Source organism: Salmo salar, chromosome 06 (assembly GCF_965601325.2).
Source record: "Salmo salar chromosome 06, fSalSal1, whole genome shotgun sequence".
NCBI classification, from domain to species: Eukaryota; Metazoa; Chordata; class Actinopteri; order Salmoniformes; family Salmonidae; genus Salmo; species Salmo salar.
Window position 1 is genome coordinate 67,387,066 of NC_138296.1, and position 72,089 is coordinate 67,459,154.

The 72,089-nt window shown below is 41.2% G+C and overlaps 2 protein-coding genes across 3 annotated transcripts; both read right to left on the reverse strand.

Annotated features, from left to right (window-relative positions):
- Positions 1-1,285: 1,285 nt before the first annotated feature.
- On the reverse strand, positions 1,286-23,681 carry LOC100194707 (beta-taxilin). 2 transcript variants are annotated; one of them, XM_014205191.3, is made up of 10 exons: positions 23,525-23,681; positions 21,966-22,307; positions 21,132-21,223; positions 20,306-20,476; positions 8,257-8,451; positions 5,693-5,812; positions 5,310-5,384; positions 3,213-3,305; positions 2,900-2,995; positions 1,286-2,693 (listed from the first exon to the last, which is right to left on the reverse strand). In XM_014205191.3, exons 1-10 carry the CDS (start codon positions 23,658-23,660, stop codon positions 1,644-1,646), a joined length of 2,370 nt encoding a protein of 789 aa, XP_014060666.2. In that variant the 5' UTR covers positions 23,661-23,681; the 3' UTR covers positions 1,286-1,643. The 2 variants fall into 2 exon arrangements, with proteins under 2 accessions (XP_014060666.2, XP_014060665.2); XM_014205190.3 differs by lacking the exon at positions 5,310-5,384 and adding an exon at positions 5,423-5,497.
- A 4,391-nt stretch (positions 23,682-28,072) lies between these two features.
- Positions 28,073-29,464, reverse strand: LOC106607818 (cbp/p300-interacting transactivator 2). The gene is made up of 2 exons (XM_014205193.3): positions 29,312-29,464; positions 28,073-28,965 (listed from the first exon to the last, which is right to left on the reverse strand). The coding sequence occupies exon 2, from the start codon at positions 28,955-28,957 to the stop codon at positions 28,253-28,255; it is 705 nt and encodes a 234-aa protein (XP_014060668.1). The 5' UTR covers positions 28,958-28,965; positions 29,312-29,464; the 3' UTR covers positions 28,073-28,252.
- Positions 29,465-72,089: the final 42,625 nt, after the last annotated feature.

Consider the following 72,089-nt stretch of genomic DNA (forward strand, 5'->3'; position numbering starts at 1 on the left):
TTATGTGAGGTATGATTACTAGTTAGCCTATTGCAGGTCTGGACAAACGATCCAGCTACTGCTATTTTATTCTGTAATCTCACTCAGCTATCATATTCAAAACTGCACATTTTTCTCTCTGCCCCATGGCAAAATGTGTAGAATTAAATTAACTCTAAAACGTACATGTTTTCTCTCCACTGTCAAGAGGGGGACTGCTAAAATGTTTTGCTCGCAACAACATTTCGTTTAGGGCCATCAAAAGACTATGGCCGGCTCTGATTGCATGACATACTGTATAAATCCACAGTAATGTGCATGGGATTACAAATGAGAGGGAAGTCAGTGTGGAGGTTTTGGTGGAATGTGAATGGTTCCAAAGGCCTCATCTGGTGGTCACAACCATGAAGTAAAAGCCTTGAAGCTTTGTCATCCTCTTGGTGAAACTGTATTTACTTACATCACTTGTATGTTTGCAGAGGCTATTTCAGGCATCAGGATGACTTCCATAGGTTGGTGTAGATATGATCATAAAGTGGGACATTGGATAGGACTTGAGTTTCTACTACTTTTGTCAGTTTCTTTATTGAGTGACAACTAGGTGTTTTGTTCTAATGGAAGATATTGTATACAATTCTTGTGCGGTGTGCAATCTGCTGAACCAGTAATACAATCCAGAACATAAACATGATATTCACAGTGATCAGTGGCAGGTCTAATTTGTTTTCCCTGGGGCACTCAACACTGATCTGTATTTATTAAAAACTCAGGGTCCTCTGCACTATTATTATCATGCACACATTAATGTCCTCCTCAACGGATAAGCAGATGGAGTTGCCATGGCGACTTGGTGCCTGTCATTCTAATGTTGTGTGCTTGGTGGAGGAGAGTTTGTGTAACTTCGTTATTTTCCCAGAACACAGACAGACCACGGCCTGGCCAAAACAACCCACTCTGGGGATACAGACTGTCTGATACAGATTATATTTTTTAAAAAAAATGTGCACTGTCCTCTTGGCTTTTTTGGTTGGGTTGCCATGGAAACTACTGTAAGGATCCATCCCTAAATTATTGTGAAAGAGCGGCCGTGTGTCTTCTGAGCCGTTTGTGATGTCCAGTTAACAATTCATACAGAGAGAGAGAGAGAGAGACTGGTCCAAGTAAAAGGGACATGTAAGCATTGTAGGGCATTTATCTAGCTACATTGCATCTTTCAATATTTGGTCATATTAGATATGAGTTTTTATTGTGTAAACCAGAGAAGTGGGCCTATAAAAACATTCCAAAGAGCACCGACATGTCTACATAATTTTCAATCAGATGTTTATTGAAGTTACATTATAGGGTTCAGATGGAAAAAAAGACAGTGGCTTTTATGATGCTGTTTTGCAAACCACATTTGGCATTGAAAGGTTTTTAGGCTGCAATGTCCTGAATAACCTTGCTGCCCATTCTTTGGTTATGCCAGTGTATTTCTAAATGGTATAAAACAGTAAATCTCTGTCTGTCGTCATCTGCTATACAACTTAAACATACTTCTACTGCACGCCATGACTTTAGATACGCCAGTATATAGACACACCAAGCTGGATTAGATATCTCAACCATAACACCAGGCACAGGCACTACAGTACTAACGATCACACAATGACACATTTGTCGGTTCAGCTGGGCTTCCTTGCATTCTTCTTCTTTGGTGTCGGCTTCTTGGCAAAGGGCTCTGGCTGTTTTGGGGGCTCTGGCTGGACTGGTGCTTCTACTTGAGCTGGAACCTGTGCTGGTGCTTCTACCTGTGAGGGAGCCTGTGCTGGTTCTTCTACCTGTGAGGGAGCCTGTGCTGGTACTTCTACCTGTGAGAGAGCCTGTGCTAGTGCTTCTACCTGTGAGGGAGCCTGTGCTGGTGCCTCTACTTGAGCTGGAGCCTGTGCTGGAGCTTCTACCTTTGAGGGAGCCTGTGCTGGTGCTTCTACCTGTGAGGGAGCCTGTGCTGGTTCTTCTACCTGTGAGAGAGCCTGTGCTGGTGCCTCTACCTGTGAGGGAACCTGTGCTGGTTCTTCTACCTGTGAGAGAGCCTGTGCTGGTGCTTCTACCTGTGAGGGAGCCTGTGCTGGTTCTTCTACCTGTGAGGGAGCCTGTGATAGTGCTTCTACCTGCAAGGGAGCTTGTGCTGGTGCTTCGACCTGTGAGGGAGCCTGTGCTGGTGCTTCTACCTGTGAGGGAGCCTGTCCTGGTTCTTCTACCTGTGAGGGAGCCTGTGCTGGTGCCCTTGCATGTGCTGGTTCCTCTGCCTTTGCTGGTGCCTCTACCTGTACTTGTGCTGGGGCCTGTGTTGGTTCGGAGATCTTCTGGGCCTCAGCCAGTTCTGTAGACTCTGGCTCTTCCTCGCTGTCAGAGTCATCGTCATCATTGTCTCCTGTTGACGGGGCCAGTAGAGAGGCGGCAAACTCCGCCAGCCTGTTCTGCTCAGCTCTCAGACGGGCCATCTCCTCTGTCATCTCTGGCTCCTCAACAATATCCATGAGGCTGTGGACTGGTTCAGGGGCCTGCTCCTGTGTCTCGTCCTTGGGTGTCTCCTCGGGGGCATTAGGGGTTTGACGGATGCCTTTGATCTTGGAGTACAGGATCTTCCTCTCGTCCTGGAGTGCTCGGCAGAGCCTCTCCAGCTTGTCAATCTTCACAACGAACATCTCATACTCATTCTCCTTCAGAGTCCTCTGTGGGAAAAGAGAGTGGAACAGAGAGTCAGGGACACTTGTTCATGCAGTTAAATTGTAGGCCGTCATTGTAAATAATAATTTGTTTTTAACTGACTTGCCTAATAAAGGTTAAATAAATTTTGACAAATTCAATTAAATAAACTTGTTGTAGCTCATTTGAATAAAGGCTGACTCTTTTTTATGTGTTTCAGATAAGTAGTTACCTCTTCAATCATCTCAGAGAGAGCCTTGTTAGTGCTCTCAAATCTGGTCTTCCAAACATTTGACTCTTTGTCTAGTTTCTTCATCTTCTTTGTCATCTATGAAGCAAAATGTTTGTTAGGTTAAAACGTATCTGAAAATAAATGTAACCTTCATCATTCTGAACATGTTTGATAGAAGCTTCTATCCCTCCAGAAAATAGTTGTTTTCTCATTTCAGGATTATGCTGACCTTCTATCACCTCCGAGCACTTGGCCCTAAAAATACACTGTATATTTTAAGGATCAATGATTTTATTTTAAGGATGCCAAATACCTTCTCCATTTCATTTTTGAAGCTGGCATACACATCGTTGCTCTTAGACAACGTAGTCTGGAACTCTTCAAACTTCTGGGAGTACAGAACAAGCTGCAGAGAAACAGAGAAATTGATTTCAGGAGATTGCATGTTGACTTCACATGTAGCAATAATATGCATCTATTCACCCCAGGAAGAATCAGATCTATGATTTTAACATGATTTCACACCAGAAACAAATGTTCTAAACTTTAAAGGGAGATGAGAGAGAGAAAGAGCCAGGGGGGGTTCAGCAAACATTTGGTCATTCATGAGGGGGCTGACAATTCTTTTCCTCTGTGTATATTTTCCCTGACAAATAAGGACTTCCAATAAGGCCACTTATTGTTGGTATGCCTTGCCAGCTAGAGTTAACAGGCTAATCTCTGGAGGCCCTCAGGGGAAAGCAGTATTGCAGACACAGTCAGTCTCCAATATTCAAACATGTCTCTGCTAGCCACCCTGTTGAGATCAACTGTCTTTATTTGGAAGCTACTGGTTTGGCACAAAAGCAAAACAAATGACTGGACACACTTTATAAAAGAGGAAAGGCTTTTGATTGAATATGTTTTGTATTTCATAAAAGCTCACTTAATACAGATCAGTTTCTGTCTGAAGGCTGATTCGGCCATTTCTTTGTGTGATCTAAATCTATGTCTGTTACTGGACAGAGAAATTACGTTTGACATTCCCCGTCAATTAGATTGGAAATGTGACATGGCTTGGTACAAATATGTAATGAATCGTATGGGTACTGAAATGCAATATTAACTTAATTTATGTTTTAATATTACTTTGTCATTTGATTTAGTTGGGAGCCAGGCTAAGGTTTCTATTGAGAAAACCCAAGGCTTTACATAATGGCAAGGTTTCTCTGCAATTAATTATAACCATATGAACTGTCAGCTATAAATGCTTTTCGGCTGGATTCATAAATTATTTTTGTATGATTTATCATTTAACATAGTGTGTGTCAGCCCAACTAATTTCATTGTATAATTTGCTTGCACCCATACAATGATTGTACCACATCCAATAAACATAGCAATTGTGATTTTATCATAATTTTCAAATGGAATAATCAATGGTACTGGAGTATGCACTCAATGTTCCAACAGAAAAACAGTGCTGTATTGCATTGATGCAATCATCACTTTTATTGACTCCATGTCATATTAATTGCAAAGCAATAGTTTTTTTTGTATTCCCATGATGCAGTGGGTCATCCTGCTGGTTCAGGGAGAGAAAGTTGCTCTTGCCTTGCCTGCTGCTATCATGGGAATTATGACTGCTCTCTTTGCTGGTTTAACCATGTACAAAGAAAAATGTGTACAATAGCTCAGCTAACAGGTGTTCCTTCCTTTCATATTAAGTGCTATGTACATTAAACCATATAGTTATAAGAGAGGAGAAATACGATTTGGGATTACTCTCAAATGAGGGGGTCACTTTGCCAATGTTTGGGGGGATATTGAAGGGCTTTAGATCCCAATGGACAAATACACAGAAATAGATTAGCTCTCTTTTAAAGGCCCAGCGCAGTCGGAAATCTGTTTCCCTGTGTTTTGTATCATATTGCACAACAGCTGATGAAACTAACAATGTAAAAGTGTGAAGATATGTTATCAGCGTTATTTCATAATAGTTGCTGGTTGAAAATACAATCTACACAGGACCTTCTAATCAGCAGGATTTGAATAGGTGGAGTTTTGGCTTGCCTGGTGACATCACCAGGTGGTTTAAGTTAATATAGACCAATAACAAAGAGAGTTCCAAACCTCTCTGCCAACAACAGCTAGTTTTCAGATTGCATATGCCTCCCACGCCCCACTCAGATCACTCCCAAACAGTCTTAGCAAAATTCTTGCTTAAGATTTTACAATTTTAATGGAAAAGTTTTACAGTAAGGTGCTTAATTGTAACCAATAAATTATTTGAAATTAAGATAAAAATGTCTGTATTGGGCCTTTAAAACACATTGAGCAATCCAGAGGACCTTAATGGGACTGTGCCTGCCTTTGACCTGAAATAAATGGTTTGAATAAGAGTGCTTGACACCATATTGGATATATTCACCTGAGCCTGCATGACTGTCTCCTGCTCTCTCAGAAGTTTAGCTTGTAGTTTCCACTCAGCTGCGTGTACCAGTAACTGGTTAAAAACAAAACACACGCAAAGCACAAATGTACCTTTTTCTTCAACTGCAACTCTTGCTCCTTCAATGTGTAGCATTTCTTTGTTTTGTCAATTGCCTCCCTAAGCAGCTAACAACAGAGACAGTGAATGGTTACAATACTCATTTGTGTGAGCATCATATGCACAGTAAGACTTATTGGTTGTATACTTGAAAGTAAACCAGAATTAGAATGTAAGGCAAATGATTCTCAACTATATTGACATTGCTTTACAGTACTTTGTGGGTAAGGTCAGTAAAAGTTGGTTAAAGTATAGTAACTCACGTATTCCTTCTCTCTCTTGTGCTTCTCATCAGCCTCCTGCAGCTGTGCGTTGGCTTGCTCCAGTTTGGAATCAGACAGTTTCTGCTGCAGGTCGTGGTGCTTGAAGATCTTCTCCAAGCTCTGAGTGATAGACAAGGTGAGATTAGACACTTTGGTTTGAGAAGGGCCTCTGAGACATTCTGTACAGGTTATGACTCCATCAATTAGGATACATTTCACACTTTGTATCTAGCTAAAACCACCACCGCTATCCTATGTCTGTCTATGAGAAATGGTCATAAACGTGTGCCTTGATAAGTAATTAAGACCATTGTTGTTTGCCTACAGTATTTCATTGGAAAGTTCAGACACTTTTTATGATGCCTGTGAGAACAGACAAAATAGTGGGTGGAGAACCAATTAAAACCCAGGACAAATGCAAAAGCCTTAGTAAATGGTATAAAGTATTGTCTTCACCAGGGTTTTTATTATTATTATTATCATCAGGGCACACATTCTGATGAGAATACTGACACAAGATTAGTTCAATTGGGGAAAATAATTGTTTCTATACATATTGTTTATTTTCTGCGTAAGACTAATCTATTTTCTTTACTATGGGAAATAACCATATGCATAAACAGTGTGGCATAATCCACAAGTTTTCTGCCAAAAACAGCAGAGTTAATTTATGTCCATCAGCATTTAGCCAACTATCAAAGGTCAACTTGTATCCATTTTATGTCATAATTGCTTGTTCATCATTGCAATGTGTGGATCTAATCACATATTTTAATAAGACATTTTAGATGTTATTTGGATATCAAATAATCATGTCTTTCTGACAGTTAAGTGTGGTGTCAGGAAAACAACCTCTCACTCAACGTCAACAAAACAAAGGAGATGATCGTGGACTTCAGGAAACAGCAGAGGGAGCACCCCCCTATCCACATCGAAGGGACAGCAGTGGAGAAGGTGGAAAGTTCCTGAGCATACACATCACAGACAAACTGAAATGGTCCACCCACACAGACAGTGTGTTGAAGAAGGTGCCAGAGCGCCTCTTCAACCTCAGGAGGCTGAAGAAATTTGGCTTGTCACCCAAAACCCTGATAAACTTTTACAGATGCACTATCGAGAGCATCCTGTCGGGCTGTATCACAGCCTGGTACAGCAACTGCATCGCCCTCAACCGCAAGGCTCTCCAGAGGGTGGTGCGGTCTGCACAACGCATCACCGGGGGCAAACTACCTGCCCTCCATGACACCTACAGCACCTGATGTCACAGGAAGGCCAAAAAGATCAACAAGGACAACAACCACCCGAGCCATTGCCTGTTCACACCGCTATCATCCAGAAGGCGAGGTCAATACAGGTGCATCAAAGCTGGGACTGAGAGATTGAAAAACAGCTTCTATCTCAAGGCCATCAGACTGCTAAACAGCAATCGCTAACTCAGAGAGGCTGCTGCCTGCATAGAGACCCAGTCACTGGGCACTTTAAACAATTCCACTTTAAATAATGCCACTTTAATAATGTTTACATTGCTCATATCACATGTATATACTGTATTTTATACCATCTATTGCACTATGCCTATGCACTTTTGCACTTTGCCTATGCCTCTCGACCATTGCTCATCTATATACTATATGTACATATTCTCATTCACCCTTTTAGATTTCTGTGTATTAGGTAGTTGTTGGGGAATTGTTAGATTACTTGTTAGATATCACTGCACTGTCGGAACTAGAAGCACAAGCATTTCGCTACACTCGCATTAACATCTGCTAACCATGTGTATGTAACCAATACAATTTGATTTGAAGTGTTTATACTGACTACAACCAGCAGATGGCACTCAAGACAAATTATTAGAAACTCCACAAGTAAAAAAAAATATATATATATAAGAAATTGAAATCTTCTTATGTTTTACCACACCAGCTGCAGCTGTGTGTGGGCAGCAGAAGTGGTGCAACAGCCTCAGTGGCAACCAACTGCATGACAGATCCTGTTTTTCGTGCGTCACTTTAGGCTTGTCATTTTCCTGGTGTATTGTTGTGTGATTACATATGACATGCTATAGTGTTATTCAATGAGCGCCCTTTGCTGGCTATATCTCTGACTGTTGATGTGCGTAGGGAGCAATAATACCTCTAAGTGTCTCTATTCAAAGATCTGACTCAATTCTTTTGTCACAGCTATCTCACTGAACATGACGTACAAGTGTCTATTTCCTGTATAGACTTTTGTTCCTTTTGGGGACAGATGAATTATGATCAATAACAGCTTTGGTTATCAAATGACTCCATGACTGGAGCCTGCATGCATGGTCTTAGTAGGCCAGGGATTTTATTTAACCTTTATTTAACTAGGCAAGACAGTTAAGAACAAATTCTTATTTACATTGACGGCCTAGGAACAGTGGGTTAACTGCCTTGTCTGCTCGGGGATTCGATCCAGCAACCTTTCGGTTACTGGCCCAACACTCTAACCACTAGGCTACCTGCCACCCCAATGAGGGTGTACAGACATACAGACATATAACAGTGAGGTTAAGGTTATGTATTCCTGTTGTGTACCTCCTCTCTCTGCTCGTACTGGCTGATGATGTGTTTGAGTTTGTCTGCCAGGTTGGCGTTCTCCAAACACAGCTTGTTGTTGCGGTTACTGTGCTGCTCGATCTGAGCCTGGATGTCTGTCAGTGTGCTCTGGAAGTGAGTGGTGATCTCCCTGCGCTTCTCCTCGTCCTCACGACAACGAGCTAGGGTCTCCTCCTGAGAGATTAAGGGAGGGAGAGAGGTAGAGAGGGACAAGGAAGGGAGAGAGAGAGAAAGAGAGTGGGAGAAGGCGGGAGAGGGGGGGAGAGAGCGGGAGAGAGAGAGAGAGACATTCAGAAGCAGGGGCGGATTGGCCATCTGGCATTTCGGTCAAATGCCAGATGGGCTGGTCCATTTCTATCCCAGTGGGCCTGTCTAACTTGTTTTTTTGCGCAAAATGATAATTATCTGGCTAATAATGGCGGCCTCAAGGAAAATAATGGGCCAGTTTGGGTGCCTCAGGGAAAAGAATGGGCTGGTGTGTTAGAAATGCCAGGGTACATTTTTGGTCCCATACTGCGCATAGTATAGAGCACATACATGCTTACAGAAAAACCACCCAAAAAATTCCTTTAATACAAACTGAGGGCACGTCATGTTTAGGGTAATTTAGACCATATTGCTAATGATAATGGATCAGGAGCTATTGCTTCCACAGACATCCTGTTTGACTGTTGAGGCTTGTATTTCTGTTTTGCCTACTTTTTTCCCTTATCTCTCCTTTTTTTCTTCATTAGCCTCCCTAATTCATCAAGTCTGCAAACTTAAATGTAAAGGTCTGAAGGGGTAAATGGTTATTTATTTATTTCTCAATACCTTAAAACTTCTTAGGGCTAGGCGTTCCGTCAGCGGGACACCTGTCGACAACTTCCGGTGAAATTGGAGGGCACGCAATTCAAATAAATAATCATTACAATTATGGATATTAAACATCTAGGTACATACAAGTGTCTTATATCAGTTAAAAGCTTAAATTATTGGTAATCTAACCGCATTGTCCGATATAAAATAGGCTTTACAGCAAAAGCATGCCATGCGATTGTTTGACGACGGCGCCCCACATCAAAATATTTTTCAACCAGCACAGGCTTCGTAAAATCACAAATAGCGATTAAATATTCACTTCTATTCAATATTCAATCCTTCTTTATATCCCAAAAAGTCAGTTTAGTTGGCGCCATCGAGTTGAGTAATCCAGTCATTCAACATGCAGAGAAAGGAATCCAAAAAGCTACCGCTAAACTTTGTTAAACCAAGTGAAACTACGTTTCAATTAAATCCTCAGGTAGCCTAAAATGTAATTAAACTATAATAATTCATACGGAAAGAAGTATGTTCAATAGAAAAGCAAAATTAGCAAGTGCACGTCCTCTTCGTCACGCGCCACCAGACTGATTTCCAACTCTGACTCCCAGTACCAAAACTCAAAATTCTTCCTCGTTTGGGAAGAAACAAGCCTGAAACCTTGAACAAAGACTGTTGACATCTAGTGAAAGCCATAGGAATTGCAATCTGGGAGATGGAATTGCATAGGACTCAAAGCTATCCATTGAATGAGCATGGGCTCTCTTTGGATTTTCTCCTACCATATCGATTGTGTTATAGTCTCATACATTATTTTAACATTTCTACAAACTTTAGAGTGTTTTCTATCCAATGGTACCAATTATATGCACATCCTGGTTTCTGGGCCTGAGTAACAGGCAGTTTACTTTGGGCACATCAGTCAGACAGGAAGTGGATAAAAATAGACCCTAGCCTGGAGAAGTTTTAAGACCAAAAAAAGATGTTGCTTAAGAGATTTCATAGGTATGCTGCAATACTGTAAAGGCATCAGCATGCTTCAGTTCGGCTGGTGCCTAGCCAAACTATGCTAGCCGAACCGAACAAGTGTGCTTGCATACTCCATTAAAAAGCCCTCGCTTGAAAAATAAGAAAAAAGCGGCAATAGCACTGTTTCTCCATTTTGAGACGCCATAGCCAGTATACGCTTCCTGAAAATAGTCTGAATTAATCTAACATAAGAAATCTGTCATTAATTTTGACGTTTTTGCTAAATAGATCTTAATCGCGTTTCGTGGAGTATTTTTCAATGAAAAAATTTGCATGAAAACAAGTCATCTCTCATTGAATGACAACAAAGACTTTATTGAAGAATCCCTACTGTTGACCAATCACCGACGAAGGGGCGTAGACTTCGGCTCCGAACTTCGGCTTGCCTCCAGAAGAATGTTGTGTGCCACCAAAACCCAATTTTTTTTCACATCCATGGGCTTATTAACACTAATGAAAACAATTACATTATTAATAAAACATTATTTTGGTTTTAACAATGGCAATGCTAGCTATTCTCTATTGGAATTTGAAAGTCCTAAACTGTCCTATTAAACATTCCAGTTTTCTTGATATCCTAGTAAGAAATCAGGTTGATACAGCAATGCAACACACTTGATCCAAAAGGACGTACATAGAATAGAGAACCATTTGTACAAACTGACTGCTTTTCATAAGCCCCAAACATAACTAAAGGTGTAATCATTATGATACATAAGAAACTAAAAATTACCATCTTGGTTAAAGGCGGAGACCAAGAATGCATTATCACTTTACTTAAAGGTATCCATAATGGATAGAAAATTGCCTTTATTAATGTGTACGCTCCAAATTCATATGATCCTATGATTTTTGATTCTCTGAACAGCATATTTTTAGAATTAACTTAATTCCATCTGGTTATTGGGAGAGACATGAATGCCATTTTGGACATGTGGGACAACTTTAATAAGACCAAATACAATCCATATGCAACCAAGGCTCTCCAGCATATACTCCCTGATTAGAATGTCATTGATGTCTGGTGAGCACATCATTTTAAAACAAAAGAGTACAATTCAGAGGGGTTGGGTTAAATGCAAATGGCACATTTCAGTTGAATGCATTCTGTTGTACAACTGACTAGGTATCCCCCTTTCCTTTTTCCTTTCCTTTCTACTCAAACAGGCATAAATCATTCTCACAAATCGATTTCATACTATTATCTGCACCTGTATTTTCTTTAATTAAGAAAATGGACATTAGACATATGCGCTTGTCTGACCACCACGCTTACTACTGCCAACTTCAAATTTCTGAATCTCCTAAAAGAGCCACAAGATGGCGTTTCAACATTTCAGTACTTCAAAATCCTACATTCTGTGATCAATTTGAAATTGAACAAAATTCATAACGATCTATAAAAATTTAGTCGATGACCCCTGGATTCTATGGGATGCCACCAAAGGTTTTATTAAAAAGAATGCAACCGCATTTGTATCTGGGTTAAATAAATCACAATTAAAGGAAATATATTTGGAAGTGTTGTAACTGTGTTAGAATGTTTTCAACAAACACTCTTTTCAGACCAGGTAGCTATTACGCTTTCCAAAGTCAAGACAAAACTTAATTTATTGATACGACAGAGAGCAGAATTTGCCATCCATTGAGTTAGACTCACCATTACTTCCATGGTAATCGTCCCAGTCGTTTACTAGCCAACAAGCTACGCAGTAATGATCAATTAGCTGATATAGTAACTATTGCATCTAAAACAGGGGAATTATGATCAGAACTCAGATTAATCCATCAGAGATTCTCCCGCTTCTATAAAGAACTGTACACTCCTGATTTTAAATCCACACCAAGCAAGACTAAGTCATTTATAAAATAATGAAGAACTCCTCTTCTCTCATCAGAGGAAACCACCTCGCTGGGAGCACAAATCTCTCTCAATGAACTCAAAGGGGCATTGGATATCATGAATAAAGGCTAATCACCTAATTACAATTAGGTCCACTATTGCGCGAAATGATTAATACAGCCGTTCACAAAGGTTCATTTGGGAGAAATGTGCATACAGCACTAATTTAGCTTTTATTAAAAAAGGGTAAGGATGCCACCCAGTGTTCTCATTATTGCCCCCTTTCTTTGATAAACACATATATTAAACTGTTTTCTAAAATGTTGTTGTCCTATCTCGAGACGTTCTCACCCAAATTGGTTCAAAGCGAGTTTGTGAAAAAGTGTTTATCCTCAGATAACCTCCGTTGACTATTATATCTTAGATGCTTCATCAGAAACAACAACTCCTTGGGCTGTATTATCTCTCAATGCAGAAAAAGCTTTCGATAGACTAGAATGGTCATATCTCTGATCTGTCTTGGAACATATGGGAATTGGCTCCAATTTCATTAATATGATTAAAATACTATATGCCAATCCCTCAGCCATAGTTATTACAGGCAATATCTGTTCTGCTTCGTTCAGAATCATTAGAAGCAGCAGACAAGGCGATCCAATTTTGCCTCTGCTATTCTTATTATCCATGGAACCCCTGGCCCAGGCAATTCGTCTATCAATGGAAATAACATACATTTCCTTAAAATCTGATCACTTCGTCACATTATTCGCAGACAATATTTTACTTTATCCAGCCAATGTATCTCAATTGTTCCAAAACAAATTGAAACTCATGGATAAATTCAGCTTAATCTCAAGCTATAAAATGTCTCTACCCAAATCATCGCTACTGCCTCTCAAGACTCCAATGGAGGACTCCATCTCTACTTACGGAATCCCAATTGTTTCCCATTTTAAATATTTGGAAGAAGATACATTTCCTTCCTTAGATAAAACCATTGCCAGAACTTTAACAGAACGCTCAAATCAATTCAATCCGACCTCAGTAGATGGAATAATATCCCAGTTTCTTTAACTGACAGAATATCTATTGTCAAAATGAATATATTGCCAAGGCTGAATTTCTGTAGTTCAATGCTTCCCATGGCTTCTCCTTCTGGCTATTGGGATAAAATTCACAGTGCTGTTTCAAAATGTATATGGGAAGGTAAATGGTCCCGGATAAAATTAACACATTTACAAAGAGGGAAATATGTAGGAGGACTATCTGTACCAAACTGTAAATTGTATTTCCAGGTACTAGCATTTCGCCCCATCCACAAAATTGAAAAAAATAAATGTAACTGGAATCAAAATGGCATGCCCATATTCTAATATGTTACAATAATGCCTTGCGATCTGGAGGGTGGCCTTTTGCATCCCCCCAATGGTCCAAATGTGGAATCCGTACCCTTACCGATATCATGGACGGTAATGGTTTGAGAACATTCTAAGATTTGAAAGACACACACATTACCAGGCAACTCCTTTTTTTCTATATTTACAACTATGGAGTCATTTTAAGTTTGTTCACAGACTGTATTTAACACCAAGGAAACATTTTACGATTAAATTGGCACCAACTCTCTATCTGTTCACTGTGTCCTCTAAATCAGGTAGACACATTCCTTCATATGATGTGGGAGTGCCCTGCAGTTGAAGGCTTCTGGGGCAAAGTTACAAAATGAATTTCGAAGTGCATGAATTTAAATATTCAATGCTTTGCTTCTATTATGTTGCTTAATGATGATAGCGCCTTGAACCTCTCAATCAATCAGAGAAGATTACTGCTGGGAGACAGCACTCACTCTCTCCCATTTAACCAGTGGATACAATTACTAATAGAAGTTATAACATCAGAATTATCGACAGCAGGAATGAATGGTGCTAGTCAACGAACAATTGAGGCCTGGACAAATAGACTTGACTCTGTAAAGAACAATATAATGCGTTGATGTTTTATATGTCGGTATTTATTTGATTGTTTTTTGGTACCTGTAAACCCCACTCGAAAAAATAAATAAATAAACGAAACAAAAAATGTGTCACAAAAAACATTCAGTTGCTGGGGTCAGGATTGTGAAATGCCAGTTTCCAGACTTAGCTTACTGAGAAGCGAACCAAGCATTGCCAGAGTTTCTATCTTAAGACATGGCTGTTTATTTGACTGTGTTTACAAATGACACAGGCATAAGCTCCAACATGGGAAATGTACTGTAACTCAATTACACCCACCGATAAGTGCACAAATACAGAGCTCTTACAACTAAAGGAGCAAAGCACATTAATGCCAAGCCTCCTCAGACACTCTCTTACATAATGAGCTACCAGATGACAAGACATGATCTTCCACTTTCAGCAGCTGTCACATTCCAATTCAGATGAGCACATTTTGATTTACTTTTGTTAGCATGTAGAATTCTTGTTCAGATTTTTGCACATTGTTTGTTTGATTGATTTAGGATGTATAAAGAGCTGGCTATTTACACAAATCTGCATATTAATCGATTATACCCAACAGTCAAATGATCATCCTAACTCTGCTTTATCTCTGATTTCCTGTATCTTGAAATGTGAAGATGCTAGAAGGAGCAGAAAGAGATGGGTCAAGGCATTAGAGTCTCTTTCTCTCGCCTTTGATTTATAGTCGAAGAGCAGATGCCACAAAAGCCCAATGAAACCATCCCTCTTGTCAGAGAGCCGCGTCACAAGTGCCCTGTGTCTGAGGGGTCTCCTCTCTGAGTGGGAATCACACACACACACACACACACACACACACACACACACACACACACACACACACACACACACACACACACACACACACACACACACACACACACACACACACACACACACACACACACACACACACACACACACACACACAGTGCCTTGTGGCAGTGAGAGACGAGAGAGGGAGAGAGACATGGAGTCCAATTACCTCCCAAGGGGAGCAGAACAGGAGATTCAATACGTCCCAGAGATTGTGTAAGGGTTACACAATAGATAGGACACTGATCCAGTAAAAAGGGACTACTGTATTTGTTTATAGATCATTGAGCATTATGCCGTTGACTTATAGGGTGATTTATGATTCATAAACAAATCAAATGGCCAAACTGTGTACATAACTATTGGCTGTGAATCAAATGATAAGTGAACAACGGTTTCATTTATGTTGATTAAGGCATAAACTTTATCAATACCTAGAGTTTAGCTGAAGAGGTTTCACCTTTTGAGGGGAAGAACAGCAGTGGCAATGTGCCAACTCACAATAGAAAGCTTTCATTGTGCTAAACCTGTGACCTTTGCTAAAATTAGGTAGAGCCATTGGTCATGCTCTTTCTTTGAAATGTTACGCACGAGCCACTTATAATGGGATGACTAAACATACCGTATGTCAATCTATTATTTATAGATGTAACAGGACACTCAACCGTGTAAGGCCTAATTGAGCTATGACCCCCTCACATTGAGATCCCTCTGACTCAGGGTAGAGAGTCTTGGCGTTTTGGGAGTGGCGCCTTTAAGCATCCAACTTTTCGAATGACAATACCAGTAGAATGTATTTTTTAAGCACATTTCTACAGTGGGGTAAAGACATTTGAATTCAATCACTTTTTTGTCAGCACCCCTTTTAATTTGAATGAAACCTTCCATACGTATTTGCCCATGCCAAACCATTCAAGAGATAAAGCTGCTCAAAGTTGACCTATTTTGCATATCCCACCATATGATGAGACATCCATGTCTTCATCATTGGAAAATAGACTGATTGAAAAACATATTTTTTATATACATTTTGTCATATTTTTACCGTTAACGCCAATTACTTAAAAAAAAATGGAAACTCAGATTTTTCATATTTACAGATGTTGTAGCTTAGACCCTATTTGACATAATCTGAGTTTTTCGTTATTGTGTCTGCCATCGGTTGAGACACAACATGCTTTTGAATACAGGGTGGCTGATAAATGTACTAAAATTGGAATAAAATCGAAATTGCAACTTTCAAATGGTACTACAAAGATGGGTGGATGTCTACACATCAGATAATGTAGCCTTGAATGCGAATATGTGTTGTTTAAAATTATACTGTCAATCCTCCATAGGAAACCTATTGAAATCATAGAAATATAGATTTAAGTTGAAATTGGATGGTGGGTGGACTGGTGGCTATCTTTGTGGTTGTAATTAGAAGTTAATTCAATTTCAATGGTGTACCAGCTAAATTACAGTGGTCTGAAGGGATATATCCATTCTATTAATTATATTTCTATGAATGAAATGACACCCAAGAGCATGTTGTGTCTCAACCGATGGCGGGCACAACACAAAAACCTCAGATGACGTAAAGTAGGGTCGAAGCAACAACATATATGATTAGAACAATTTTATTTTTAAAGAAATTATAAAATAGTTTGACAACCCTGTTTGTAAGTGTTTAAGTGATATCACACTCAACCATTTATATTTTCCAATGATGGAGACATGGATGTCTCATGGTATGGTGGGGTTTGCAAAATGGGTCAACTTTGAACACCTTTATCTCCTTAATGTTTTTGGTATTCAGGTCCAAAAAGTCACTTTCTGACCTCTTCTTCCATTGGCAAACATGTACGAAAAGTTTAGTATAAATCAGAAGGGATGCTGTAAAAAAGTGTTTGAATTCAAATGGATTTATCCAACGAGTATAGTTGACAGGCATTGGCAGTAACATTTTCACTCTCCTGCATTTGATGTCTTATCTCCCTCATCAAGTCTATTTGAGTTTCAATACTCGCAGCTACCACCAGCAAGACATTAATAGAAACTTGATGGGTAATGGGCTTTTTCCATTAATGTGCCAGTGTGTCACCAGTGATTATCTTAATGTGAGCTCTAGTGTTATTTTTGGGGAACTGTGTTTCCATATAGCTAGGGCTGTAACGAGTGCGATGAGAGTCGGGAAGAAAGTTCAGGGAGTGAGTGTTTTAATAAATAAACGTAACATCATACAAAACAAGAAAACACAAACAACGTAGACATGACACAGAAACAGAAACAATGATGCCTGGGGTGTCACATCTGCTCCTGCCACAACCCATAGTGGTCATCCGGTGTCTGCTTGACCTGCAGCCATTCCCCCAGTACACTCTCTCTCTCTCCCCCTCCCTTTCTGTTTGTGTGTGATTGTGTGGTTGGAGATAGGTGTGCTGGAGTCAGAGCAGATCCCTACCAGCTGCAACTCGTTCCATTATCAAGACCTCTACAAATACTCAGTTCTGCCACTTCCACTCTGCCAGATCGTAATCTCTGCTCAGTCAGTTTATGCTTCTAGCCATTACTATTCAAGATCCTGTTACCCTGCTGTACCTGCTTGACGCTGTTTATCCTCTCACTGCAGTTTTGCCGCCCTGATTCTGTCTCCTGTTCCACATCTCACCACCCTGCTACTCTGTTCTGGACTCAACTCACCATCACTCCCTTGGATTCCCCTCCGGACCTGTTTACCCTGTCCCAACCGAGCTCACTCCAACCTCAGCCTCCACATCTGGTTTCCCACAACTCATCCGAACTTCCCTGGATCTGCACTTCATCTCTCCCTGTTACAATAAATATCTTGGTTCATTCATCCCTGTTTTCTGGTCTGAGTCTGCTCTTGGGTTCCTCTGTGCTGCTCTGCTTATCATGGGGAAGGAACCAAAGGGAGTGACATATATAGGGAAGGTAATCAGGGAAGTGATGGAGTCCAGGTGAGTCTGACGACACGCAGGTGCGCGAAACGATGGTGAAAGGTGTGTGCCGTAATGAGCAGCCTGGTGACCTAGAGGCCAGAAAGGGAGCACACGTGACAAGGGTTGACACTAGGGAGTTTTGAAGAGCAGAATTATTAACCTCTGCATCATCAGGACAGTTATTTGTGAGAAGGTGTTAACTGTGGACGGTGTTGTTAACCCATGTTCACAGTAATCCATTGTTATGTTAATGCCAGCCAAAAAGTGCCAGTGGCCAGAACTTTGGCACACTGAGACACTGGGGCCAGGCCATAGAGGTGGAAACACAAAAGTCTGAGCCTTTTGGGTAAACACTGGGGTAAGTCCTTAGTGGAAATACGCCATAAGAGTTGATAAACAGAGCTATCTGGACCCCTGACATTCAACAATCTAGGGTTGGCTGAGGTTGAGCTGTAGCAGAGTGGGTGTGTGCAGTTAAAATTGACAAAAGAAACAAGTTTCTTTCCACAAGGCTGTGGGGTGAGACATGGATGCAGCATGAGCACCACCATCTTCAACATATATATCAACGAATTGGCGAGGGCACTAGAACAGTTTTCAGCACCCGGCCTCACCCTGCTAGAATCTGAAGTCAAATGTCTACTGTATGCTGGTCTGGTACTTCTGTCCCCAACCAGGGAGGGCCTACAGCAGCACCTAGATCTTCTGCACAAATTATGTCAGACCTGGGCCCTGACAGTAAATCTCAGCAAGACAAAAATAATAGTGTTCCAAAAAAGGTCCACTTGCCAGGACCACAAATTCAATCTAGACACCGTTGCCCTAGAGCACATAAACAATATCTACCTCGGCATAAACATCAGCACCACAGGTAACTTCCACAAAGCTGTGAATGATTTGAGAGACAAGAAGGGCCTTCTACGCCATCAAAAGGAACATAAAATTCAACATCAAAATCCAGGAAAGAGCTGTTAAATTCTACAACCACCTAAAAGGAAGCGATTTTCAAACCTTTCATAACAAAGCCATCCCCTACAGAGAGATTAACCTAGAGAAGAGCCCCCTAAGAAAGCTGGTCCTGGGGCTCTATTCACAAACAGACCTCACAGAGCCCCAGGATAGCAACAATAACATAATTAGACATAACCAAATCATGAGAAAACAAAAAGATAATTACTTGACACATTGGAAAGAATTTACCAAAAAACAGAGCAAACTGGAATGCTATTTGGCCCTAAGCAGAGTACACAGTCGCAGAATACATGACCACAGTGACTGATCCAAAATTAAGGAAAGCTTTGACTATGTACAGACTTAGTGAGCATAGCCTTTCTATTGAGAGTCCGCTGTAGGCAGACATGGCTCTCAAGAGAAGACAGGCTATGTGCACACTGCCCACAAAATGAGGTGAAAACTGAGCTGCACTTCCTAACCTTCTGCCAAATATATGACCATATCAGAGACACATATTTCCCTCAGATTACACAGACCCACAACGAATTTGAAAACCAATTAAATTTGGATAAACTCCCATATCTATTGGGTGAAGTAACACAGTGTGCCATCACAGTGTGCCATCACAGCAGCAAGATTTGTGACCTGTTGCAACAAGAAAAGGGCAACCTGTCACAGATCCCTCCGTAACTTTCATTACGCACACCTGGCCCCTATTCCCAGTGATTAGTAATTGTATAAGTGTGTCCTTGGTTTACCATTGTCCTGTCGATTATTGTTACAATGTCAGTTGGTACGTGTGAGTACCTGTGCTGTGTGTTTTGGCTTTCGTGCCATTGTGGATTGCGCAGATGATTACGGGTCTCGTCCCGTGTGTTAATCATTGTGCGCTTGTGTTATTTATTCGAGGTACTCCTCGCTCTTTTGTTTGGGTTTCTACCCTGTGTTGTGTATAGTGTTTGTTTGGTCTTCATCCCTGTGCCTTTACACGGCACGCCGTCATTTGGGTGTAATAAAAAACCTTATTACGCATTCCTGCACCTATCTCCCAAATCAATCATACCAATGTTACACAACCAGAGAAGAACAAACACCATTGTAAATACAACCCATATTTATGTTTATTTATTTCCCCTTTTGTACTTTAACTATTTGCACATCGTTACATTGCCATTATATGACTTTTGAAATGTCTCTATTCCTTTGAAACTTTTGTGAGTGCAATGTTTACTGTTAGTTTATTGTTTATTTCACTTTTGTTTATTATCTATTTCACTTGCTTTGGCAATGTGAACCTGTTTCCCTTTCCAATAAAGCACTTTGAATTAAATTAAATTGAATTGTGGTGCGTAATCTTGCTTGAGACCTGATTCATGCTTTCTTTCAGAGCTAATGCCTATAGGCTTTAGCTCAATGTTTTAACATAGTCTTACGTCATGTGGATAACCCGGGTTCAAAACCTAGTTGGTCTTATGAACACCCACCCCGACGGTGTTGAACCCATAATGTTGAGTAGATTAGTGTAAAGTGGAGTTAGACTGGGCTGTGAGAACCCACCTCGAGGGTCTTGAGCCCATTATGTTGATTAGATTAGTGTAGTGTTAATTGAAGCTCTAGCTGAGCAGTGCGCAGTGATCACACACCTTGAGGGTCTTGTTGTGCCTCTGGAGCTCCCTGCAGAGGCCCTCCAGTTTGCTGCGGGCCAGGATGGCTCTGCTGTGCTCGTACTGGAGCTGGTCCCTCTCCTTCCCCACGTGGCCCTGCTTCCTCTGCAGGAACCTCAGCTGCTTCTGTTCCCCCCGACGCTCCTCCAGCTGTGGACCATGAAGACAGATGTGCTATATACATTACACTGGATCACAGCCTCTGCCCTCTGTACAGACTTGGGCTCTTTAAGCTGCTTTTGGCTAACAACCGACTAGGTGACTAAAAGCAGAAAAAATGCCCAAAGAGGATTTGGTATGGCTGGGTGGGTGGGTGGATATGGATGAGTATATATTTGTTTAATCTCGACACCCAACATCTATTTATACGTTCTGTTATCTTTTTCCTGGTGATACGATGAACTGTATATTAGGATGGCCTAAGGAACTATCCATTTATTAAACATGAAACTGACTGCGAGAGCCGATGTCTTTGATAATATTATTCATAATGCATAGTGTTCTTGATATCTCTGTCGAGGAATTAGAGAACCATGTTATAGCTAGCTGTATCACATGGCATATGACCTTGTGTTCGGATTAGCTTTTGCTGCCGCAGGCGAAAAATATTTAGGTCATCACGGTATGAGGCTGAACCCCTTCCAAGATCTCACCAGGCACTCTCTGTTTTCCCCGTTGATTCATTTGTGTGTTTTTATTTGTTTCCTTTTAACTTTCCCTCGTCTGTTTTATTGCCGCTGGTTACTGCTGTGCTGAAGGACTCTACTCTCTGGTGTGCTGATAGAGGGGAGAAGAGAACACTCACCAGTTCGGCATACTTCTTGAGGAGAGCATCCAATTTCTCCTGTGGTGTGTGCAGCTTGTTCAAACTTTGCATTAGTAGCGTGCCCTCCTTTCCTGTGTGGATAGAGATAAATCAGTAGGACTGATATTAAAAAAAGAAGGATGGAAAAAGCCCACCAGGGATCATTCTATAAATTTCTTCAAAATAAATACTCTTCTGAAGCCATTTCCTCAGCATGAAAGCCATTGCTTCTTGACAACTATGGCTTTGGAAAAGCAAATCAAATCAAATTGCTGAAAATGCGCAAGGAAGATGTTTATAACCCTCCGTTGCTGGCCTGGTTTCATGTTGTGGCAAAGAAACCAACTGTCTGCTATTGGTTAGAAAATACATGTTTGTGTTGCTTCTGCCCAGGACTTGTGTAACCTGTCCTCAAAACAGAATCAGACCATGGGGCACAACCTTGCTGTCATGTTAAGATACAGTAACAGCATGACTAGTCTACTCTTCCCTGTGTGAAAATGGGATGATGAATGGGATTAAGTGTAAACTGACATGCACTTTGTCTTAGATTGCAAGGGAAAGTTGTTAAGTTGTGACTAGAATAATTCCTCTGGACTATCTCATCAGCACACTGCTCTGTCTTTGCCCTCACAGCAACTGCTGTCAAACAACAGATTACAGCACAGCTGTGTCGAAAAACAAAGCCATTCTCCTGCTGAATGCAAGGCTAAGTGAAGACTTGACTGTATGTTTTCAATATAAATCAGTGTGGATGTTGTCTTTAAAAGCAAAACTGCACAATACAAAAAGGGAAGGGAGAAACAAAACAAAACGGTGACACTAAGCCCTCACCTAAGGCTTTCAGCAACTTCTTTGTATCCTTGTCCGTGCTGGCATCCTTGGTGGCTGTGACTTCATCACCTTGCTCTCTGCTGGCCTCCTCGTCCACCTCCTCCGTTTCCAGGACGATGCACTGTTTCTCTATCAGGCTGGCTGCGGAGCCATAGGTGTTGATGATCTCCTCCAGCTGACGACCAAACTCCTCCATGGGGTCCATGTGCTGGGCCTCCTGGGCCTGGGGTGGAGGGACCTGGGTCTCTGTGGTGACTGGGGACTGTGGTGGAGTCACCCTGGTCTGGGCTGGAATGACCTCTGCAGCAGACTGGACATTGGTCTCCATTTTCACAGATGTGGCTGAGATGGGACGGAGATGTTAGATACTAGTACCCATGTGGCAGATACAGAGAAACAGTGTAAAACAAACAAACTGAAAAGTATACTAATCAATGGTACCTGTGTACCACCTGCCACCTACATCTAAATCAAAATCTCCAAACTGCAATATATTTTTGTTAGACTAAAAGGTCAACAATATTTGAAAGAAATCTCATGTATTTAAATGTCTAATGTTTATTCTGATGTTCAAGCCCCTGTTCATCCTCATACTAGTCAGAGTATTACTTCCAAGCAAAGTAACTTTCAGTCTGATGCATGTGGTACAAATCACTAGGGGTGGTGAAAAATAGCACAAAACCCAGTAGCCTGTCAGGAGTCAGGACACAATACCACTGTGAGGATTTAAAGCTGCCCTGTCACAAATAGACCTCAGACGCAGCAGGCTCCCTTCCCACTTCTCCATTTCATTTAATATGGAATGAACTTAAAGTATCCAGAGGTTGTTTATCCCCCAGCTCTATTGCAACATGATTGCCCCCTGCTTATCAGGATAAAATTATCCCTAGTCCCCCTCTGCAGCCCTCTTCCCCCACCCTGCTTCCAGCGGGCAGGCACATGGCACCTGTTCTGAGGCTTCACTCTATTTTAGGAGCGTCTAAATATGGTCAAGCTATTTTGTATTCTAGACACGTATCTACTGATGTCAATGACGACGCTTTTACGTAGAAGTGGGAAAAACAGAGTTGACATTTTGTTCTGAATGTCTGCATTCATTCTTTGTTAGCTGTTATAAAAACCTGATGAGATGACATGTATTTTCTAAATGACAGTGTGCTTCAGTTGATTATTTGGAGCAGCTAATCACCTCCTCTGATAATGTTGAATTAAGAACGCACATCAAAAAACACTTGTCATCAGTGTTTGAATAATTTAGTGTGACTTCAGGCCAAATCAACAAGGCAGAAAACTTCCCCACCAACTCAATGCACCACCATGGTAGAGAACATGTATCTTTGCATATGTCGCACTAGCACAACACATTTGTCACTATGGCTTGACAGTAACGCCAAGAAACTTTGTCACCACATATCATGAAGCAGGTTTTTTTTTTTTTTACCAACCATCAGCTCTAAACGGTCCAGGAACACTTAGCACTAAGACCAACAAAAACTCAAACTTAACATGTCATTTCTGTACCTGAACAGTATGTAAAATAGTATGGGACAGCCACTTACCAGGTCCAGCGGGGAGAGAGAAGTGAAATGGGTCCAACAGGACTCTGGTGACTGAGACAACAACTGTGACAGGCAAGCCCCTTAAAATAACTTCCTGCAACTCAACTCGGCTCACACCAAGAGGATGTTGGCCCATCGAGGGGTGGGGGGTGGAGGGTACAATAATAGCCTTTCTGATCAGGCTTTCCAGAGGGGGGGCAGCTCCGAGGCCCACCCTTGACTGTCCTTTCTGGAATCTCCAGGGGCTGTTTTTAAATAAAGGTTTGGTTATTATACCTCTTGTTTAGGGCACAGAGTTTTTCCTGACCATATCACCTGGCTACGAAATACTCTGGGCCCTAGATAGCTCATAAATAGCGCCCAGTTTTTTTCTGGTCATGTCATGTGGCCAGGATAACCCCCTGGCCCTAGTCAAAGCTCATGTTGTGTTGTGACTGCTGTAAAAACGGTAATGTCTCATCATGTTACGTTGAAGTATTTTATAGAGCTGTTTGTAGGACTCATAAAATCTGTACACATTTAATCCCATGGAATATGTGAATGTTAGCTATCAAAACTTAAAGGAGGCAGCCAAAATGGCACTTGGCCATTTAAATGACCTCTTTTTAATTAAAACTTTATTGAATGACTCGCTATGATGAGCATTTAACTGCTCCAGAGTGCATTTTGTTACTGCGCTGGCTCCCTGATTTACCACCAGCTGCAGTACTACTTCAACTTCTTGCCAAGTCATAAATGTTAATTATTTAACTTCATGGATTTCATGTGGAAGCTTTTCCTCTGCCCCATCTATTTCATAGGTCAACACTGAACTGTTTGTTTAAAATAAATTGTATGTAGCTACTGACCCCAAACCCTCTATATGGTCAAAATTAAATGACTGGCTAAACGTATCTGATTGGTGTGGATTGAGCAGGAGAATATGTTGAATCCCACTGCTGGACTGGGATTATAATCCTAAATCTAGTAATTCAGGACGTGACTGAGGTGGCCAGTCAGAGATTGGGGGTGGGGGATGGGGTGCTGTCTCCGTTTCAGCCGCTGTAAATTGGGGGTTGATAGTGAAAGCTATGGTTTGTCTGTTGTAAAGTATCCTACTGCACTAATGTAGCTATCAGGAGAGAGCATCAGCGACTCAACCTAGACATTCATTCACATGTACTTTCTAAATGGGAGATAATTAATACAGCATTACTGATCTCATACTTTTTCTTAGTTGGGGATCCTTTAACACACAACACCATAGATAAACACTAAGATTATGCCCACACATACATATTTGAGTAAAAACTGTTGGGGTGTCAGTCCTTGCATCAATACGTTTGTCTGTACATTTGAGAGTGGTTACATCGTCACAGCCTCGTCTGTCAATTTCCAAACAGCGTTAGGGTCAGGTTTTGAAATTACAGATTGGGCCTTTAAATGGTTAGGATCAAGGCTTCAACAAAAATCCATGCACACCTGTTAGCAAAATTAATCACTGAAAGCATTTAGCCTTTTTTTAAGGACAGGTAATTTTATTCCTTCTTCTAGACACTGTAAACATACAAATCAGGGTTTGTTTGCACACTTGACAAGGTGTTAATGGCACACAGACTGACCAGCAGAGCAGCATCTATGTTTTTTGGCACAAGGATACTCTTCGTCACGGTTATACGTCCCTGCCAACTGTCCCTAAGACAGTTCTGTGTCTATGATCGGGCTGAAGCCGAGGTATATTAAAGTAAATATTTAATGTTTATGGAAATACTATTTTTAATGTCCTTCTCTGTCATTCACTGTATATTTTATTTATTTGGGAGCCAAGAGAGCATATCATTTTGTCTGAGTGAAATTAATATTTTCAAGGGTTTGCACAGCACACTTCACAAAGACAAGTGTCTCTATTGCTAAGCTACTGTATTGGTGTGTCAATTTGGTTTTCTATAGTCAAGGACAACAATTTCAGGATTCATTGCAATTTACTGATAACCCTTCAAGTCTTCAGAACATTTTCTTGCTAACAATTCAAGCTTCTTTTAAAGTGTCTCTTTTTCTGAGAATCTAATCCCTTTTCCCATACAAAAAGGGATGACTGAATCGGAGATAAAAATAAGAAACTCAAGGACAATACAGGGTAGTATGCCTCTTGGATAATTGAATCTCTCTACCTTCATATTCAGTGAAAATCTCATATGGGACTCATCTTCCACACTTTTCATTAGTATCAAGTTTTGATTTAAGATGTGTTTAAAATTCGCTTCAAATTTACTCCTTGTAACAGATACATAAATTAGGAGTGAATCTTCACTATTATAACTTCCTTCGCTGAGAAACGGTTCAGGTCTCATCAGACGGTGAGAAAGAGCTCAGCACATGAAGCTGCTGAACATTAGCATGGTAAAGGTTAGATGCTTACAGCGTTACACCTCAGGGTTCACGCCATTATCTCATTGAGCACTTCCTTTTAGTTAAGTGTTTGGTTCCTCACTCTCCCTCTCAAAGAGAGACAGCTGGCTGCAAATATCCCCATTATGGATCCATAAAAACAGGTATTATGGGCAGAATAGTCCAAATGTAATTTCATAGATCTTATGTCAAAGTGTTAAGTTTGTTATATTTATTACAGTTTGGCTAAATTAATCGTATTAACTACTATCCTATATCTACTAGAAGTGTTACGTTGTCGGGTATTTTGAGGCTTTATGCATCACCAGTGGTAAGTCTCACCAGTAGTATTTCCTCATAACAACCCTAACTTTGGATCCATGTAAACCAAACTGTTGTCTGAATGTAAAAGGATTATCATGGGCAATTCCACTGTAACAGAATGATGCACATTTACTTGAAGAACAGTACATTGGTGACTGTTATGTCATACTGTTACCAAACTTTGCATCTGCACTGTTCAAGTAAAATGTGTTTTTGTAAAGATGCCAGTGTAAATTGTTAAAAATAGTCCTTGTGCGTATAGTTGTATGGTTTGTTATCTTTGCCATCATTGGTTTTTGTTTGACATACCTTTTAAAAGTGAAAAATCGGAGTCTCAGCATCATTCTGTTACGGTGGAATTGCCCTCATTCTTTGGCCTGCAACTGTGCAAAAGTGTGCAACAACAAACCCCACAAATTGAAAACACATGGAACGGATGCCAACACCCACAATGACACCATGATCACTTCAGTAATGCACTTCAGCTGCTTTATTCATGTTTGCAAATTAAAATAGAATAAATTAACAATTTTCTTCTTCTAAAAAAAAAAAAAGAAATGTACAAAAATACTGTCAAACTTTCCTGGAAAGCTTCAACACAGTAGTATTGCCTTGTATCGCATACACTAAATAAGCACAGTGGTGTCAATTCTGAGGACTGATGAGGAACAAGACGTCCTGTGAAATTATACTCTACCTTGACAACATTCCACACTGTTTATTGTCCACACATGAAAGAGCAGGGGGGAGGGGTCGGATATTTAAGCGAGGAGTATCCCTTTTCCAAAGACTAATTTTCTCTTTCTTAAACAGACATCGTTCCCATTTAAGCATGTGGAAAATACCCACACATCACCCCCTCTGTTATTGAAGGATCCACATCTCTGTAAAGACATTTCCATTCCTACCATTAACCTTTACAATATCAAAGAAAACCATGTTAACTCACAGTGCATCCTGGCTGTGATACAAGCAATGTTAAAAAGACATTTGCAGCAGATGAGGAAAATAAAAAAACAAGCACAAGTTGCAGTTTTCCTCCATGATAGACAAATCATTTTAAAGCACAGATATCTGGTAAGTATATGGCCACAACATTGTACAGTATAGTATTGTAGGGAACAATTACACAGTACTTGTCTACAAGCATGTTTCTTAACCACTTCGAGCATTTTGAATATGGTTCATTTGCAATTCATAATTATTCAACATTTTCTGTCATCCAAAATGTTTGAATGAGGCAGGAAAATAAATATATCAAGCAGACTATTGTACGGCTCTATTTTCCTCCAGAACCAGGCCTATTCAAATAAGCAGACAACTCTACTCATCTAAAGGTTTTCTTGATTTCACATGTTCTGTTGTCCAATTAAAGCTAGAATCCTTAATTGAAACAATAACAAAGTGGTCACCCCCACTCTGTTTTGGTAAAAAAAAAAAAGCTGAGGAATGGGCCAATAGAAATGTAACCACTCTCAAATTCATAGACATAGCTATTGGTGCAAGGACTGACCACCCATTATATCAAAATTATAGTTAACCATGTTGAGGCAATACAGTGTTTGTTTAGATTAACATTGTTTACAAAAAAAGGGGCTTCTATTTTTCCTTTGGGTGATGGGGTATCACAGTTGAACTAAGCTCATGAGGCATTTATAAGTTATTTTCTTCAAGAATCTCAATTTTATATATATATATATATATATTTAATTTCTAAGTCCAAAAATGGATGTAGCAACTAAGGATTCTAGCTTGAAGTAATGATGCATAGCATGGATGTAAAGATTTGTCTTTCTGACAAAGATTCAATTGAGATTGTAGTGCATTCCTACATCAAACAAACTCATTTCCATTATGTCTGCAGTATAAGTCTATTACCCCAAAATATTTGAGGAATATATAATCTGGTATAGTACATGTTTGAATGGTTCTCCATTGGTATATTGCAGATCTTCTCTCTCAACGTTCGAGTTTAGGGGACAACAAGGAATGCTTTAAAGTCTGAGTAGATGACTGTATAAGTCCACTTAGTGAGATTTAACAACTCACTCGGCTTGGCTGTTGCTTACATACAAAGTCTGTCATGAAATCAAACTCGTTCTGTCCTAACCACAGCTCAGGTAGCTCCTTTATTCGGTCCAGCCCCATCTCAATGACCAGAGACATCAAGACCTCCTCATCAATAAAATCCGTGTCAATGACGTTGGGGGGCAGTATTGCTGCAGGCACATGATGCGCTTGTTGAGGCAAACTGGACGTGCTATGTTTCGCGTTGCTGTCTCTGAACTGTTGTCCTGTCCCGTTAAGTTGATGATTCGCAGGATGCAAATCATGCATATAATGATGGTGAGAGGGGTGGGTATGGTGGCTGTAGTACTGCGTGTTGAGCTTTTGTAACTGCATACTTGCCGCGAGCTGTCCTTGAGTGGGGACGGCGGCGGCAGGTCCCACAAATTGAGAGCTGTAGCGCGCTCCGGGAGGCATGTTGCCGTTTGGGTGTCCAGCGTTTACATTCCCCACAGAATGCCGAATTCCGTGGTTAGCTGTTACGTTGCCCCCTCCGTAGTGTAAATGATCTCCCATTATACCAGTAGTGTAGCCATGCTGCTGCTGTTGTTGCTGATGGTGTAGTGGGTTCGAGAACTGCCCCATGCCCATTCTGCGCGCTGGGTGGTGATGGTGGAGACCATTCACAGCTTCAGGGAATCGTCCATGGTTCATTGCCATCATGCGGTCTACCATTCCCCAAGCTGTCACAAATTAAAATACAAACATTCAATTTGCATCGACTGGATAAGAAAAACAGTCTATCCAATCATTTACGCACAATGAAAACGATTATCACCCAGTAAATAGTTTTGCAGTTAAAGCCTCCAAATTATTATATTAAAAACTACTTAGAAACAAATCCCAATGCAAAACATGAATCTTAGACACTATGTATGTATGCAATGTAACTGCAGAATGAATCACAATAAACAGAGCTGCAAGGTTCTATCAAATGTCTCCGCGACATTGTAATTACTTTCCTTTTTTTTCAATGAATCAATTTCCGCAGCTCACTACACTAATCCAAACACAAAACTCGTTCTTTACCTCTTTGACGGGATCCCTTGGATGTGGCTCCGCTGTCAGCACAAGGCGAGTGACTGTATCAGTCCAGTTTATGCAATCCCAACTCAGTGAATGCTGTGCATTCTGAAAATCAAGATGGTGTACTTTCAAACTCAGCTCCAAAAAAAATACAAAACTGTTTCAACCGCTCTCATCCAGTGCTGATATACAAGCAGTCAGGGGCGGAGCAACCGAATCTTGACTCTGACGAGACAAAAGTCTGGATTCAGGATCGCGCAAAACGTGGAGGAGAGTCTTCGCACCAAACGTCTCCCGCGTTCACAGCAGCAACACCGAGGCACACATTACCTCATTGCAGCTATTTCTGTTCAAGGCAAGTGTGGCAAAACGTGGATTCACATTTCACAGCTTTGGAAAGATCAACATGCATAGAAGCTGTCCCTCACTTTTGCGCATAGAGGTAAAAAAATGACCTAATGGACAGAGTATAATCAATTTACTCTTGTGGCAGAGGTCCAGACCTTAACGTGTATCAACTCATAAAACAATATAATTAGGATAAGCATAGGTGTATCCACAGTTGATCAACCTTTTGGGACAGTGACACGTTTTGTTGTTTTGGCTCTGTACTCCAGGTGAACCGTTTACAAATCACATAGTCCCCCCCATTTTAGGGGACCAACATTCTTGGGACAAATGAATTTATATTTGTATTAAAGTAGTCAAATGTTTAGTATTTGGTCCCATATTCACACAATACATTTTGGGGGGTATGATATTTGTGCATCTATCTCTCACTATGGATGAAAATACCCTATATAATCTGTCCTGGAAAAGTAGGCTATACAGAGGATACACAGCATACAGCCCTTTAACAGTCTACTAGTTCATCTGCATGACTTAGTATTTTCAGTATTTACAAATTACATGTGAAGTGACACATGAATCCATATTGAACAATGGAAATCTGTCCGCTGCCCCGTACTCCTTGCACATTCCATGTTTTACGCATATCCAAACGCCTCTGTGGACTTGCACTCTGCTTGAAGCAGTTGCCACCAGTGTCTTGAACAGCCAAACTTCTCCATGCTCTGTAAACAAACCTGATCACCTCAACCCTGATGGTGCCCACTGCTGTACACAAACACATCTACCATGGCTTCTCCTGAGAGTAAAAAGCCAGCTCCATATTACACAAGGCTCTTAAAGTGACCTTGCAGGGATTTGCCTGCCAATTACCAGTGTCACACTGGAGGCAAATTAGCAATGCATGATTGTACACAGCGTTTTATTTGCAGAATATTATGTAAATACTAAAGTGATGGTGGTTCATGCATATGATGATGGCATGATATGTGTGAATTTAAATTCATCTTGGAATTTGCTTGGGTGCAGCATCATTTTAGCCTGGTTATAATGTAGTAATAGAAATGTAATTCATACCTAGAATATAAAACTGCTACTCTGAGTCACCATCTCCAATGCGTTTGGATGTACCATATGACATTTTTTTCACCTCGTCATGACAGAGTGACTAACTGTTCTCTTGAGTTCCATTGAGTGTGTTTGGAAACCAGTGTTGACAGAGAGTGAGGGAAGAGGAGCGCGGCATGTGAGTGCACTCAGCTGACTGTGTGAAAATGAAAGGGGCTAGTGAGTGGAGCACACAGTGTGGAATGGGTGGATTCTGTTTCAGTTAGCCATGCTTGGTTAGAAAGCATGGCTCCTAGCTGGAGGGAAACTCTTTAACCATCGTGTGAAAAGTGAGAGCTGGGGATTCGGAGACCTCGGCAGGCGGCGTCTTTGTGAAATGCCATTTGAGTCACAGATCTGGAAAGTGGCTGAGGGAAAATAGAAAACCCGTTTAAACATTTAGGGTTGAATCAATGTTGTTTCCTCTATAGAAGCACCCAGGTCTTCATTGACACTTTTCTTCTAAAAGCGAGTCCTAATAGTTATGATACTGTACTGTCTCTGGCTACAACTTAAAAGGCATTTGTTGTATTTGCAGTCTCTCACCACATTCCTCCAAGGGATGTTGCATATTCTGTTTGGCAAACAAACCACATGCATTTTACCACCTTAGTTGATATGACTGATATTATTATAAAGTAGAACCCACAATGGTGAACTATTGACTCTCAGTCACTGTAGACTAATACATAATACCTGTAGTGCAGTTCTGTACATAATGATAAAAGAGACTTTTAATGCCTGGCTTTTCCCCCAGCCGGCCTGTGTCTTGTATACCCATGCTTCTACCCTTTTACTAATTGGTCTATCCTTTTCAAATGTACAGTTTTCTTCCCCTTTCCAACTGTTGAATGTGGAGGGACAATAGCATTCCTCAGTGGTTTAATCCCAACGTCATGCCTCACTCAACCCCAGTGGGGAATAGAACTAATGAGCCTACACCCACTAAACCATACAGTATGTTGGAAACCTACTGCACATTTGTGCCACTAGAAATCACTCGGGTGCTCTGGCTGGCTCTCTTTGTTTGAAAGGAAATGCGACCTGCTTTATTAATGTTTTAATGGGCTGTTCACTGTTTAATTCAATGGGCATATTTTATTTCCCTTCCTCTTCATCCGTTGCAAAAGAATATTAGACTCAAGAACCACACCATCCCCCCTAAATCCACTGTAGTGTGACATTATACTCATCTCTTTAGAAGCCCCTGTGTTTTTATTTACTGCAGTGCAACCAACCAACCAGTAAACCCATTGGGGCCATTATGATTTCAATGAATTAGAAAGTACTGCTTTATGCCTCTTAATAAATCAGAGAAAGAAGGTTGCAATAGTTTCCAATAGCACAATTCCATCATTAAGCACAGTAAACTAGTATCCAGCTGAGCCCTCTGGATAAGATTTCCATACAGCCAACCGCTGTGTGGTTTTAGCTAGGCCTGCACATCCAGGTGTTAAACCTCAGTCTTACAGGTATTAAGCTCTACTGTTGTGGTCTGTTCTGACTGCCCATATCCAGCTATATTAAACCCGCCTGAGGATACGGCCCTCCAAGGCACTTGATCAGTCTGAGGGCAACCAGGAGTAGACCGAATCATTGATTTGGTTGGGTTTAACGTGTGTGTGTTAGAGGGGGAAACTGTGTCTCTCCGTGTGTCTGTGTGTGCATGCATGTGTCTTTAAGTACAGATTTTAACACTATTCAATGGATTTCGTTGATTGAAAGATTGTTTTTTTTCCAAACCATGTTAATGTGTGTTATAAATATATTCTCACTAGATAATCTCTTCAACAAGGGATGTAAAATGATGATAAATGTCAAAGATCATGAAGAGATGCCGTTTTAAAATGCTTATTTGTAATCGTATGATCACAGGCTGGCAAAACAATTCCATTCTATTTTATTTCCCTTGAAATAATGGTACATGAGGGAGACTTCCCATTGGACAAAAACTGGTTGAATCAGCGTTGTTTCCACATCAATTCAACACAAAAATTCAATGTGATGACATTGAATCAACGTGGAAAACCGATTGATTTGAAAAAAGTAATCAACATAAGGAAACGTTGGCCTTTTTTCACCCTACTTTTAACCCCATTTTCTTTTTTGATTTCATGTTGAATTGATTGATATTAGTTGACAACTCAACCAAATGTAATTCAAAACAAAATGTTGAACTGACGTCTGTGCCGAGTAGGTTCTCATTATTACATAGTGAACAATATTGAACAGTCACTAAACAGTTACAACTCTAACCTCTTTACATGATATGCTTACAAGCAGCATAGCCAGCTCATTTCCTCTTGTTCACAACCCGTTAGCTTCACTCCCTTGCACTAAGCAAAAAAGTTAAAATATTAGCCAAGCTACAGTATGTGATCAGCAACTCTGCTGTAGCAATATGAGTGCGTGGACACCAGACTGCAAGCATGTGAAGAAACAACTTTTCTAAAATAAACACTCTCAATTGGCCTGCGATGCTGTAACGCTTTCAACGATTGGGTGGCAGGGCTTCGCTCAAATTTCACATTACCGTTGCTACTTACTACAGGCTGTAAAAGAGTCTGCTCTGTGTTTGTGCTACGTGGGCTGGCTGGCCACTTCTCCCTCTACAGAAAGGTTTTATTCTCCGGCTGGAGTGGCATAAACAAATAAGCGGCCAGATGCACCTGCCGTAATCTGAGGTTAAATAGTAAGGTGAAAGTGAAAGTTGCCACGGCAAAGGGGCAGAGCCAAGACAGCAGCACATGGATAAACCATGTCTCTCTTCCGCTCTCTCTCTCTGTCTCTCAACATCAGGAAAACTGTCTGTCGGCCACAGAAATAACACTATGCATTTTTTATTGAGCCTCATGGGTGTGGTATATATTGTACTTCCATGAATTATATATTATCTTTATTTCTTTATTAGCTGGCTGTCTCAAGCTCTTATGAAACTTACTGTGGGAAAATATTGTACATGTTCAGATGACACATTTGCTTGTACTGTATTTACAGTTCCTTGTAGGTATTGGTATACTCTACTTGTGATTTTTGACTCAAGACTGAGACTATACATTAAGGTTGAAGAACGTCAACCTACAGAAGCCTATATTTCTTTAAACCTTGGACTGCTTTCATTACAACGTGTTTTTTGTTTACTACCTCACCCTTGTGTGTCACCAGAAATGGCTGAAGCGGGGGGAAAAAAACTGTCAGTCATTTAGCCTAGATATAAAATGTCAGCATTTGAAAATAAACCCAACACACTTTCAGTCATCTTTAGTTGTGTTGTGGATAAACAGGCCCATTTATATATGGTCATAATGAGAGAGAAGAAGCTGCTTTGAGTCATTTTCAGTCAGCTCTAATTAAAGAGTGAGTTTGAATGTTAGATGGATCTGTATCTGGTGCTGTGGCTGAAAGGGCTTTAGTTTTTATAAAGCTCACAACCACACAATACTTTAAAGCATTGATTGTTGTCTACTGGAATATTGCCTACCCTGTGCTGCTATTTGACTGTAAAATGTAAAATACACCATCTCTAGGTCATCCCTCATAGAGGAGGACTCTCCACTTGACTAGGTGGATTATCACTGCGTCCGTCATTCATCAAATGATTGTATTCACATATAGGAGCGTAAAGTAAACACATGGTCTTTTTACTCTCATAAACATGCTGTACAATCAATTCCATCACTTTTTTTTAACCTTATTGGTGCTCCACCTCACACGGCTCCCTTCACCCCTCATTTGTAAAGTAACTTACATACTTCAAGTCAACATGCATCAATCAAACAGAACTTGTTCCTATCTGTCCTTCCTCTAAGTTAATTGTATCCCTCAGCTGACTGGTTCACTGTGTATTAGTGTCCTTTCATGCTATTCCACATTTCAGTGTGCATGCTGTTAGGCCAGAAGGTGTTTCTCTGTTGGGGTTTTGCAGCAAGGCTTTGCACTCCTTCCCATGAGGTCCCAGTCCCACCCCCGTGATATGAGCTCTGTGCTCTAAAACAGCCTGCAGGGTCAGGGGGGTCAGGCGCACCAGGAATGTGTGCATGTGACCACCACGCTGCGCTATGTTCGGCTCTGCTCCTCTCTCTCTCTCTCTCTCTCTCTCTCTCTCTCTCTCTCTCTCTCTCTCTCTCTCTCTCTCTCTCTCTCTCTCTCTCTCTCTCTCTCTCTCTCTCTCTCTCTCTCTCTCTCAGTGAGACGCGGCTGCTGGCTGGGGACTTTCATTTGTCTCATTATGCAAAGACAGGATGTTTACACACTCTAGAGCCAATTCACCCCCAATGTAACCATAAATCAATTCACTTTGGGTTTGAGCTGGGCTCTGATCATGGACGTGCAGAGGGAAGGCTTGAGGAGGAGCAGCGCAACACCTCTGCTCCGGATTGCTCCAGAGCTTTTTATTATTAATGGGTTTATGTTGTTTGTTGATGGCATCATTATGGTGGTCCCCCTCCTGTGCTTGTCCTTGCAGTGTTGGGCTGTCAAAGGAGGCTCTGAGGGAGAGAGCTTGCATGTGATTTTATATCCATACAGAAAAACTACAAAGAACCTGTGTAGATAGAAAACTGGGAGTTTATTGTAGATTAACAACGTTATATGATTCCTACCTCCCTGGATTGGATCACTTATTATATCAATTACTCGTAGTCAGCTACTTCTCTAATGATCAGCATGCTGCCATCACTCTCCCTTTGTGCTGAAGCATTAGTTCCTTTTCAATGTCCTCTTCTCCCTCTTTCCCCATTTTGAAATAGCTTATTGCATTTCAGATACAGCATTCAAGACAGAATATGTAAACTACTGACTAGCATATGTAAATATATTTGGGGTTATTCTCACATTTTGGCCTCACATGAATGTAAGATTAACACTTGCAGCATCTATAAAAGTAAAGAAAAAAATCTGTGGCAAATAAACAAAATGTGTTTGGATCATGTCTTCCTGTTACTACATGACTGTGATGCTGTCTGATGGCTGTGTAACTCAGCGTAGCCAAACGATCATGGAATTCCAACAGACTGGCAAGACCAGTCCTGTGCTCGATTCACACTGGCATAACAGAACTGCAGGGTCAACACCAAAATTCCACATGGCTTGACAAATTGGACTGCGGTCCGTGAGATTGCAGCACAACCTATATTGTGCAGTTGTTACCTCACACTACTAGTGCTATTTCAGAAAACTCACTTAGCTCAGGCACTAGATTTATTTTTGATCTATGTATGTATGTAATGTTGGGTAGCACTTTATAATAACTCCACGTAATAAAGAATTCACAATGTACATATTTTATTAATAATTTATTCATCATTACTCTTTTCATAAGATGTTGAATATAGGTTCTTATAAACCATTTACTAATCATTAGTTAAGTCTTTTTGTGTGGCTTCATCTAAAGTGTGGGCTATTTATACTTTATAAATACTTTATAAGGTTGATTTTGCAAATACGGGCACTTTTGGATGTTAATATTTTGCATTATTTTAGGAATTATCTTAAGAACAAGCATATAAGGGAAAGCATGGGAATTTAATACACCTTGGCCTCAAAAATATGCACCGTGGTGATAATGACTGTGGTGGAAATTATATTTCATAAAGTACCAGTCCATGTTTGGACACACATACTCATTCAAGGGTTTTTCTTTATTTGTATAATTTTCTACATTGTAGAATAATAGTGAAGACATCAAAACTATGAAATGACACATGGAATCATGTAGTAACCAAAAAAGTGTTACAATTGTATATTCTTCAAAGTAGCCACCCTTTTCCTTGATGACAGCTTTGCACACTCTTGGCATTCTCTCAACCAGATTCACCTGGAATGCTTTTCCAACAGTCTTGAAGGTGTTCCCACATATGCTGAGCACTTGTTGGCTGCTTTTCCTTCACTCTGTGGTCCAACTCATCCCAAACCATCTCAATTGGGTTAATGTCAGGTGATTGTGGAGGCCAGGTCATCTGATGCAGCACTCCATCACTCTCCATATTGGTCAAATAGCCCTTACACAGCCTGAAGGTGTGTTGGGTTATTGTCCTCTTTAAAAACAAATGATAGTCCCACTAAGTGCAAACCAGATGGAATGGCATATTGCTGCAAAATGCTGTGGTAGCCATGCTGGATAAGTGTGCCTTGAATTCTAAATAAATTACAGACAGTGTCACCAGCAAAGCACCCCCACACCATCACACCTCCTCCTCCATGCTTCACGGTGGGAACCACACATACGGAGATCACCTGTTCACCTACTCTGCGTCTCACAAAGACACTGTGATTGGAACCAAAAATCTCAAATTTGGAGTCATCAGACCAAAGGACAGATTTCCACCGGTCTAATATCCATTGCTTTTGTTTCTTGGCCCAAGCAAGTCTCTTCTTATTGGTGTCCTTTACTAGTGGTTTCTTTGCAGCAATTCGACCATGAAGGCCTGATTGTCACAGTCTCTTCTGAACAGTTGATGTTGAGATGTGTCTGTTACTTGAACTCTGTGAAGCATTTATTTGGGCTGAAATTTCTGAGGCTGGAAACTCTAATGAATGTATCCTCTGCAGCAGAGGTAACTCTGGGCCTTCCTTTCCTGTGGTGGTCCTCATGAGAGCCAGTTTCCTCATAGCGCTTGATGGTTTATGTGACTGGTGGACTGTCATTTTTCTTTGCTTGTTTGAGCTGTTCTTGCCATAATATGGACCTGGTATTTTAGCAAATAGGGTTATCTTCTGTATACCATTCTTACCTTGTCACAACACAACTGATTGGCTAAAATGCATTGAGAAGGAAAGAAATTCCACAAATTAACTTTTAACAAGGCACAGCTGTTAATTGAAATGCATTCCAGGTGACTACCTCATGAAGTTGGTTGAGAGAATGCTAAGAGTGTGCAAAGCTGTCATCAAGGCAAAGGGTGGCTACTTTGAAGAATCTCATATATGAAATATATTTTGATTTGTTTAACAATTTTTTGGTTACTACATGATTCCATATGTGTTATTTCATAGTTTTGATGTCTTCACTATTATTCTACAATGTAGAAAATAGTAAAAAATAAAGAAAAACCCTGGAATGAGTAGGTGTGTCCAAACTTTTGACTGGTACAGTATAAAACAACTGATGAAAAATACCATTAAACATTTTAATGTCACAGTTGTACATGTTTAATTTTATTGTAGATATAGAACAGACCATTCGTTCCAATTCATCCCAAAGGTGTTCGATGGGGGTGAGTTCAGAGCTCTGTGCAGGCCAGTCAAGTTCTTCCACATTGTACTCAACAAACCATTTATGTGTGGAACTCGCTTTTTGTGTGAGGGCATTGTCATACTGAAACAGGAAAGCGCCTTCCCCAAAACTTTGCCACAAAGTTGGAAGCAGAGAATCATCTAGAATGTCATTGTATGCTGTAGCGTTAAGATTTCCCTTCACTGAAATTAAGGGGCCTAACCCGAACCATGAAAACATCCCCAGACTAGCTTTACATCATTCCAGCCGACGCGTGGCATTACGCATGGTGATCTTATGCTTGTGTGCGGCTGCTCGGCCATGGAAACCCATTTCATGAAGCTCCCGACTAACAGTTATTTTGCTGTTGTTGCTTCCAGATGCAGTTTGGAACTCTGTAGTGAGTGTCTCAACCAAGGACAGACAAGTTTACACGCAACGCACGTCAGCACTCAGCGGTCCCGTTCTGTGAGCTGTGTGGCCTATCACTTTGCGGCTGAGCCGTTGTTGCTTCTTGACGTTTCCACTTCACAATAACAGCACTTACAGTTTACCGGGGTAGCTCTAGTAGGGCATAAATTTGATGGACTGACTTGTTGGAAAGGTGGGATCCTATGACGGTGCCACGTTGAAAGTCACTGAGCTCTTCAGTACGGGCTATTCGACTGCCAATGTTTGTCTATGGAGATTGCCTGACTGTGTGCTTGATTTCATCAATGGGTGTGGCTGAAATAGCAGAATCCACTAATTTGAACGGGTGTCCACATACTTTTGTATATATACTGTATTTGCTTGTCCTCTACTTGGTTGATTTAGGGGGCATCTTATAGAAAAATCTAAAATAAATAATTTAAGTCAGTAATAACCATAGTAAGTCACATAAATAGACATCAATATCACTCAATCATCCTAACATAATACAAAACATAATGGCCTTCATTAGTAAATAAGTGTTACATTTCACTTAACCATGATCATATACGTAATTCGTGTGTCCTTTCAGGTCTTAAGGTACGTAAAAATGTATACATTTTGTCATTACCATCACATTCTGTCCTTGCCATCACATGTCATTATGTGGTGGTCATGACGTGTGTGGGAATGACATTTTTACAGTATTTGGTCATAAATATCAGGGATTCTAGCATACTAACTCCAGTTGAACAGCCAGCATACAATGTATCCTAAATACACATAATTAAAACATGTATATATATATATATATATATATATATATATATTTTTTTTTTACCCCCTTTTTCTCCCCAATTTTGTGGTATCTAATTGTTAGTAGTTACTGTCTTGTCTAATCGCTACAACTCCCGCACGGACTCGGGAGAGGCGAAGATTGAGAGCCATGCGTCCTCCGAAACACAACCCAACCAAGCCGCACTGCTTCATAACACAGCGCGCATCCAAACTGGAAGCCATCCGCACCAATGTGTCGGAGGAAACACCGTACACCTAGCGAGCTGGTCAGCGTGCACTGCACCAGGCCCGCCACAGGAGTCGCTAGTGCGTGATGAGACAAGGATATCCCTGCCGGCAAAACCCTCCCTAACCCGGACAACGCTAGGCCAATTGTGCGCCGCCCCATGGGCCTCCCGGTCGCAGCCGGCTGCGACAGAGCCTGGGCTCGAACCCAGAGTCTCTGGTGGCACAGCTAGCACTGCGATGCAGTGCCTAATTAAAACATATTTAAAAAAATATATCTATTATAGCCTATTTGGTAATGACTTACAATAAAAATATTATCTTCCCAAGTCATATTTAAACAGGTGTATTAAATATTTTCTTATTATAAATACTTTTGTACGTTTAATACATAGCAGAATGTCAAAAGTTTGGGTGTAAAAAATGTTTATTTTAGTCTCAACTTAATGGATGTGAAATAAAAAAAAATCTAAATTAACCTTTTATCTTAAAAATCTAACCTTGAGACTCAAAAAGGCCCATATTTGCACACCCATAAATGTTTTGCCTGACCAGTGAAATTTCTCACAAAAAGACAGACATGCCATTGGTAGACATTCCAGCAGTACCTGATGCTCCTTAAGCTTTCAAAATAGGAGGTTATATTCACAAAAGCTGTTGTTAAACAACTTTTGCAAGGAATTGAGGATAAGTTGTAATGTTAATGTTTTGGCTGAGAGTTTCTCTTTGCAAGGTAGAGACGTCGCAGACCGGAACCCCCAATTTCTATCACATATGGATGAGCGGCGGCCGCTGATTGGCTGAATACCCAGGGTGCGAAATGGTTGGAGTTATCAACAAAGCTGAATGACAGAAATGTGATGCCAAGTTCTTAAACTACCAGAAGTTTCTTTGAGAAGATACAAAGCGATCTGTGCATTTGAACAACAGCATAAATACACCTGTTTATTTTTTGCATGTCAAACACTGAATGACCACTGTTGCACATGTTGCCACTGTTTTGAACAAAATAGATTATACTATTTAGAACAAGCAGCCAGCTCACAAACGAACGAGTGCACCAGGGAGAACGCAACAAGCATAAGAGGCAATAAGTGAAAACACATAATCTAACTGGGGATAGCTAGTTAACATAATGTCACAAAGCATGCGCTAGCCAGGTACCGTTTATTCTGAAGTAATGTAATATTTCTGAGTTAGTCAGATAAGAGTTTAGAAAGACTGTCCTTGGACTCTTGTTGGATGTAGTTGTCCGGTTTATCAGGCCCCAGGCTCCTATGACCGTTATGATTATTTATTTGCAAGATAATTACAATTAGCATTTTGCTTTAGTGACATCAGTACCTGATAGAGCAGATCTACTATAGTCTCAGGTGTGGAAGTAAGCCGACTCATTGGGAAGAGGAGACTGGAGCCGACCCAGAAGTTGTGACTGAACGGACATTTGAGCAGGACGGTCCATTTGCTTCTGCTGTTATAATTAAAGATATGAAATCCTCCTGCCATTTCATTGTGACCATTCCCCCTCACAGCAAATAGCTGGCAACGCAATCCAGGCAATGTTTGCACTGCCTGTGCACCCAAGGAGGCGGATCTGCCGCTGCTGGCAGTCACTGAGGGGCAGAGTAGTAAATAACTGAACAGCTTGTTTTAAACAACACATTTTTGAAACAGGAAAATGTACACATTTCCACACTTTTTTGAGCATTTAAAACATAATCAATGAACTATATAAAATACATTTTTACCAATCACAAGTGGGCGAGCCGCCGCTGCCGCTGGTATGGACCCAGAACTTAATTACGCAGCTGACCAAATTATTCAAGATTTTAGTTCTGGGTTAACAAGATTAGACTGCTCTAAAGCAGTGACTGCAAACACTTATTTTGGTTTTGGTAGAAAAGTCACTGCCAAGAAATGTTAGCATTTTTAAACTAAAAGCTTTATTTTACTCAGCATAGAGTGTGCTCTGAAGTTACAAATCACACTATCAGTTGTTTATACATGTGTGAATAACTAGGTTACTAAGTCACTCTGGATAAGAGCATCTGCTACATTACTAAAATGTAAATGTGATTTACAAATATGGGAGAAATGATGACTAAATGATGAGTAAACTATTTAATAATCCATTATAAATGATTTATTAGGTGGAGTTATTATAAAGTGCTACCGAACGGGGTAATGTTTTTTGCACCATGGAATTTATGAACCAAAATGGAAATAAGTCTATGACTTTTTTTGTGATATCCTGTCACGTTTTAAAGACGTATGTACTGCGTGTGTATATGGGTGTTTTTTAACTGACAAATAAAATCAATCAATCAATCCAGCTCATGCATGGGAGGAGATCCCCGAAAGAAAAGGGAGGAATTGAGTGAGGTGACATTAGGTTGAATAGAAGATCTGAAGTTGTGTCCTTGTATAACCCACAGTCGTCATGACAGTGCAGTAATAGCTTGGTTTGTTTTCCCTTCTCTGTTTTCTGTTTACAGTAGTGTAACCTATGAACACCCTATGAAAAGCGCCCACCTCCAAAGAAGTGCTGAGCTTTCGTTTAGGGAATGTGGTTAATATGTTATATTAACATATACAGTGGGGTGTGAAATTGACAGCCTTGATAAAGATGAGCAATAATGACTGTGTAAAATACATAATTCAAATCCTGAGCTATATGGTAAGCTCACATTTGTGGAGGGAAAATATATTATTTTATACTAATACAATTGCTCATAGAAAGAGATTTTGTTTAACAAGTAATATTTTTCTCTCAAAAAGGCAGGGGTCAAAATTGTTGACACCACTAAAGAGTCTTATAAATGAAGTAGTCAAAAGTGTAATATTTGGTCCCATATTTCTAGCACATAATGACTTCATCAAGCTTGTGAAACTACAAACTTGTTGGATGCATTTGCAGTTCGTTTTGGTTGAGTTTCAGATTATTTTGTGCCCAATAGAAATGAATGCTAAATAATGTATTATGTAATTTTGGAGACATTTTTATTGTAAATAATATGTTTCTAAACACTTCTACATTAATGTGGATGCTACCATGATTACAGATTTCACGATTCATTCAGGACATAATGACGAGTGAGAAAATTACATAGGGTCAAATATCATAACCCCAAGACATGCTAACATCCCCTGTTATTGGTAATGGTGAGAGGTTAGCTGTAACGCTTGTCATTTGTAGTTGAAGGAGAAGTGGACCAAAACGCAGCGTGGTAAGTGTTCATGATATTTACTTTCAAGAAACACTCAAACAAAATAACAAAAGGGAAAAACGAAAACACACAGTTCCATCAGGCACATAAGCTAAACAGAAAATAACTACCCACAAAACACAGGTGGGAAAAAGCTGCCTAAGTATGATTCCCAATCAGAGACAACGATAGACAGCTGCCTCTGATTGGGAACCCTACTCGGTCACAACAAATAAATATACAACATAGAATGCCTACCCCACATCACACCCTGACCTAACAAATAGAGGAATAAAACGTCTCTCTAAGGTCAGGGCGTGACAGAACCCCCCCCCCCCCAAAGGTGCGGACTCCCGGCCGCAAACCTGAACCTATAGGTGAGGGTCCGGGTGGGCATCTACCCTTGGTGGCGGCTCCGGTTCGGGGCGTAGCCCCCGCTCCGCCCGCTGATCCCTCCGCTTTTGTGTAACTGGACCATGGATCGTCGCCGGAGGAACCGGACCGTGGATCATCGCCGGAGGCTCTGAACTGGGAACCGCCACTGGAGACTCTGGACTGCAGACCGCCGCTGGAGACTCTGGACTGCAGACCGCCGCTGGAGGCTACGTGACATGGATCATCACTACAGGCTCCGTGCCATGGATCATCACTGGAGGCTCCGTGCCATGGATCATCACTGGAGGCTCCGTGCCATGGATTATCACTGGAGGCTCCGGGCCATGGATTATCACTGGAGGCTCCGGGCCATGGATTATCACTGGAGGCTCCGGGCCATGGACCATCACTACAGGCTCCGGGCCATGGACTATCCACTGGAGGCTCCGTGCCGTGGACCATCACTGGAGGCTCCGTGCCATGGACCATCACTGGAGGCTCCGTGCCATGGATCATCACTGGAGGCTCTGGGACATGGATCATCACTGGAGGCTTCGTGCCATGGATCATCACTGGAGGCTTCGTGCCATGGATCATCACTGGAGGCTTCGTGCCATGGATCATCACTGGAGGTTTCGTGCCATGGATCATCACTGGAGGCTTCGTGCCATAGATCATCACTGGAGGCTTTTTACGTGGAGCTGGAACAGGTCTCAACAAGACTGGGGAGACGCACTGGAGTCCGGGTACGTGAAGCAGGCACCGGACGTATCGGACTGGGGAGACGCACTGGAGACCGGGTGCGCGGAGCTGGCACAGGATATACTGGGCCGTGGAGGCGCACTGGAGGTCTGGAGCATAGGGCTGGCACAACCCGTCCTGGCTGGATGCTCACTTTAGCCCGGCAAGTGCGGGGCGCTGGCACAGGACGAACTGGGCTGTGAAGGCATACTGGCGACACAGTGCGTAGAGCTGGCGCAGGATATCCTGGACTGAGGAGGCGTACTGGAGACCAGGAGCGCTGAGCCGGCACAATCCGTCCTGGCTGAATGCCCACTCAAGCACGGCAAATGCGGGGCGCAGGCACAGAGCGCACCGGGCTATGAATGCGCACTGGAGATATAGTGCGCATCACAGTATAACATGGTGCCTAACAGGTCACATGCTCCCCACGGTAAACACGGGGAGTTGGCTCAGGTCTCAAACCTGACTCCGCCAATCTCCCCGTGTGCCCCCCCCCCCCCCCCCCATTTTTTTTTTGGAGCTGCCTCTCGGGCTTCTGTTGTTGCCGTGTTAGTTCCTCATAGCGTCGCCGTTCTGCTCTCGCTGCCTCTATTTCCTCCTTCGGACGGCGATACTCCCCGTCCTGCCTCCAGGGTCCTTTCCCGTCTAGGATTTCCTCCCAGGTCCATTTATCCTGACCACGCTGCTTGGTCCTTTGGTGGTGGGTAGCTCTGTAACGCTTGTCGTTTGTAGTTGAAGGAGAAGTGGACCAAAATGCAGCGTGGTAAGTGTTCATGATATTTATTTTCAAGAAACACTCAAACAAAATAACAAAAGGGAAAAATGAAAACGCACAGTTCCGTCAGGCACATAAGCTAAACAGAAAATAACTACCCACAAAACACAGGTGGGAAAAAGGCTGCCTAAGTATGATTCCCAATCAGAGACAACGATAGCCAGCTGCCTCTGATTGGGAACCCTACTCGGTCACAACAAAGAAATATACAACATAGAATGCCGACCCCACATCACACCCTGACCTAACAAATAGAGGAATAAAACGTCTCTCTAAGGTCAGGGCGTGACATTAGCATGTCTAAATGATTACTTGTTAAACAAAATCTCTTTCTCTGAGCAACTGTATTAGTATAAAATATAATTTCCCAATTTATTTGAGCATACAATATAGCTCAGTATTGGAATTATTTATTTTATAAAGTCATTATTGTTCTTCTTCATCAAGGGTGTCAATAATTTTGAACCTCACTGTATATACATTTATGGACTGACGTTATGCATTGGACAAACAGTAAAGCAAAGTCTGTATGACTTATACTGAGTGTATAAAACATTATGAACACCTGCTCTTTCCATGACATAGACTGACCAGGTGAATGCAGGTGAAAGCTATGATCCCTTAAGGTGTTCCTAATGTTTTGTACACAGTGTATATCTCACAAAGACACAATGCTTAGAACAAAACATACTTCTAATTGGCTGCATTTATTTCACTGTCTACAATCTACCGCACATCTCGAACAAAAGACAGCAAGATAAGGCCTGACCACTTTGTTTTTCTCCCACTAAGCCATGAGCGTTTTTCTCATCCCAAGTACATACAGAATATTTTCCCCATCACTTGGCTGAGAGCAGCATGATAAGTAAACATTGAGGTAATCCACAGATAAAAGAGAGAGAGAGAGCAACTTTCCCCTGGTCTCCAAGCAACAAGAGCCATTGGAAATTAATACTCCATCCGACACTCTGGAATTGACAGTGTACTGGTAGCTATCGTGAATGTAATTGCCAACTTCAAGGTATTAAATTAAGCTGTGTGGCTCTAACTGAAATGTTGGTGATATTACTTAACTTTCCCAGACATCAAGCACTCAGGCATTTCACACAGTATCCTACACATATGCACATTTTTATAGCATCTAATAATGGAATGATTAACTATCCTCTTAGGCTACTGTAAATACAGAGCAATTAACACTCCAGCACACTTAGGCATTCACACAAAGTACATGGATGTTGATTGTGTTTTGGTGGCCGTATGGTGTGTCAATATGCAGCAGTAACATGTCATGAGCCACCACTTTAGAAACCCATTGACATACACACGTGAGATAAGGGCCGCTAAGATTATAGTTTGCTTTCCTTTGATTTATGTGATCAATTGATTTCAGTAAGTGTGGATTTACAGTGGAGGATCCTCGGGGGAGAAAGGGGAGGACCATTGTCCTCAGTGAATTTAATAAAAAGAAAAATAGTGAAACATTAAAGAAGTTATTCTTATTAGATACCTAATATTCATATCCCCAAATTAATGATTAAAACACAATGTTTTGCAATGAAGGTCTACAGTAGCCTCAACAGAACTCTGTAGGGTAGCACCATGGTGTAGCCGGAGGACAGCTAGCTTCCATCCTCCTTCGGGTACATGGATTTTAATGCAAAATCCAGGAAGCTCATACTTCTCACCCCCTTCCATAGACTTACAGTTATTCTGACAACTTCTGAAGGACATCCTCCAACCTATCAGAGCTCTTGCAGCATAAACTGACATGTTGTCCACCCAATCAAAGGATCATGGAATTAATCTAGTATTGAAAGCATAAGCTACAGCTAGCTAGCACTGCAGTGCATAAAATGTGCTGTGTAGTTGACTCAAAGAGAGAGAAAGAGAATAGTTGAACAGTTTTGAACAAATTATTTAGCTAATAAAGTGACCATTTTTTAAACAATTTTAATTGAAAACAATCACAGTATATTAGACCTCAGGATAAGACCCAGATGCAGAGAGTTCGAAGTAACAAAAGTTTATTTCAAAAACAGAGGGCAGGCAAATGACAGGTCCAGAGCAGTGTCACAAGGTACAGAACGTTAGGCAGGCTCAGGGCAGGCAGAATGTTCAAAACCAGGAAAACAAGAAGACAGGGACAAGAACGAAAACAGGAGTTTGGGAAAAACGCTGGTAGGCTTGACGCAGACGAACTGGCAACAGACAAACAGAGAACACGGGCATAAATACACAGGGGATAATGGAGAAAAAGGGAGACACCTGGAGGGGGTGGAGACAAGCACAAAGACAGGTGAAACAGATCAGGGTCAGACAGGTGAAACAGATAATTTAGCAGGTACAACATTGACATTTAAATGTAATTGAAACTTTAACTTCCAACTACTACAGAAAGATGGCTGCCTGTCCACCCACCGTCAAATATTGACTTGAATGTCTATTCTATTATATGTATTTATATGACTTCAATAGGTTTCCTATGTTTCATTTAAAACAATGGATATTCCCACTCAAGTCAACATTCTCTGATGTGTGGACCTCCAACCATGTCTGTGGTACCATTTGAAAGTTTTGTATTCACATTGTAGTACATTTATCAGTCAAAACATGACACGCACCCTGTATTTTAGAGTATGCTGTGTCTCAAAACAACACAAAAACCTCAGATGGTGTAAAATAGGGTGTAAGCCAAAACATACATGTAACTACCAGAATAAAGGAAACACTTGCGTAAATGAGGGATACAAAGTATATTGAATGCAGGGGCTTCCACACTAGTGTGGTTCCTGAGTTAATTAAGCAATTAAGATCCCATCATACTTAGGGTCATGTATAAAAATGCCCAGTTGCCCATTATTTTGACTACAATGTCTAGAAGAAGATATCTCAGTGACTTTGAAAGAGGGGTCTCAAAGGAGCATAGGGGGTTTAAAGGGGATTTGTGTGTGTGTCTCAGGAGCGATTCTGATGCCACCCGAGACAGCGTTTTCCAACACCATCAGATGGAATTTCTCGTGGAAGAATGGTGTTGCATTCCTCCAATAGAGTTCCAGACATTTGTAGAATCTATGCCAAGGTGCATTGAAGCCCTATTAAGACACTTTTTGTTGGTGTTTCCTTTATTTTGTTACCTGAACATGACCAAATCTGAGTTTACAAATTTTTTTATAATTCAAGTTAAAAGTATTTTTTGTTTATTTGTTATAAATTATAAAACAGTTTGACAACACTGTTTGCAAGCTTTCCAATGATGTTAAACTCAACCATTTATCTTTCCAGTAATGACGGCATGAATGGGTGGGGTAGGGTGGGGTATGCAAAATAGGTCAACTTTAAGCACCTCTATCTCCTGAATGTTTTGGTATTCAAGTCCAAAAAGTCCATTTCTGACCACTTCTACCATGGGCAAACATTGTATGGAAGGTTTCATTCAAATCAAAAGGGGTGTAATCAGAAAGTGACAGAAATCAAGTGTAACAACCCCCGTGAGTTTGTTCTGCTTACCCAATCCCCCTTTAAGAAGCTATTGGACAACAGAGAGTTCTATAGGAAAAGATAATGTACACAATGACAAACTGACTGCATAGCTTATTGCGTTCCCTGTTTAACATAAGACATTTGACATTTCACAAACTTCTTGCTATCTAATACCAAGCAGACAGAAAATGCTATTGTTAAAGGGTTGTTTGATTCGCCTTGGAAGATTCCAGCATGGCATTGTAACTCAGCTTGAGGCCCAGTTTGAGTTAATGAGATTAAGGAGTTTTTTGTCCTTAATTTTACCAGAGTAATAATTAGCTTCATCTCAGCAGCTTGATTGGAGCAGTGTGGGCTGCTTTCCCATACTTAGCCCTCGCTGCCTGCCTGTCGCCTCTCCTCTCTTTCTCTCTCAAACGTTGCCAGGCAACTGCAGCAGAACATCATGTCAAATGTTTACTGCAACAAAACTTGCAGGATGACTCACTTCTCTTTTGCTCATCAAATAGCAGGTGAAAGGTATTGTTTGGAGACAATTGGGCTTTTTACTTGTAAACATTTTTCATTTGTATTTTGTCGGTCAAAGCTGAGAGGCTCTTGTTCTTGTGAAAAGCACAGATTTATTTGAGTGTCTTAAAATATATAAATAATAAATAACATTCACATGTGATACCACAGACTCCAGAATATTTCAAAATCATTGTCTGCTTTATTGGCTTGAAGGTACTGTATTGGTTGTAGTGCAGCCATGAACAATATGTCCAGTATACTAAATGGATTGTTTTGTAGTATTTGATTTTATGAGGTTGTCATGATCAGGCCAGTAACGTTTAATATTGGAACAAAATGGACTTACTACAAGCTGGAGAGAGGATTCCTAAGGCTCCCTGTTAAAACCTTGAGAGGCCATGTCCTGTATCTAACTTCCATTGTGACCTCAGGCATGCTGTTGCATAAGACGGAATATACATAGTCATGTAAGGACTTCCTTTGAAGCATTGGCTAACTCCAATATGAGTCAATTTCATGTTAAGCTCTGGATTTATTGAAAGTCAAAGTTCAACTCACTGTTAGACCACAGTTTCTCAGCTGGTTGGCATTTCTCTAACACTTCAGAAATACAGTTTCTGTTGTTGTTATGAATGGGGTTCCTCACGGGGGGAAAAAAGAAACAGAGTGAGAAAAAGAACAACATTTTGAATAGATGGGGAAGGCATGTCATCCAAGATGACTTCTGAATACTGCAACGATTGCATTGCATGCAACACATTTTCACACTGTTAAGTAAAACAGTTCAGTGAAGTTTTGTATGAGGAACATTTCACCCATGGTATTGAATAATAGAGTAAAAGTTCTGTCAATTATAAGGAAAAGTCCATGTACCTTTTGGAACCCAATCAGATCCCATCAGCTGTCCTTGTAGTAACTTCAACTAATGTGAACTACTGATTTGATTTATGACCGTATAAGTGGAATACAAAGTTGTCTGGTTTAGCAGATCATGAGAGAGGCCTAGCGCTTAATGAGCCACAGAGTTGGCCCGGGGATCAAGACCTTGTAAGCACCAAGGTCAGTGAAGAAAAACACCTCCTAATCAGGCTTCCCTCAGAGCTAGTGTTTCCCCTGGCACCACGCAGGGAGCACTCTTTATTCATTTCACAGCTCAGCCTTTCTGACATCACAGCATGATTCTCTGACATTCTCTCCATCTTGAAACATAGTCCTCAAAAGGAGCCATTTTCTCATTTTTTCACTGCCCTGTGGTCATGCTGCGTGACACCATATTTGGATGTGTGTTTATTTGCTGGGGAGGGAGTGTGGACTATCACCTCAGCTCCCAGATGAAGTCCTAGTCGAGTTGAGGCACTGTGTCTTTAAAAAGCCTCTGCCAGCTGTCTGGTTCGTGTGCAGGCAGGGCCAGTAGAGAAAGAAGGGGGAAGGGAGAGAGCAGAGACACACTACCATGGCTGCTATACTGACTGTTTTCCTACTCACTTATTTTTTTATTTTGCTGGCCGGTCGCTGTCCATGTGTCAATTGCATGCCAGTGTCTGAGGTGGAACCGGTTGGATCCTCTTGTACTATTAACACCATCTTGTTGTCATTGCAAACTTGCTTTCAATTAGAGAAAGAGGCTTGTTTTCTTTCCCTGTAGAGCTCTATGTGGTCCCACGCACTGAAACAACGCCCCCCCCAAACTTCCCAACTGCCCAACACTGGAGCTAATTAAGAAGGAACATTCTGGTATAAACAAACACAGACCATGTTTCGCAGCCAGCCTATGTCACATCAAATAAATCAAATCAAATTGTATTTGTCACATGCTTCGTAAACAACAGGTGTAGAATAACAGTGAAATGCTTACTTACTGGCCCTTCCCAACAATACAGAGAGAAAAATAGAAAAATAATAACACAAGGAATAAATACACAATGAGGACCGATAACTTGGCAATATACACGGGGTACCAGTACTGAGTCAATGTGTGAGGGGTATGTGATGTAATGTGTTTGTCACCTTTGTACCGGTAAAGGCTGCCTGCCTGTGTCATGATGAGCAGCTCCCCTCAGTGGCTCCAGATACTTGTGGATATACACTGAGTGTACAAAACATTAAGAACACCTACCTAATATTGAGTTGCACCTCCCCTTTTGCCCTCAGAACAGCCTCAATCCTTCAGGGTATGGACTCTACAAGGTGTCGAATGCGTTCCACAGGGATGCTGGCCCATGTTGACTCCAATGCTTCCCACAGTTCTGTCAACTTGGCTGGATGTCCTTTGATGTGGTGGATCATTCTTGATACACACAGGAAACTGTTGAGCATGAAAAACCCAGCAGCGTTGCAGTTCTTGACACATTCAAACCGGTGCGCCCTGGCACCTACTACCGTACCCGTTCAAAGGCACTTAAATAATTTTCTTACTCATTCACAATCTGAATGGCACACATACACAATCCATGTCTCACTTTTCTCAAGGCTTAAAAATCCTTTACCCTGTCTCCCCCCCTTCATCTACACTGATTGAAATGGATTTAACAAGTGACATCAATAAGTGAATATAGTGAATATTTCACCTGGATTCATCTGATCAGTCTATTTTTTGTGTACTTTTTACCCCTTTTTCTCCACAATTTCATGATATCCAATTGTTAGTTACAGTCTTGTCCCATCGCTGCAACTCCACTACGGACTCGGGAGAGGCGAAGGTGGAGAGCCAAGCGTCCTCCAAAACACGACCCCGCCAAGCTGCACTGATTCTTGACACACTGCTCGCTTAACCCGGAAACCAGCCGCACCAATGTGTCGGAGGAAACACCGTACAGCTGGCGACCGAAGTCAGCGAGCATGCGCCCAGCCGTCACAAGGAGTCGCTAGAGCACGATGGGACAAGGACATCCCCTCCCCTAACCCAAACGACGTTGGGCCAATTGTGTGCCGCCTCATGGGTCTCCCGGTCGCGGCCGGCTGCGACACAGCCCGGGATCGAACCCAGATATGTAGTGATGCCTCTAGCACTGCAATGCAGTGACTTAGACATCTGTGCCACTCGGGAGGCCCCCACCTGGTCAGTCTGTCATGGAAAGAGCAGGTGTTCCTAATATTTTGTACACACAGTTTATATTGTGTCCATCTTTTGACAAGACAAGAGCTGTCACAGTGCTAATGCAATTCACGCCAGTGTTGTGTAAACAGTACATAAATCACAGCCATCTAAATGTGATTTTGTGAATGGCTTTGTATGGACACACATTTCTAAATATTTTCAGGCAAGTTATCTGTAGACGTATACAGCAGTTTTAATAGGTAGACTATGTGTGGATTTTGCACCTTTATGTATTATTCAGAAACCAAAAGGATGTGAAGAGTTAAAACCGGTTGGATATAGCACAGCAGTTTGTTGCTTTGTTGTTCTGTTAGCAGACTGCTCATCATGTCAGAAGGGGTGATAAAACAAAACGGCCATAAGGCAATTTGTTTGCAAACTCACGCACGCACTCACTCACTCACTCACTCACTCACTCACTCACTCACTCACTCACTCACTCACTCACTCACTCACTCACTCACTCACTCACTCACTCACTCACTCACTCACTCACTCACTCACTCACTCACTCACTCACTCACTCACTCACTCACATAAAGAACAGTAATGTATTCTGTATAATCTTGGCAAAAGCGAAATCTACTTTATTGAGCTTCATTAAGCCCCTTTTGCATATTGAAGAGCTCCTCATAATGTTGACTTAATCTGAAGTGAGGACACACTCAAGGTTCCCAGTGACACCTGGTCCCAAATAACATGCCAAAAATGAAGCGCTGGAGTTAACAAGGGCAGGAGGGGGCTGTATCAATAGAACCTACTTGTGCCTGGAACAGAGAGTCAATAAATGGTGGCTTGAAGGTCAGAGGAGCCAACAACATTGGAATTTCTAAGAAACTCACCCGAGCAGAAATGGAAATGTATTAAAGAAAACTATATTGCAACACATACGTATCTCCAGACTTGTATAAACAGCAGGGAGCTAAGCAGGGAGCTAAGCAGGGAGCTAATGTAATGCATTTTACTCGTGGATGGTGAATTCATCATATTTCAACTATTCACATTTTCCCACATTGTTTTTGTTAGGTTTCTTTATTAGTGCTTTAGTCTTTGTTGGCATTGGCCCCCCTTTCATTCTTGACACAAAATCGACCTTTGGGTTTTCTAAAAGATACCTCTCGATTAAATGTCAGGGGTGCACAATGCATCCAGCGTGCTATTGACTGTGACAGGTGAATACGAGCAGGCAGAGTATATTGTTAGTAAATAGAATGTGGAGTGAGACAGAATGCAGACGGAATGCACTGGAACACTAAGCTTTGACGAACCTTCCTATGACCCCTAAAAACCGCTACCAGATGGTATTCATTCTCAAAAGTGAATATGTGGTAAAATATCCCGTTTCCTGAGGGCAAGAGGCAGCAGTGAAACGAGGGGGCAAGGTAGGAATAAATCAGTGGGGACTGGATTATAAGCTAAGTTATAATGAATAATTATAAGCAAAGTTGTGACACAGCACACACTCACATCCTCTGTGGTCACCACTTCTTATTTGTACGGGTTCTCAAATCCACAAAGACCCCTGAAATATGTCCAACGATGCACTCAAAATGCAGGATACATTTTTTTTTTAATTCAGGGTAGCAGTGTCTACATGTCATCAGTGTAAAGGCCACAGGATCTGTGAATGATATGAACCACAGCAAGTGGTCTGTATAAAAAATGTAGGCTATTTTTAGTATGTGTTTGTTTGTGTGTGGGATATGTAATTTCATGCACACAAAATCTATGATAATCTACATTAGGAAGGATTTACAGCATTGCAAATATGAGCTTCTATGTCAGTGTGGCTGATGAGGCTTGTCATGAACAGTCATGGAATTTGCCTGATGATTAATCATAGGCGGATATAGTGAGAGAGAACATAGGAAAGATCACCGTAATTCCTACAGTCCCCTCAGTTGAATGTCAATGGGCTGTATTGGGCTGTATGACACCTACAGTTTCTATGGACCGCATATGAACTAACATCACCCGCTATGCATGGTCAGTATTTGTTTGTTTATTTGGATCCCCACTAGCTTTTGCAGAGGCAGCAGCTATTATTCCAAGGGTCCACAAAAAACACAGAACATGACAACAAAACACTGATACACTGATAGACAGTCACACAAATGTTAAAGGCAAACTGAATGCGCACAACAGTAAACCGATAATCTCATAGATAACCTCACCTGAATACCATATTCATAATGTATCAAATATCAAAATAAAGTTATTAATACGCTACTAGCTAGTGTCGCTGACGACGTTCAAGCTCTACGATGAGAACCGCGTTGTTACTTTTTAGTCTAGACTGTCGATCATATATCTCAGATGTATGCTCCCCATACAAGCAATACAAAAACAAAAATTCGATAATAATACAAACAATACAACAACAAAAAAGTATGTGTGTGTCTGTGTGTGCGTGTGTTTGTGTGAGTCCCCTCACAGTCACTGCCATTCCATGAGATGTTTTATATTTTTAAATGTAGTTTTTCTGTTTGCTTGAGTAATTGGAGATGGATGGGAGTTCCATGTGATCATGGCTCTGTATAATACTGTGCGTTGCCGTGAATTCGTTTTGGACATGGGGACTGTGAAGATACCCCTGGTGGCATGTCTTGTGGGGTATGTATGGGTGTCTGAGCTGAATGTTATTTGATTATGCAGACAATCTGGAATTTTCATTACAGTAATGTTTCTCGTCAACCTTCAACCAGGAAAGACTGGCATGCATGTTGTTGATGTTAGTTCTGTATGTGCAGTTAAGGCGTGCTGCTCTGTTTTGAACTAGCTGCAGCTTTGCTAGGCCTTCCTTTGCTGCACTGGACCATATTAAAGGACAGTAATCAAAATGAGACCAGAGCCTGAACAACTAGTACAGCTGATTCTTGTGTAAAAAACGCAGAACATTTTTTTTTAATATCAAACAGACATACTCCTCCCCATCTTCACAACAACTTTGTCAATATGACTTGACCATGATAACTGACCATCCAATGTTATACCTAGGAGTTTAACTTTGTCAACTTGCTCAATGGTCACACCCTTTACACACAACTCCAGTTGAGGTTTAGGTCTTAGAGAATGTTTTGAACCATATACAATGTGTTTAGTTTTAGATATATTTAAGACCAGTTTATTATTAACTGTAACTCCTTGTTTAGAATGTCAGTGAGCTCACTTGCTTTATGTACTGACATTTAGAGTGGGGAATCATCCACATACAAAGTCAACCTAGTGTTGTGTAAAACCAGTGGCAAATCATTTGTAAAAATAGAGAAGAGTAACGGCCCAAGGAAACTGCCTTGAGGGACATCGCACTGTACATATCTGATGTAAGAGAAGCTTCCATTGAAGAACACTCTCTGAGTTCTTTTGGATAAATAACTCTCCAACCATGTGATGGCAGGTGATGTAAAGCCATAGCAAGTGAGTAATGCTTAGAGCCAGCAATTTCTTACCTCCCTGAAAATTCATCAAGAATATACAGTACATTCGGAAAGTATTCACGCCCCTTCACCTTTTCCACATTTTGAGCTCTTATTCTAAAATTAATTAAATAAATAAAAAATCTCATCAATCTATACACAATTCCCCATAATGACAAAAGCTAAAAACAAGGTTTTAGAAATGTTTGCATACAGAAATACCTTATTTACATAAGTATTCAGACCCTTTGCTGTAAGACTCGAATTTGAGCTCGGGTGCATCCTGTTTCCATTGATCATCCTTGAGATGTGTCTACAACTTGATTGGAGTCCACATGTGATAAATTGATTGGACATGATTTGTAAAGGCACACACCTGTCTATATAAGGTCTCAAAGTTGACAGTGCATGTCAGACCAAAAACCAAGCCAAGAGGTTAAAGGAATTGTCCGTAGAGCTCCGAGACAGGACTTTGTGTCGAGGCAGAGATCTGGGGAAGGTTCCCAAAAAATGTCTGCATTATTGAAAGTCCCCAAGAACATAGTGGCCTCCATCATTCTTAAATGGAAGGAGTTTGGAACCACCAAGACTCTTCTGGTGCTGGCCGCACGGCCAATCTAAGCATTCAGGTGAAAACGGCCTTGGTCAGGGAGGTGACCAAGAACCCGATGGTCACTCTGACAGAGCTCCAGAGTTCCTCTGTGGAGATGGAAGAAGCTTCCAGAAGGCAGGGACTGGGAGACTAGTCAGGATCGAGGGAAAGATGAACAGAGCAAAGTACAGAGAGATCATTGATGGAAACCTGCTCCAGAGCACTCAGGACCTCAAACTCGGGTGAAAGTTTACCTTCCAATAGGACAACGACTCTAAGTACACAAGACAATGCAGAAGTGGCTTCAGGACAAGTCTTTGAATGTCCCTGAGTGGCTCAGCCAGAGCCCAGACTTGAACCCAATCTAACATCTCTGGAGAGATCTGAAAATAGCTGTGCAGCGATGCTCCCCATCCAACCTGACAGAGCTTGAGAGGATCTGCAGAGAAGAATGGGAGAAACTCCCCAAATACAGGTGTGCCTGTAGCGTCATATCCAAGATGACTCAAGGTTGTAATCGCAGCCAAAGGTGCTTCAACAAAGTACTGAGTAAAGGGTCTGAATACTTATGTAAATATGATATTTCTGTTTTTGTATTTTTAATACATTTACAATAATTCAAATAACCAGTTTTTACTTTGTCATTATGGGGTATGGTGTGAAGATTGATGAGGGAAAAAAATATTTAATCCATTTTAGAATAAGGCTGTAACGTAACGAAATGTGTAAAAAGTAAAGCGGTCTTAATACTTCTGAATGCACTGAATGCAAAATTTGAAATTGTGTTTTTTACATTGGATAAAAGTAGAGACTCAGAGCTAGAAAATGGTATATCATATACTGCAGTTGAAGAACAATGGGAAAGTAATTCTGCTTTGAAAGTTGATAAACCACTATTGAGAAAATGGCCCTTGAATACGTTTGGTACACCTACTGGAGAGCTCTTTGTCTACACCCATTCAGCATCGTTCACATCCTCTAAGACTTAGCCCCACCAATCTCTTTCTTACAAGCCCTTAACCAACAATGCAGTTCAAGAAATAGTTAAGAAAATATTTACTAAATAAAATAAAAAGTAACACAATAAAAGTATATTTTTTATTTTACCAGGCAAGTCAGTTAAGAACAAATTCTTATTTTCAATGACGGCCTAGGAACAGTGGGTTAACTGCCTGTTCAGGGGCAGAACGACAGATTTGTCCTGGAGGGGGTGGAGACAATCACAGAAACAAGTGAAACAGATCAGGGCGTGACACATAGATAATAAACAGAAAGTGTCCAGATAAAAATATTGTATAAATATTTTATCATTATTAGATGCCGCTTACGCGACACACTAAATTGATGGGTCATGTGAAGGAAATGCTATTACCACCCAGCCACATGCCACCCCCCAGCCACATGTGTGGCTCAGTTGGTAAAGCATGGTGTTTGCAACACCAGGGTTGTGGGTTCGATTCCCACGGGGGGCCAGTAAAACAAAAAAATGCATGAAATGGATGCATTCACTACTGTAAGTCGCTCTGGATAAGAGCGTCTGCTAATTGACTAAAATGTAATGTAATTTTTTTTATTTATTGTCTAGACATGTACACATGTTCATGAAATACAATAGATGGTCGTAATCACCCTCAGACACATCTAGCTAATTTGATGGGTCATGTAATAATCTGGCCAAAGTGGAGTCTTTTGTTTAGAGATGTAGCTAGCTAAACAATGAACCGGCATAATACCAACTCATACTACTGCCAATACAAACATTGTCATAGCTGTAGAATGAATCCACAGGTAGCTAAAGCTAACAAAATAGGTGTAATGTTAGCTAGCTTACATTAGGCTATAACTAGCAATGCAAATGGATTTCTGATTTGAAACATATTACTACACAGATCATACACATAATGTTAGCTAGTGAGCCAGCAAGTTAACGTAGCTAATAGGGATAGCCCTCTTTTTTAAATTTTTGCCTAAATGACATACCCAAATCTAACTGCCTGTAGCTCAGGCCCTGATGCAAGGATATGCATATTCTTGGTACCATTTGAAAGGAAACACTTTGAAGTTTGTGAAAATGTGAATTGAATGTAGGAGAATATAACACAATAGATCTGGTAGAAGAAAATACAAAGAAAAAACCAACCAGTCTTTTTCTACCACCATCTTTGAAATGCAAGAGAAAGGTCATAGTTATAGCCATCACTCTGGTTGTAATTCCAATAGTGTCCACAGGATGGCAGCAGTGTATGGGCAAAGGTTCAGATGGATAACTTGAAGAATGTGTGAACAACAAGACTTTTAGTGTGAAGTCCCCAGGTACATTTGGGCAAATCGTGAAGGAGACATTCACATTCATATTCCATTTTTCTGCAAGAATATCGTCAAATCTGTATACTTGGACTTTGATTTAGCTTTACAGGTATTAGTAGCCATATTATAAGTTCAACATTTGCAAAACAACCAGTTTTCATAACATCATAACTCTGAATATCCTTATAAGTTTTGTCCAAAATGACAAGGCATGCTGTTGTACAAGGCAGCTAGCTTTGTTTGACCCCGATTGGTGTTTATTTGACAAAGATACAGTCGTTCAAGTGATGGCCGCCCGCGTCATCGGCGTGCCATGAAGCTCTCTGACAAATATGGTGTCCTATAGGATATACTACACCCCTAATGAAATAGTGAAGTCTTGTTACCTTCTAGGATCTCTGAGGAATAGATACAAACTTGATTTGACTCGTTGAAACAGCGTTTAGGGTGAGATTTTCACAGATTCCTTTCTTTGCAAATTGAACAAGTGGAAATACAAAATCGATCGTGCATGCTATATGGATCTTTTTAGGATATGAAAAAGGATTTTATCTAACAAAACAACACTTCATGTTATCTCTGGGACCCTTTGGATGATAAATCCGAGCAAGATTTCAGAATGTAAGTCCACATTTCACCTTCAGAGGTGAATTTATCAAACCTATCGCGAAGAAAAAAGTGTTTTGTTGTTAGGAGCTCTCCTCAAACAATAGCATGGCATTTTTTCACAGTAATAGCTACTGTAAATTGGACAGTGCAGTTATATTAACAAGAATTTACGCTTTCAGCTGATATAAGACACTTATATGTACCGACATTTGTTGTTTCTCTAAAACCTGCGATCTTGACATAACGCACTGCATGATTTACAATTGTCCCCTTGACGGAACGCCGATCCTTAGTATGCTTTAACTTGCAATAAAAATGACTTTCTGACAAAATGTGAAACTTTTACCCATATACCTTGATGAATGCTTCAATGCAGACTGTAACCATTTAACTCTGTTTTGTTTGTAGCTACATCTTGTTTGGCTAGCGTTGCGTCAAGTCACTCCGGTTCACACTAACCGTGGCGTGTGCAGAAAGTGTGCACTTTTTCCAACTATTCTGTCGATAGCACCTGCTAAATTCAGGGCATCAATGTTTTTGAGAAAAGTAGCAAAACTTTTGTAGTTCTCGATGGCTAACGTTATATGTTTCAAAAACAGCGCAATAGAAAGGACTGTCAACACATACTGAACAGCTCACATAATGGACAGAAGCCTGCTATATGGCAGACCAATCCATACTCATCTCCCGGCATGTCCAGCCCATCCATTATCTTAGCCAATCATGGCTAGCGGGAAGGTTCCTGTATTTTTCCATAGCTAAACAAACAAGGCTCGTAATCCTCTTGACGTTACCCTAGGATAGGGGGCGCCACAGCACATTTTGGAAAAAATTCGTGCCCATTTTCAATGGCCTACTAATCAAACTCAGAAGCTAGGATATGCATATAATTAATACCTGTGGATAGAAAACACCCTAAAGTTTCTAAAACTGTTTGAATGGTGTCTGTGAGTATAACAGAACTCATATGGCAGTCAAAACCCCGAGACCGATTGAAACAGGAAGTGGAATTCTGAATTGTGGACTCAACTTCACGTCGTTGCCTATTAATCACACCGTGAGCTATTGTTCATTGAGCACTTCCTATTGCTTCCACAAGATGTCGCCAGTCTTTACAAAGTGTTTTGAGCCTTCTACTGTCGAAACTCAGTGAATGAGACGCGTTGGAAATTGGTCACAGGGGGAGGGCCATCACCATTATGACGCCGGCGGCCCTGTCTACCCCCACCTTTGGAAACGTTTTGAAACACAATACAATCGTCCCCCTCGAATCTTATTGGCTCTCTTGTTGAAACAGGCCCTGAAGATTTATGTTATACAACGTTTGACATGTTTGAACGAACCTAAATGGGAAAAAAAATATATATTTCGAAACGGCTGTCCCGCGACCGGCAGAGCATTTGGATACAGCATTCAGACGCGCTAACAACAGCAAGCTAATGGAACATAAAGGATGGACTTTTTCGACCGAAAATACATCTGTTGTGGACCTGGGATTCCTGGAAGTGCTTTCTGATGAAGACAACTAAAGGTAAGCGATTATTGACAATATTATACAAGATTAGATGTGATATGCGATTGTTCCAAGATGGCGCCGAGCTCGGTTTACTAGCTAATTTTCTGAGTATCGCATCCCTTTTATCGCTAAGTGTGATTACCCAGTAAAGTTATTTTCAAATCTGGTATGACAGGTGCTTTCAAGAGATATTCATCTATAAATCTTAGAATGACAATATTACATTTTAAAAATGTTTTCGAATAGTAATTCAGTAAATTGTAGCACTGTTTCCCTGGATGCATTTGACGGGAAAATAGTTAGTCAACGTCAGACGCCGATGTAAAATGCTGTTTTCATATATAAATATGAACTTTATTGAACAAAAGAATGCATGCATTGTGTAACATGATGTCCTAGGTGTGTCATCTGATGAAGTTTGTAAAAGGTTAGTGCTGCATTTAGCTGTTTTTTGGTTATTTGTGATGCATGTGGTTGGTCGGAAAATGGCTATGTTGCTGCTTTTACGATGGACTCCTCTAACACAATCTAATGATTTGCTTTTCCTGTAAAACCTTTTTGAAATCAGACGACGTGGGTCGATTCAGGAGAGGTGTATCTATAAAACGATATGAGACAGTCCTATATTTGAAAAAAAAAATATATTACATTTCGTTATGCTAATGTCGCTAGGAGTTTTCCCTGGATTTTGATCCCGCAGACGGGACGGGACGCTGGAGAGGTTAACAATTGTTTTCATATTTATGGTTGGAATACAAGTTTGTTATTAAGGCACATGAAAGTTTACATGTTCCAGAAGGAATTTCTGGCCAAAAAGGTATTTTGATAAAAAATAAATGTTTACGTTCAAATGGGGCTCCTGTGAAGTAGGGAGGTGCGACATATGCCTAGTTTTCTGAATCAATTCACATATGGCTCTTTTGAAGCTCTCTTTGTGTTTTCTGAAGTCCATAGATAAAAAAACATTAAAAAATAAATAAACGCAACATGTAAAGTGTTGGCCCCATGTTTCATAAGCAGAAATAAAAGACACCAAAAATTTGATACGCACAAAAAGCTTATTTCTCTAAAATGTTGTGCACAGATTTGTTTACATCCCTGTTAGTGAGCATTTCTCCTTTGCCAAGATAATCCATCCACCTGACAGGTGTGGCATATCAAGAAGCTGATTTAACATTATGATCTTTACACAGGTACACCTTGTGCTAGGGACAATTGTAACGATGTGTGCTGAAAGTCGGGAAGCAGTTCAGGGAGTGAGTGTTTTAATAAAATAAACGGAACATAATACAAAACAAGAAACACTAACAGCACACAGACAGGAAACAGAAACAATGACTCCTGGGGAAGGAACCAAAAGGTAACCAAAGGTAATCAAGGAAGTGATGGAGTCCCGGTGAGTTTGACGACGCGCAGGTGTGCGTAACGATGGTGACAGGTGCGTGCCATAAGGAGCAGCCTGGTGACCTAGAGGCTGGAGAGGGAGCACACGTGACAACAATAAAAGCCCACTCTAAAATGTGCAGTTTTGTCACACAACACAATGTTTTGAGCGAGAGTAGAATTGGCATTCTGACTACAGGAATGTCCACCAGATCTGTTGCCAGAGAATTGAATGTTCATTTATTTACCATAAACCGCTTCCAATGTTGTTTTAGAGAAAAGATCCAACCGGCCTCACAACCGCAGACCACGTGTATGGCATTGTGTGGGCTAGCGGTTTGCTGATGTCAATGTTGTGAACAGAGTGCCTAATGTCGGTGGTGGGGTTATGGTATGGGCAGGCATAAGCTACGGACAACGAACACAATTGCATTTTATAGAAGGCAATTTGATCGCACAGGAATACCGTGACAAAATCCTGAGGCCCATTGTCGCGCCATTAATCCGCTGTCATCACCTCATGTTTCAGAATGACATTGCACGGCCCCATGTCGCAAGGTACGTACACAATTCCTGGAAGCTGGAAATGTCCCAGTTCTTCCAAGGTCTGCATACTCACCAGACATGTCACCCATTGATCATGTTTGGGAGGCTTTTGATGGGCGTGTATGACAGCGTGTCCCAGTTCACGCCAATATCCAGAAACTTCGCACAGCCATTGAAGAGGAGTGGGACAACATTCCACAGGCCACAATCAACAGGCTGATCAAGTCTATGCGAAAGAGATGTGTCCCGCTGAATGAGGCAAATGGTGGTCAAACAGATACTGATTGGTTTTCTGATCCACAGCCCTAACTTTTTTTAAAAGGTATCTGTGACCAACAGATGCATATCTGTATTCCCAGTCATGTGAAATCCATAGATTAGGGCCTAATGAATTTATTCCAATTGATTTATTTCCTGACATGAACTGTAACTCAGTAAAATCTTAGAAATTGTTGCATGTTGCATTTATATATTTTTTCAATATATGTAGGAATATGAACTAAAACCACACTCAATGAGCTGTATTCCGTCAGAAGCAAACAGGAAAACGGTCATCCAGAGGTGGCGCTCCTAGTGGCCGGTGACTTTAATGCAGGGAAACTTAAATCAGTTTTACCAAATTTCTATCAACATGTTAAATGTGCAACCAGAGGGAAAAAAATTCTAGACCCCCTTTACTCCACACACAGAGACACGTACAAGGCTCTCCTTCGCCCTCCGTTTTGCAAATCTGACCATAACTCTATCCTCCTGATTCCTGCTTACAAGCAAAAATGAAAGCAGGAAGCACCAGTGACTCGGTCTATAAAAAGTGGTCAGATGAAGCAGATGCTAAACTCCAGGACTGTTTTGCTAGCACAGACTGGAATATGTTCCAGGATTCTTCTGATGGCATTGAGGAGTACACCATATCAGTCACTGGCTTTATCAAGGACGTCATCCCCACAGTGACTGTACGTACATACCCCAACCAGAAGCCATGGATTACAGGCAACATTCGCTCTGAGCTAAAGGCTAGACCTGCCGCTTTCAAGGAGCGGGACTCTAACCCGGAAGCTTAGAAGAAATCCTGCTATGCCCTCAGACGAACCATCAAACAGGCAAAGCCTCAATACAGGACTAAGATCAAATCGTACTACACCGGCTCCGATGCTCATTGGATGTGGCAGGGCTTGCAAACTAGTACAGACTACAAAGGGAAGCACAGCTGAGAGCTGCCCAGTGACACGAGCCTACCAGACGAGCTAAATAACTTTAACGCTCGCTACCGAGGCAAGTAACACTGAAACATGCATGAGAGCATCAGCTGTTCCGGATGACTGTGATCACGCTCTCCGCAGCCGATGTGAGTAAGACCTTTAAACAGGTCAACATTCACAAGCCCGCTGGGCCAGACGGATTACCAGGCCATGTACTCTGAGCATGTGCGGACCAACTGGCAAGAGTCTTCACTGACATTTGCAACCTCTCCCTGTCTGAGTCTGTAATAGCAACATGTTTCAAGCAGACCACCATAGTCCCTGTGCCCAAGAACACTAAGGTAACCTGCCTAAATGACTACCGACCCATAGCACTCAGGTCTGTAGCCATGAAATGCTTTGAAAGGCTGGTCATGGCTCACTTCACCACCATTATCCCAGAAACTCTAGACCCACTCCAATTTGCATACCGCACCAACAGATCCACAGATGATGCAATCTCTATTGCAGTCCACACTGCCCTTTCCCACCTGGACAAAAGGAACACCTATGTGAGAATGATATTCATTGACTACAGCTCAGCGTTCAACACCATATTGCCCTCAAAGCTCATCACTAAGTTAAGGATCCTGGCACTAAACACCTCCCTCTGCAACTGGATCCTGGACTTCCTGATGGGCCGCCCCCAGATGGTAAGGGTAGGTAACAACACATCCGCCACGCTGATCCTCAACACAGGGGCCCCTCAGGGGTGCGTGCTCAGTCCCTTCCTGTACTCCTTGTTCACTCATGACTGCACGGCCAGGCACAACTCCAACACCATCATTAAGTTTGCTGATGACACAACAGTGGTAGGCCTGATCACCGACAATGATGAGACAGCCTATAGGGAGGAGGTCAGAGACCAGACCATGTGGTGCAAGGACAGCAACCTCTCTCTCAATGTGATCAAGACAAAGGAGATGATTGTGGACTACAAGAAAAGGAGGACCAAGCACGCCCCCATTCTCATCGACGGGGCTCTCGTGGAGCAGGTTGAGAGCATTCAAGTTCCCTGGCGTCCACATCACCAACAAACTAATATGGTCCAAGCACACCAAGACAGTCATGAAGAAGGCACGACAAAACCTATTCCCCCTCAAGAGACTGAAAGGATTTGGCATGGGTCCTCAGATCCTCAAAAGGTTTTACAGCTGCACCATCGAGAGCATCCTGACGGGTTGCATCAATGCCTGGTATAGCAACTGCTGGGCCTCTGTCCGCAAGACACTACAGAGGGTAGTGTGTACGGCCCAGTACATCACCGGGGCCAAGCTTCCTGCCATCCAGGACCTCTATACCAGGCGGTGTCAGAGGAAGGCCCTAAAAATGGTCAAAGACTCCAGCCACCCAAGTCATAGACTGTTCTCTCTGCTACTGCACGGCAAGCAGTACCCGGAGCGCCAAGTCTAAGTTCAAGAGGCTTCTTAACAGCTTCTACCCTCAAGCCATAAGTCTCCTGAACAGCTAATCAAATGGCTACCCAGACTATTTGCCCCACCCCCACCCCCCCATGCTGCTCCTACTCTCTGTTATCATCTATGCATAGCCACTTTAATAACCCTACCCGCATGTACATAATTACCTCAACTACCTCGACACCAGTGCCCTTGCACATTGACACATTGACTCTGTACCGGTACCCCCTGTATATAGCCCCGCTATTGTTATTTACTGCTGCTCTTTAATTATTTGTTTTTCTTATCTTTTAGTTTATTTTAAAAAAAATTGGGGGGTGGGGAGTATTTTCTTAAAACTGCCTTGTTGGTTAAAGGCTTGTAAGTAAGCATTTCACTGTAAGGTCTACACCTGGTGTATTCAGCGCATTTGACACATTTGATTTGATTTATGAAGGAAAAATATTATTCACGGGCAGGGAGATGTGAAATAATTTTCCCTTGTCAGTCAGAAATCCATATCTTCCACTCTACTGATGTGAACAGTGTGATGGGTACTGCTGTACTTGTCAAGGATGTCTGGAGCAGGTTGTACAGACCAGGGACAATGTTTGTACTGAAATGATCACTGGTGCAGAACTAAACCTACAATTTCTGTCCTTTTCTGTCCCACACTCTGAGTTCAGTGGTGTGCACACACATTTTGTTCCAGGTGAAAAAAGTCAACTCAACAAGGAATGAATGTTAGTTATTAGATGACTGAATAGCGGACCACATAAGAGGAGAGCTCCATAACCCGTGGCTACGTGTGTCAATAAAGCCAAAGCAGTAGTGATTATTTTCTCTGCAAACACCCAGCTATGGGAGAAGTGCACAGCGATAATGATGGAGAAAATTATTTGGACCATGCTTAATTAGCTGTCCGTCAGGGAAAGCCATAGGGGATTGAGCCAGAGTAAGAGCTGAGCTTTGAGAGGGAGCGATCCTGGCGCCAAGCATACTGGAAACAGCAAGCAGAGGAGCAGGCTTAATTTGATATTCAGATCAGTGGGCTTAAGGGCTTGTCCTGGCCCTGAGCAGAGCAGAAAGGCTTCAACAGACCTGCCTCAGGAGGAACACTTGGCCTGTCTTGGCTAGTCAACTTTTTACCCTTATAACAGCAAATACCTCCTCAAACAGATTCAGCCCATGTAATGTCTGGAGAGTATATCCACATAATATTTGTAATGGTTTTTGTTTTGTTGTCTTTTTATTCTATTTATTGAGTTGTGCTTGGCTCCTCCAGTAAAAACCAGGTTACATGGTCTTATGCTGGATGCCGTGTTGACTTGACTTAAACAAAGATACAGAGATGGGGAGAAACAGGCGCCTGAAGCATCGCAGACTTTTCAAAGGGAACACTGGGGATGGGAGGGAGGACAGACTTTGTAGAGTATTGTTCACCTGGAGCCAGCTAGAGTCTCAAAATTCTGTAAAAAAAAAGTGGAGAAAGTTGAGAGGCTGCTGGAAGGAATGCTGTTGTACTAAAACATATGGCAGTAAAAAAAAAAACTCATAAATGGTAAAACACATGGTTAAAATAAACGTGCCTTGTAAATAAGGAAAACAAACATCCCTCCACTACTTTTTCCAATCTTCCACTATACAATATACTCAGTCAGGGATCTCTGCTATTACCAAGAATAACCTTTACTCTTTCACTGAAATAATTGTTATTTTGAAAGTGTATAGATGTGGTTAATCTTAACCTAATTGCATGATATCTAGTAACAAGATGACACGGGTTGGAAATGTTCACGTTAAACAGCACAGCACTGACAGTGAAGAGCATGTTTGCCTAGAGCACTGTGATGATGCTGGTCTGCTGCGTATGTCTTGTGAAAGACACAAATTACATTACTAATCTCTGCAAAGAGCACTCTGCAGTTTCAATTACAACTACAGACTGCAGACTCTCATTCTGACTAACCATCTGCCCCCACACACTTGAAATGGTACGCTCCAATGATGTCTGAGAAATTGTGTACAAGTTGTAACCATCTATTTCTTATTTAAGACTCTGGTAAGCACCCTCACTGCTCTCTGGTAAGTAACCAAGCAATACCAGAGCCAACAAGGGCTGTTTGTTACAATAAGTGTTGCCATTTTAATGCCTGGCATTTAGCACTGTCAGCAGGAAGTTGCTGTGTAGGGTCACAACCTTTGAAATGCAGGGAAGAAAAGCCTCCCCTCCCCAATTCTCCAAACAGGCTATTTGTAGCAAAGGCTTACAAACCATGCCAAATGAATCATATCTCAATCTGCAAAAACTGGTTGAATCAACATTGTTTCCACGTTATTTCAACACAAAAAAATCTATGTGATGATGTTTAATCAATGTGGAAAACGTTGTCTTTTTTTCATCCAACTTTTAACCTAATCCAATGACATGGTGACTTTTTTTGTTGATTTCATGTTGAATTCACGTTAGTTGACAACTCAATCAAAGGTCAAACTGGGATGGTATGGTGCAAGACACTGTCAAATTCCATGCTTTGTTCGAATCAGCTTGTTTTGTTAGAACCAGCTTGTGATGCGCAAGCCAATACAAAGAGGTTTATGAGGTGTAATATTCCAATAGCTTACTAGTGGATTTTAGAGGAAATGTCAACAGCAAATTTAATTTAAATATTATCACATGTGTTGGAGGAGACTACAGATAGAAGCCAGTGGATTTGTCCAGTGGATCCCCATAGACAAAAATGTCAGGACAGTGCAAATATAATCCCTGTTGCAACCTAGAGAAATAAATGACCATCTGTCTTATAAATTCTAGAAGTGAACCATCACCTCGGCCAAAGACAGAAAGAGAGAGAGAGAGAGAGAGAGAGAGAGAGAGCAGAGAGTTGAAAGACCTGTGCCTGAGCAATAACAGAGGCAGTCTGCAGCCGCAGCAGCCCATGGCAATTAGAGGCAGGGTGAAATATTTGTTGAGAGAAAGGCAGAGAAGAGAGGTGAGAAACACCCAGGAGATTCACAGCTCTTAAGGAGGCACATGCAATTGTGAAGGTGTGGGCAGTGGTGTAAAGTACTTAAGTAAAAATACTTTAAAGTACTACTTAAGTAGTTTTGGGGGGTATCTGTAGTAAAGTATTTATATTTTGACAAATTTTACTTTTACTTCACTACATTTCAAAATAAAATTATGTACTTTTTACGCCATACATTTTCCCTGACACCCAAAAGTACTCATTACAGTTTTAATGCTTAGCAAGACAGAAAATGGTTGGTAAATAATGGTTGGTAAAAAATGTATTTGTAAATGTCTGAGTGTGACCCTGGCTATCTGTAAGTAAAAAAAAAACAAGACAATTGTGCCGTCTAGTTTGCTTAAAATAAGCAATTTTAAATTATTCATACTTTTACTTTTGATACTTAAGTCTATTTAGCTACTACATTTACTTTTGATACTTAAGCATATTTAAAATCAAATTATTTTACTCAAGTAGTATTTTACTGGGTGACTTTCACTTTTACTTGAGTCATTTTCTATTAAGGTATCTTTACTTTAACTCAAATATGAGAATTGGGTACTTTTTCCACCACTGGGTATGGGAAGGAGGATGGAGACCGCTTAGTATCTGGACCAGGGGCTCTCCCTCCCCCTGTCCACAGTGAAACAGACCTCCAGAGGATCTGCCAGAAAGCCTTGCCCTCAGACTGCCAGGGAGTTGAAAAGACGCTGCAAAGATAAGTGAGAAAAATCTTTGGGCCATAACTACAGGCAACTGTACTTATTGACGTTTAACTGATCAAAGGAGCGGTTAGATATAGAGCGTGTTACTAAGGAATGGGTTTGAGGTAGGAACATGATTTGAAAAATAGGCAATGGAAAACAGACTTGACCAACTTTATATGAGTTTCAGATTTGTCGTAGATAAGTCTTAAGTGATTTATTGTAGATTCATATTAAGTGTCTGGGGCCTTGATTCTTACTGACATCATCCAGAGGGGAGTATGTAGGTCAAAGCATATCATCTGGACATGCCAAGGATATCTTAGTCAAAAACACTTGTTATCTTTCCTGCTGGGTAAGGAAGGTATGGGAGGATTTGAAATGTTACCGTCCAACTTTCCTGTAAGTAATAGTGAACATGTAAAATTGCTTTAAAATATATTTGCATCTTCAGCCCTTATGTTCATATGTCAAACATTGTTTACACAGTGTAATCAGTGTTGTAATCAGTGCCACAAGTTTGGATACAAAAATTAGCAGATATTAATTTGGATGACCATAAATCAATATAATATCTTCACATATTTTCTTCTTTTACATTTTCATTTTATATTTTTGAATCTAGGCATATGCCCTGCTTTACAAATTCTAACCTCGATAGACTACTGTGCAATAAAAATGAAGGCATAAGCTGTAGGCATCATTCTGCTGGAGGTATCCAGGGCAGCTGGGAGAGAGAGAGAGAGAAAGGGGGGATAGAGGGAGAGTGGGATAAGGGGGAAAGAGAGAGAATGAGAGAAAGGGAGAAGGAGTGGTATGTACATCAATAAGCAGACAGGCAGTTAGAAAAAAGCCTTTACCCATAATGCTTGACTGGGCCCGACAAAAATAGTCTGGCCTAAAGTTAGCACAGCCCAGCTCTGCATGCGCAAGACAACTCTGCTGCAGTTTGGAATTTGTTAACACTTGACTAACAATTAGAGCTGGCCTCCAGTGGAACCAGAGCAGACATACGTATATTTCATTGGAGCTGACACATTCCTCACTCACTGTGTCATGTTTCAGTTCACATCGCTGACTGATCTGCTAGTTGCATTATTCTAACATCGTCATAACATACATGTTTTGTAGCCTATGCATTTGTTTACATGTTCTGTACAAGGTTACATAATAATCTCTACCTTATGTTATCCTCTTGTGTTGCACAAATGATGATACATTTTTATAGAAGTATTTTTACAACACGGGCATTTACAAATCTCATCAACCTTTCTCCTATATTGTCTCCGCATGTTTGCGGCTTTTCTGATTGTAAATCTAGATCGAGGCTGCACGGACAGGACTAACCATGTAAATTAGACGTGGCAGGCAGCTGTGGCCATTGCCATACTATTTGGCACACCCATTATGAACTCATTGTGACTGTTAAACAACAACACAGACTGGTATAAAGTAGCCCATGTTTCCTGGCACTCCATGGTTAACCATTTCCTGGTCATTTCAACACGGGAATTGTGTTATTCTCTGTGATTGATGTCCCAGGCAAGCAGGTAGCCCTGCAGTGGTCTCTGTGACAGGACTTCAGTCACGTCTCCTAAGACAAGGTGACACAGTGATTCTCAGATGCCGCTCTCTCTACCCACTCGTCAACTAGGGAAGGGAGGAGAGGGCTCTTCTAGGAAAGAATCTGCAAGGCATGACTGTCTGCCAGTAACAAGCTGTTGAAATCCCCTGACAGTTCTGACAGTAAACTGCAATGGCAGAGGACAGATTCCTCCCTGAGAGGCAATAGTTTATAATTTCACAGAAAATAGTAAGAGTATGGAAAGAGTATGGCCCTTTTCCAAAATCCAAACATGATCCAAGCAATTACAGACCACAAACCCACAAAGTAGCCAGGGAATAATTTAGGGACAATCCGTTATTGTTCTTTCACAATGCAGAGCACAGAGAAGGTTAATGCACCATGTGCAAGAGATTCATCTGTATTCTGCACTTCAGTAAACAAACCAACAAGGAAGGAAGAATCTTTCATTTTCCCTGGCCAGCCTTGATTCCATAATCAGACCAATAACAGTGATGTATAAGGTCAGGTCGTGTGATGGGGACATAACAGGGAAGCGACAGCAGACTTGCCGCTCCACCAATCGCTTCTGTCACTCACTGCACTGCACAAACCAAAGAGATCATTCCACCCAGCAATCTTCCCCAATCAGCTGTGAATCATTTCTCTGTGTTGCTTGGGGACTGTAGAAGAAAACAAAATGGTAAATGGCATCATCCCCCCGTCATCAAATAATAACAGATCAGTTTCATCCTTAGTTCTAGTACCACTAGAGTAATTAGAGAGGGCAAAGACAAGTTGTCGTGGTGACTAATGGCTAGTTATCACCTACTATAGGCATTATACAGATGGCTTGACAAATTCTACAAACTGCTTCAGTGCACGATCACCCCGTTCATTCCCAATGTTTCTCTCCCTACATTTTCTCTGCATTCCTTCCCTTCAGCCTTAGTTAAAGTGTATTTGACAGAGATAAGGGCTGATCAGAAAGAAGGGGATACCAAACGAGGTGCCTCAGAGGACAGAGACAGTCGCTAGCATCACTCAGCCCTGGTATTGTGATTATATTGTCAAAAAGAAGAAGAAGACTGATGCCATTGCTATTATTAGCATCTAGGTTTTTCCATGAAAAGAGTGCCTATTTTAAGTAGAAATTGTGCACCAATATTGAATTTAAAACCTGTATACTAAATGAAGTGCCCTTTAATATAGACACCTCAGAGAATAAAATAAGTCTGTTTTTATATGAATAAAGAAGACTTGCTAAAGTGCCAAAATTCAGCATTTTGACATGTCTCTCCATGCACCTTCTGAGACTTATAGGAAGACTTTTACTCACTGCACACCAACATTCCTCCAAGTTTCACCATCATTGTAAAGACCTAAAGTACCAGTCAAAAGTTTGGACACACCGACTCATTCAAGGGTTTTGCTTTATTTTTTACTATTTTCTACATTGTAAAATAACAGTGAAAACATCAAAACTATGAAATAACACATATTGAATCATGTAGTAACCAAAAAAGAGTTAAACAAATAAAAATATATGATATATTTTAGATTCTTCAAAGTAGCCACCCTTTGCCTTGATGACAGCTTTGCACACTCTTGGCATTCTCTCAACCAGCTTCACCTGGAATGTTTTTCCAACTGTCTTGAAGGAGTTCCCACATATCTGAGCACTTGTTGGCTGCTTTTCCTTCACTCTGTGGTCCAACTCATCCCAAACCATCTCAATTGGATTGAGGTCAGATGATTGTGGAGGCCAGGTCATCTGATGCAGCACTCCATCACCCCTCCTTCTTGGTCAAATAGCCCTTACACAGCCTGGAAGTAGGTTGGGTCATTGTCCTGTTGAAAACAAATGATAGTCCCACTAAGCTGAAACCAGATTGGATGGTGTATCGCTGCAGAATGCTGTGGTAGCCATGCTGGTTAAGTGTGCCTTGAATTCTAAATAAATCACAGACAGTGTCACCAGCAAAGCATCCCCATACCATTACATGCTTCACGGTGCTCCATGCTTCACGGTAGGAATTATACATGCAGAGATCATCCGTTCACCTACTCTGCATCTCACAAAGACACGGGGATTGGAACCAAAAATCTCAAAATCGGACGCATCAGACCAAAGGACAGATTTACACTGATCTAATGTCCATTGCTTGTGTTTCTTGGCCCAAGCAAGTCTATTCTTCTTATTGGT

Excerpts from the sequence above, each read along its gene's own strand:
- LOC100194707 (XM_014205191.3), bottom strand. The coding sequence starts at position 23,660 with ATGGGCCAACATCCTCTTGGTGTGAGCCGAGTTGAGTTGCAGGAAGTT. Across the intron at positions 22,308-23,524 it reads CTCTCTCCCCGCTGGACCTG|CCACATCTGTGAAAATGGAG; the intron begins GTAAGTGGCTGT and ends GTCCCATCTCAG. Across the intron at positions 21,224-21,965 it reads GAAGTTGCTGAAAGCCTTAG|GAAAGGAGGGCACGCTACTA; the intron begins GTGAGGGCTTAG and ends CTATCCACACAG.
- LOC106607818 (XM_014205193.3), bottom strand. The coding sequence starts at position 28,957 with ATGGTAGACCGCATGATGGCAATGAACCATGGACGATTCCCTGAAGCT.